The sequence below is a fragment of the Cynocephalus volans genome, chromosome 2 (genome assembly GCF_027409185.1).
Source record: "Cynocephalus volans isolate mCynVol1 chromosome 2, mCynVol1.pri, whole genome shotgun sequence".
NCBI classification, from domain to species: Eukaryota; Metazoa; Chordata; class Mammalia; order Dermoptera; family Cynocephalidae; genus Cynocephalus; species Cynocephalus volans.
Genome location: NC_084461.1, coordinates 80050644 through 80122732, shown reverse-complemented (window position 1 = coordinate 80122732; position 72089 = coordinate 80050644).

Sequence of the window (72089 nt, the reverse complement as noted above, 5' to 3'; positions counted from 1 at the left end):
AGAAGCTTGCCGATATAATCCATTATAGTAGGACATGTGTTGTTTGTTAGCTTTTATTTTTGTTTTCATAAGATAATGAATTGTACTCATCTCCCTTGTGATTTGGAGCATAAGGTTTCATATATGTGGGATGTAACAGTGGAATGGAAATATTAGCTGTTCTAAACAGAGATCATCCTAACAATGTTGGACTCATCAGCTCAAAATGGTAAATCCCAATTCTAGAAAGAGCAAAAAAGGTCAAACAAGGAAATGAAGCTAAGCAAAATTTCACTGAGGTGTGCTCTTTCTGACCATTAATATTTATTTGAAGAGCTATAATAAACACTATCTTATTTCTATCAAATGCCCAATGTGATTCCTTATCATGGTAAATATTTATAGATAGTCAGAGGTAGAAATGAGTTTTACATTTTTCTATAGTCAACTATAGATAGTTAGTCAGAGGTAGAAATAACTTTTACATTTTTGCAACTAAGAAAAGAAAATTATTGTAAAGAAATGTTTTCTAAAGTATTTAAAGCAAGGAACTTTGAATTACAATTCAACAGAAAAATGATTTCTAATCAATCCCTTACAGACATATTGGCATATTAAATTTAAGTGGTAAATGTCATTAGTTACCTTACCAAACACTGCCTAAATCCAATCCTTTGGGACTTAACAGCGTTTTCTCAAAACATTTAACAATGCACACACGTATTTGAGATTCTGAGTTTATAACAGTGCTCATGTATGGTATTGATGCTGCTCACCCATCGTCAATAACACATTCATTCATTCCTGCATTCTTCATGCATTTAGTATAATGCTATGCTTGGGGATATAGACAGTAATATGGCACAGTTCCAGATTCAAGAAATTACAACCCTTTGAAGAAGATGAGGTCATCACAATTTTCGAATGCTCATGCCTTTTCGTTATATGTATACAAAGTGTGGAGTGGTAGATAAGGTTTGGAGCATAAAAGCCTTAGCTATGAGTCCTTCGTCTATAGTTAATATCTGTTTTAAGCAGAGCAGATTCCCATCAGTGAAATGAGATAGTAACTCACTTAATCCTCATTGAGTTAAGAGGATTACATGAACTAGTACATGTGAGTCACTTAGCACAGTGCCTGGCACACTCAAATTGCTCAAAACATTTTTAGCTATTATTATCATCTTATCATTTGAATCTGGACAAGAATTCTTTTGCTTTATGCTCAGAAAAACACTAAGCAACTTATTTATGGGTATACGGATCATTGATAGAAATACTGGGATCTAAACTCAGATTTCAGTGCTGAGTGATTTACATGCTCAGTATTTTTCTTTGTATAACATTAGACCTCTTCTGAAATAGCTTCATTTTCATGAATTCCTTGTAAGGATAATTCCTATTATTAATATGGGAAAGTCACCCATGCGGTTCTTTCTAAATCTTTTCTCCCCTGGCCTGTTTTGCTAAATCTTCTATAAGGGTTATTCTTTTTATTTTTTTTACAGAAATATTTATAATATTGCAGCATGATACTTTTTACTAAATGATAACATAATGATATAAGTTATTCACTTTTCCTCAACCAATTATTACCACATTATGGACCCAGCAACTTCAGACCCTTGATTAATTCTTATTTTGTAGCTATTAAACATAGTTTCTTTTTTAAAAAAAAAATCTTTAAAAAAGATGTTAAGCATACACTAAAGCTTTGTCAGTTCTGTTTTCAGGCTAGAGTATTTTTTTTAAAACTGCTAAGTTATACACCCCCATTGGAATCCATTACCTTGGCAGGTTTTTCTAGGCAAATAGCACACCAGAGGGAAGTTTGGCTTTGAGTTTTCTTCTTTCTGATTTAGTTTATTCTTTGGTTGTTAATTTGCATTTTTCTCTGAAGAAGATTAAAATTATAATACATATGCAGTAGCATGAAGCAAAGCAAAACCACCTCCTTCCCTTTCTAACATTATGACCTTGGACAAATCACCGATTTCTGTCTCAGTTTAAACATCTGTAAAAGGGGATAATAATTCTTATTCTAAAGCTCTGTTTTGCAGACAGAATGTGATGATGTGCTGGAGCTAGGCAATTGTCAATGATTTAGAAATTTTGCAACATGGTTGTTAAAACCTTGCTAGTTTGAAATGGGCCATGGGGGTAGTATTTACACCATGGAAATTGACAAATGCTGCAAATTAAACTTTCATTTTCCTTCCCAGACAGTAGGTTTACCAGCACATCACTGGAAAACCTTTGTAAACCTTTTAGCAAAGTTGCAGGTCTATAGTAAGAATTCAGTATTTTTAGTTCTCAGGAGTATGGTTATGATGTTAATTCAGAAATCTGCATAGGAGAGTTTTTCTTAGTCACCTCTCCAAAGGCTTGTTCCAATTTATACCTTCATGCTAACAATAAAGATGTCAAGATGTTTGTGTTAAGAAACCTGCCTTTCAGTACTTGCTCAATAGAATAAATTTGAGGAATATCCAGAGTTTCATAAGAGAAAACTTCTTATTAGCTTATAGTCAAGATGCTTTAATGAAATGGAGATGCAGAAATGCTGCTGGCTGCAGTTCATTGTAAGCTTCTTGTTTTGTTCTTCCTCTTCAGTGGCAGTACACAAAATATTTCATGAATTAATCTGAGCTAACATTAAAAAATAAATATTTTCTAAGCATAATGTATCACCTCATCCTTCTTTTTGTTTATCTATTGGATTCTCTTTCTCGTGTTTCTTCTATGTAATAAAATGTGCTTACCTTAAAATAAAGTATTTGAAAAGCACATACAAACTCAAAATGTGTTTTTAATGATAAGATCCATGGCTTGGTTCTGAAGAGAGCACCTATATATCAAATACTTTATGGCTTTGTCTGCTGCTTCATCTGAACACAGGAAAAGCAGGATTCCAGGCAGAGGGCAACAGTTTCCCAAACCTAACTTGTGCAAGTGATTAGAGGTGGCTGTTTAAATTCTCATTGCATCGGCTGAACTCAGAAATCGGCCACATTTATCAGTAGAACTTCTACCAGGAAGATGAGGGAGTCTGCTACAGCCAGATGGCAGATGTTGGGGAAGGAAATTCCCACTTAGATATAAAATCAGGGAAAGGATATAGAGAACAAATAAGGAGCAGCAAAAGATGTTGAAGGAATACACTTACACATTTATAGTCAATATTGACTGACAGAAAAATGAGTTTTGACCACAGCAATTTATTTTTGATGAAATGTTCAAAAAAGTTTTTGCTCAAATCCAGCTACATTTCCTTTATTTTCCTAACATCTTATTGGTGTATATCTTTTTATCTTATAAAATATATCAAATGTACATATTAAATAAATGTATAATGTAAAAATATATGTATCTCACAGTTTTTTTTCTGAATATAAATGTTTTATAACTCAATGTAGAAATTCAAGAAAGAGGAAAATGTACAAGGTGTAAACAATTTCATCTCTCAGATACAACTACTGTTAAAATTTGAGTAATAATCTTTTAAACATTTTTTAAAACAATGTTCAAATACAGGTAAACTCATATGGGTATTGCCTGCATATGTATAATTGTTCATTTACTTGTTTATGTTTTTATTTTATATATGGGGTCATGCTGTTCCAAAAATTTGCTTTTTCATTTAATGTAGCTTTCATTTTTTTCATTTAAAATAGCTGTTGTTTCATGTCACGTTTAGACCTATTTCATTATTTTTAGTGTTTATATATAATTCTGCTGCTAGCATGTATCATAATTTGTGAAACTAATTTATTGATGAAAATTTAGGAGTTTGTAATTTTTCAACATTAAAACAATGGCCACTCATATGTATACCTCTATCTCTATATCTATAAATAATTGTATATTTATGAATATTTCTATGGAATAAATACCCAGAAGTGGATAGCTTATTATCATTTTAAATTTTCAAAATAACCTGCAAGATAAGTTCATTATTATGCCCATGTTATTGCTGAGTTAACTAAAGAGTAAAAAGGTTAAATCACCTATCCAAGGTCATATAGCTAGTAAGTAGAAGACCAAGGTTGAGTACCCATGTAATCTGACTACAGAGCACTAGACTAAGCTGTCCCATTATTTCAGCCTTGTAGTATTTCACTTATTCTCATATTTTAACACTTATGAAATTGAAATCCATCTCCCTATTAATGCCATGTTACAGTTGTTGTCAGCCAGGAAACAGCATGACATAGATGTCTTTGCTGACATATCTGCACATTCAGTTGTTATTACTGATTCTATGACTGGACACCTGAAACCCTTCAACAAGACATTTAAGGACCTTTGAAGGCAGGAATATGCATTCTGGTTGTTGTTCAAAAATCTTTTGTTGATACCTTCATTTAAATAAGAAAAGCATTAGTAAGGAAACTTGCCAAATGGGTGTGAAAAGTCTGCAAGAAACAACTACAGATGACAATAGAGAATTCTATAAAGAAGTATTGTATCACTGATAATCCTGATGGAATAGTAAATAATATTTGGCAGAAAAACACAGATATTGTTAACTCTGAATCAAAAAGAGTTTAAGGAGAATTGAATCCCAAATGCAAAGAATCTTATCTTAGTCTGTTTGAGCTGCTGTAACAAACTACCATAGATCGGGTGGTTTATAAATGACAGAAATTTATTACTCACAGTTCCAGAGTCTGGGAAGTCCAAAGTCAAGTCTCTGGCAGATTTGGTGTCTGGTGAGAGTCTGCTTCCTGGCTCATGGATAACTGTCTTTTTGCTGTGTCTTTACATGGCAGATGGGGCAAATAATTTTTCTGGGGTCTATAAGGCACTAATTCCACTCTTTAAGGCTCTGCCCTCATGACCTGAGGATTAGGTTTCAACATATGAATTTGGAGGGATATAAACAATCTATTGCAAATCTCAACCAATTGATTTAATTTATAGGATTTATATGTGATAAAGAGCAGGTTTAAAAGTAAAAGACCTCTTTGGGTAAGTAAAAATAAAAATAACAAATGACAAGAAAATGTTGTTTGTAGTATAATTCACATTTTTTTTCTTTTTCTTAGAGACACATAATATAAAAGTGCTTCTCACAATTGATGGCTTTTCAGATTCAATAAAATATATTCATACTTATCTTATAGAATTGTTATAAGACTACTGTAAATGCTTAGAACAGTGCCTAGCATGTGATGAGTATTTGATAAATTATCGTTATTAAAAATATTTAATAGAAATTGCAAATTTTCCTTCAAAAAGGGTGAACCAATTTACAATACTAATTTAACAATTTTATTACAGTAATTTATAACCTAAAACGTAATTTGGCACAATTCTTCATCAAAGGAAACAAAGTTATTATCTCAAAGCTATCATATATGGCTGTGTACCTGCTGCACAGATGAAAGAGTTCATTAAGTTTGCTAAAAGTCTAAAAAAAAAAACTTTTACTTAGTCCCATAATCACTTAATCTACCTATTATTTTCTCGAACAGATGTTTAAAATTTCTGGGCTCCACATACCCATAGGAATGAAGACTGTACTTTCACCAATGACTCTTTGTCCTCCAGTTAATAGTAATAATTATTATTCACAGATAAGTTATATTTTAAAAATTAAAATAGTGAAGAACCTTTCTTGGATGCTCATATTTTTTAAAAAAGTACTGAGAACATAGTATATAATCGAATTCAGAAAAAATTTTGATATAATGTAAATCAATCAGCTTTTCCATGTAATGCATGTAATGTGTTTTTTTTTTTTTTTTTTTTTTCCTGGAGACCTTGGCCCTTTATTGATTCAGTTTCCTCATCGATGCAAACTTGACATTACACTTTGACTTTAAGATATTGGAATTGTTACTCCAAACTCAATTTCTCATTTCAAATGTAAAGGTGTTAAGCTGCTTTAGAAAGGAATTAGAGAAATAAAAGAAGTTTCTGTAAAGAAATAAAAAACTTTCTATTTGTTATTATCTCATGAGTTATCTACTTGACATCATATTCTTATGTTTTTTTAGCACCAAATCTCAGGAGTTCCCTAATTCTTAACTTTCGTGTTTGAACCTAAAAATAGTTCTATAGTCCACAAGAAGATGTTGAAAGAAAGAGTCTGAAACTTCTTAACTTTCTATGAATATTTTTCAGTTTCCAACAATTAATTTAGGATATAATATATAGCTACCATTTCTGTCATAAAAGGTATTACTAAATACATTTTAGTTTTGTTCCCACAGAAAATTGATGGGGTTCTCTTTCCCTTCTCCATAACAAAACATTTGCTTATCTTTTGGAACCACCAGAAAGTTTGGTTTTACAGTCTCCCCTGCTAGATGTGTGCTTAGTCCTAGTTATGGGCCATGCACCAGGAATCACAACTATCCATAACCACCAGGAAGGCCAAGGCCCACTGCAGGGATGACAAATCTTCACTCCAAGATCCATGAGAGAATGAATGGAATATTTTTCACCTCTGTTTATTTGCCACACTAAAAGAACAGAGTCTATAGGCACAGGTGCTCTTATCAAGAAGGGTGAAAGCAAGACAGAAAGAAATTACCATTTAGTTAGGCACAAAGCTTAATTTCTGGATATTCTGATTTTTTTTTTGTATATCTCATAAGAGAGAGTACCTAAACATTCATATTTTCAAAATAATTTTGGAAAATTTGTGCCTATTGACACCTTTAAGAAAATCAGAATTCTGTTGATAAGGAAAATATAGAAAAGCATATTAAGTACTGTATTCATCTCTCTAGATGTTCACCATTTACTGTCAATGCACTTGTGTATGAGAAAGCATATTCCACATTATGTATGGAATTGCTTCCTTATGTCTTTTCATTCAGTTGTCTCTTTAAACTTCTGTTCTCAGAGTTGTTTATAGATATGCTAAAGAATGACCAAGTCAAAGGCTGAGTTGTTGCAAAATTATTGCAATAGAGCATTTAGTTGTTTCTGGGGGTTATCTGCGGAAGTTTAGTTTACCATCATAAGGTCAACCAATAATTGAATCACCCATGGATGCCCCCATCAGGTTCAAGAGAGCACTACATCTATCTAGAGGACAGAATAGCACTGCTTACCTAAGTAAGGGTGTTGCAGCTAAATGGTTTAAGCTTAAAATGTATCAGGCCTCATGCCAGCATATCTAGTACTGTAGTTGTTAAGATACCCAAATAATTGTAATTGAAAATGGATTCAAGCATTTACAGGCAGAAACACTAATTAGAACTAATTGACAAGTGTTAAAACACTCACCGGGGTAGCTCTTTCTGTAGAAAAATTATAGTTATGTAAAAGCAGTGATTAATTGCATTCATTTAGCCATTATTTTTCTTTTCGGCATCAAGCTGGTCCAGTACTTGGCTATTGATCACAACTTCAAATTTCTGGTAGGTTTCTAAGTGAACATTTCTGTTTCTCAAGCCAGTTTTTCTTCAGTCATTAATATATGTGTGTCTTGGTGTATGGCTGCATTGTATGTGTATTTTGTCATATCGATATGTGCATGTGTGTTTTATCATAACGCCTCTGTTGGATATATGCATGGTTGTAACTATCTTTGATTTCTGTCTTGGAAGCTACTCTCAATTCATCAATGTGTTAAAAAATTGTTCAAGAATAGTGAGCATAAGTACAATTATTTCATATACCTTTCTGTGACCTAAACATTCTGGTACAAATTTGAAAGCAAGTCTTCAAATCTGTCAATCAAGCATCTGCCACAAAGACTACAATTATCTTAAGAAAAAAGATAATTATTATGCAGAATGTATTATTTACCTATAAGTACATTTTACTATATTGAAAATGTAATTAGAAGCTTCCTAAAATAGAAGTTTCACTAAAAGCAAAACTAAAGAAAACACATTTGACTACTCTCTATAACACGAGAAATGGTGAGAAAAAGTTTTTTAGTGTCTGATCAAAGCCAGACACTCCATATGGAAGCTGGAGTGGAAGGGCAATAAGGTTCAGAGAAGTCTGGAGATCTGGGTTCAAGCTATGATTCTATCACTAATTATCTGTAGAACCAAGGAAAGCCACTTGAGCTCTTTTTTTCCCTAGCTTTCTTGTCTTTAAAATGAGAGGAATCAAGCACAAGTATCCCAAGGTCCCTTCTTTCTTTGAAAAATGAGTCCATTTTAAATGTCTTATTTTGAAATATTTCCAAGGTAAGTCCAGTAGAGTGAAGGTTAGCTCATTTTCATAAACAGTGGTCAAGAGCCTCTAGCAATGTTAATGATGGTTCAGACATGGGATTGGGTCCCATCTAGCTTATAACCCTTATAGGCTTTATCCATTTCCTTGTTGGTGAGGATAGCACTGGGTTAGAGGTAAGAGGATCTGATATCCTTGGATTGATTTACTCTATCCAGTTCTTCTGTTTCTATTATGTAAGTATTATAAACCACTTTCCGAATTTATTTATTTGTACCATTTTAGGGCAGGGAAAAGGATAAATGTGAGGGTTTTGGTGATCCACCCATACATAAAATTACACTCTAATTAAGTCTTTCTTGGGAACATCTGTTTGTCTGGCTTTTTGTAACTAAAGTCGTCACAACTTCTTCTACCTTCAGAGCAATTTAATGTAGGTAAGAATTTTGTTATTTTACTAGTTTCTTAGGTCTGCTATAACAAATTATTGCAAAGTGGGTAGCTAAAAACAGGAAATGATTCTCTCACAATTCTGGAAGTTAGAGGTCTGAAATGAAACTGTCGGAAGGGCCATGGTCCCTCTGAAGCCTCTAAAATAGAATCTGTATGTGCCTTTCTCTTAGCTCTGGCTGTGGTCAGTAATCCTCAGCATTTCTTGGCTTGTAGAAGCATCACTCCAATCTCTGCCTCTGTTGTCACATATTGTTATTTCTGTTTGTCTGTGTCCAAATCTCTCCCTCTCCTTCTAAATACATCAGTCATTAGATTTAGGGCCCAACTTATTGGATATTATTCTTAAATATGACTTATGTTGACCAGAACACATTGTGAAAATTGCATTAAGTAATAATTTTCCTGGTAAACTTTACATATATGAGTTTGTGGGATGATACACAAAATTGAGTGCATGCCAAGCATATTCAGTTAAATAATTTTGAGGAGTCAAAACTGTGATTGAATGTTTGGTTCAAAAAAGAACAGAAGATAGTCATTTTTTTCAATCCTAAATTGTTTCCTTTATGGATTTTTTCCCCTTTAAATATTTTTGATTTTCTAACTTCTCCATCTGATTAAATCTTATAAATCTACTATTCTGTTTTCTTCATTTTCATCTTTTTCTTTTTCCTTTTACATATTTATTTTTATAATGTATTTTTAGCTTTGATATGAAAGTAAAAGCTGCTTAATTTAAATGTGGTTTATTAGATTTGACCATCACCAGTGGAACTTAATTTAATTTAGTTACAATCTTTTGTTTTTATAAGGAAAGTACCATGACTCATGTATTGACAAGTTAAAAAAATTATTCTATTATCACCTTTTTTCTAAATCTCTCACTTCTCTAATACATTTATAATAACATTTTAGTTAAAATGTTAACAATAAAAGTATAAAACATGTTATTAAGATTTATACTTGTAAATAATACATCAGGTTCTAAACATTAGCATGTTTTCTTCCAACTTCATTGGGTTTTCTTCCAACTTCATTGGAAGGAAAGATGGGGCCCAATGGTAGAGGGGCAGGGTGTGTCTAATGACATTCTGGGCAGTGAAGTGATATTAGAATTGTGTGTATATATATATTTATATGTATATAAACATGAGGGTACTTAAGAAACTTTATGGAAAGATTCATACTATTTTTCAATTCTATTTTTCCATGAACTTTTATAAGTACTTTCATGTATATACATATATATAGAGAGATTATATATATATATATATATTCGAAGATTTATCTTTTTAAATAATGAAGGGAAATGAGAAGGGTAGTGCAGGAATCTATGTAGTTGGGGCTTAATGTCTCTAAGTCAGACAGTGCCAATGATAATTAAATAGAAGGGGATAGATAGATTTAAAAGAAATCTTGAGCATAGAATTGATAGTATATGTTAGGAGAGGGAAGGAAAGGACATGTTAAGTTTCTGTATTGGTCAATTTAGCAGAAAGTGGTGGCTTTAACAGTCTAGGGAATGTAAGGGATGAGTTAATAAAATTTTGGAAAAGAAGATCATTGGCTTTATGTGTGAAATTTGGCATGCTTGTGGGCCATCAAAGGATGGACGTCCAAACACAATAAATTTGATGCTCAGGAAAAATACCTTAGGGTGAGAGAATTTACTTAGTAATTAATTTTTTCCCATTTTTTTTCCAAAGGGAATTTTCAGTGGTTTATGCACAAAAAAATTAAATTAAATTAAAAAGAAAAAATAAATGAAAATGTAACAGAAAAGGAAACAAAGTTAGGAAAATTAGAGGGCGAAACAAGTGAAATTGGTTAACAAAATATATTGCCACAACGTCTTATTCAGTTGTTTGAAATGAAGAAGAAATGTTTCTGTGAGCTTTCTAACAGTGGTCATGAGGTAGGAAACGCCATCAATGTTAAGAGGGCCTGGGGTTTTATGATTTTTTAATTGTTGTATCTCCTACACCTAGAAATGTCTAGCACATTGTAGTTGTGCAGTAGTGTTTGTATTAGCTCATTTTCTTTTGCTTATAACAGAATGCCTGACACTGGCTAATTTATAAAGAAAAGAAATTTATTTTTTATAATTCTGGAGGCTGGGAAGCCCAAAGTCCAGGGTTGTACCTGGTGAACAGTAGCTCTTATATGATTATGTAATGTAATCACTTATTTGAAGGTGCAAATAATCATGCTTCATTCATTCAGACAGTCCACTTCATTCTTTCAGACTATCCAGTTTTTTCCTGAGCTTTAGATTGGTCTGTCACTAAGTTGGTTTTCACAGCCCCTTCCTGGGAGACATAGCTCAGCTTTACCAAGGACTTTCTACATGCCTGTTCTCCATTATGCAGCATGATGGATCAATACTCTTAGTTATCATGAGTCTCATGATTCTTTTCAGCCTGGAGGGTGTGGTGAAGAAGATAAAGCCATAGAGTCAAGCCTTATAACATTCTTATGTACCTAAAAATCTTAGTCCAAAATATAACATACTTAATATTAACTTTTTTTTCAGATTTATTGCCATATTTTATCATTCTAGGTTGTCAGAGACTTCTCAACCAATGACACTTTGAATTTTTGTTCTACAAAGAAATGGTGCATAATCTCTAGAACAAGGGGGTCTTTATTCAGAATTTATTGCCCACTTAGATTTTTGATAGCAGTCTTAGTCTGTTTTCTGTTGCTATAACAGAATGCCTGAGACTGTATAATTTATAAAGGAACGAAGTTTCCTGGCTTTGGATGTTGGAAGTTCAAGGGCATGGTGGCAGCAGCTTTCATACTGCATCATAAAATGTTGGAGAAGCAGAAGGGGAAGTAGGGGCACATCATGGGAAATGGAAAAAAAGAGGGATGGCCTCACTTTATAACAACCAGCTCTGTCAGTAACTAACACAATCCAGAGAGAGCAAGAGCTCACTCAGGCCTGCAAGAATTAACCCAGTCCCCAGAGAACAGCATTAATCCCTCTTAACAATCTAATTACCTCTAAGAGGCCCCACCTACCAACACCACTATACCAGGGAGAACATTTCCAAACATGATTTCTAGAGGACACATTCAAACCATAGCAAGAACATCTCAAGATACCAGTTTTTGAGGAGAGATACAATTTTCAAAATATCTTTAGTAAGCCTTTGTAACCCAGATGTATTAGTCTGTTTCTGTTGCTTGTAACTGAAATACCTGAAACTGGGTAATTTGTAAAGAAACAATATTTACTGCTTACAGTTTCAGAGGGTGGGAAGTCCAAATTCCAGGGAGCATATCTTGTGAGGGTCTTCTTTGGTGATGACTTCAGTGACACAGAGTATCACATTTCAAGAAAGCAGTAGCAAGAGAAAGTCTAGCCTCCTCACATGCTCTCCTTTTAAAGCCCTCAGAACCGTGCCCATGACCACCATTATACATATTAATCCATTCACCAGGGCATGGTTCTTACAATCTAATTACCTCTTTAAGGCCCCACCTTTCAATTACCATAATAGAATTTCCCACTCTCCTACCACTGTCACAGTGGGGGTTAAGTTTCTCATACAGGGGCTTTGGGAGACGCAGTTCAGCTCAAGGCACCAGATCATAAAATCATATTTTTGAATTTCTATTTTTTTGTGGCTAGGATTGTATACCACAAGTTCGACTGTCCTGAATAAAAAAGAAGTTATGATAGAACTGAAATACTGTTTCTTATGGTCTCTAGAAATTATGGGGAAGGGAAAGGAGAGGCACAGAGAAAAACAATGGTGAAAGATCTAAGTTCTTATTTTTAAGCATCCTCCATCCCTACCTCAACCAGAATTAGGCACCAAGGAAGGGAGTTGTAGAAACTCAATTATTGGGAGGTGAGTCCCTGCCCCTCCAAGAGAGGCCACAGCTGCTGCCAACCCCCCTGGCCCCAGGACCCGAGGCAGCAGTGGAGCCATGGAGTTCCCAGTGCCTTCCATGCGTGCAGGGCCCCAGGCCACCACCAAGCAAGTCCCCACCCCAAAGAGAGGCCATTGCTGTCACCAACCCCCTGGGATTGGAGGCAGCAACAGCAGCTGAGCATCAACAAAACTCCCTGATATCGCTCCAGACACCAGGGTGGACAAGTAGACTACTATAAATTTATCTGCAGTGACGAAACACCAATGGAGAGAGACAAGAAATATGAAAAACCAAGAAAGTATGAGACCTCCAAAGGAATACAACAATTCTCAAGTTCTAGACCCTATGGAACAGGAAATCCTTGAAATGACTGTTAAGGAATTTTGAACAACAATCCTTAGGAAACTAAATGAGAGACAACAAGACTCAGACAACACAATAAAATGAAAAAAGTGTACAGGACCTGAAAGAGGAAATGTACAAAGAAATCAATGCCCTGAAAAAGAATGTAGCAGAGCTTGTGGAACTGAAGGATTCATTCAACAAAATAAAAAACACAACAGAGAGCTTAATCAGCAGGCTAGATCAAGCAGAAGAGAGAATATCTGACCTTGAAGATGGCTTGCTTGAAATAACACAGGCAGACAAAAAATAAATAAATAAATAAATAAACTTGAAGAAAATCTAAGAGAGATAACAGACAGCCTCAAGCATTCCAATATCTGAATCATGGGTATTCCAGAGCAGGAGGAAAAAGGAAATGGCATTAAAATAATAGCAGAAAACTTACCATGTATAGGGAGGAGAGATACAGATCTTCAGATTCAGGAAGCTCAAAGATCTCCCAACATATTCAACCCAAAAAGGCCCTCTCCAAGACATGTTATAGTCAAATTGGCAAAACTCAAAGACAAAGAGAGAATCTTAAAAGCTGCAAGAGAGAAGCATCAAGTTGTCTACGAGGGAACCCATATCAGACTAACATCAGACTTTGGAAACCCTAAAAGCCAAAGACAATGAGAAGATGTATTCAAAATACTAAAAGACAAAAATTGCCAGCCAAGAATACTTTACCCAGCAAGGCTATACTTCCAAAATGAAAGACAAAGTATATTTCCAAGACAAGCAATAACTGCAGGAATTCACTACCACACAACCAGTCTTACAAGAAATTCTCAAGGGAGTACTGGGTCTGGTACCTGAAAAACAACCATCACTACCATGAACACTCAAAATGGAACAAAACCCACCATTAAATAAAATGTTCACAATAAAGAGAGAGAGAGAAAAAAAGTTTATCTGCTATTCCAAGAAACCAACAAACACAGAAGACAATCAATAAATCAGAAAGAAAAGAACAAAAGATATTTAAAACATTCAAAAAAAAAAAAAAAACAGTATAATGCCAGGAGTAAATCAATATCTTCAATAATAACTCAATGTTAAAGGTTTCAATTCCCCACTCAAAAGATAAGACTGACTGATTGGATTAAAAAAATGGACTCAACAATATGTTGCCTTCAAGAGACTCACCTCAGCGGTAAAGACACACATAAACTAAGAATGAAAGGGTGGAAAAAGATATGCCATGCAAACAGAAATTTAAAAAAGAGCTGGAGTAGCTATTCTTATATCAGATAAAATAGACTTTAAACAAACAAACAACAACAACAACAACAAAAACAAAAAAAAAGATAAAGAAAGTCACTATATAATCATAAAATGATCTATCCAAGAAGAAGACATAACAATCATAAATATTTATGCACCTAATGTCAGAGCACCCAGATTTATAAAGCAAGCACTATTAGACCTAAAGAAAGAGATGGACACTAATACCATAATAGTTGGGGATCTGAACACCCCACTGTCCACATTGGACAGAGCATCTAGGCAAAAAATCGACAGAGAAACACAAGATCTAAGTAATACTTTAGGCCAATAGGACTTGGCAGATATATACAGAACATTTCATCCAACAACATCAGAATATTCATTCTTCTCTTTAGTACATGGAACATTCTGCAGGATACAACACATGTTAGGTCACAAATCAAGTCTTAACAAATTTGAAAAAAACTGGAATTATTCCATGTATTTTTTTTTATCACAATGGATTAAAACTAGAAATCAATAACAAATGAAACTATAGAAACTATACAAATACATGGAAATTAAACAGCATTCTACTTAATGATGTATGGGTCCAAGAAGAAATTAAACAGGAAATCAGAAAATTTATTGAAACTAATGAAAATAATGATGGGTGCATCATACCAAAACCTGGGGGATACTGCAAAAGCAGTACTAAGGGGGAAATTTATTGCACTAAATGCTTACCTCAGAAGAATGGAAAGATGGCAAGTAAGCAACCTAACACTTCACCTTAAAGAATTAGAAAAACAAGAATAAGCCAAACCCAAAGTTAGTAGATGGAAAGAAATAATTAAGATCAGAGCAGAACTAAGTGAAACAGAAACCCAGAAAATGATAAAACACATCAATGAAACAAAAAATTGGGGTTTTGAAAAGATAAATAAAATTGCCAAACCATTAGCAAGGCTAACTAAAAAAAGAAGAGGTAAGACAAACTAAAAAAATTAGAAATGAAAATGTTGATATTACAACTGATACTTCAGAAAAACAAGGAATCATTAGAGACTACCATAAAAAACTATACATCACCAAATTTGAAAATCTAGAGGAAATGGATAAATTTTTGGACACACACAAACTACCAAGACCGAGCCAAGAAGACATAGAAAATCTACACAGGCCAATAATGGTCAAAGATATTGAAGCTGTTATCAGCGGTCTCCCAACAAAGAAAAGTCCAAGACCGGATGGCTTCAAGCAGAATTCTACCAGACCTTCAAAGAAGAATTAATAACAGTTCTTAACAAACAGAGGCCACTATCTCAAACTCATTCTATGAGGCAAACATCTCCCCTATTCCAAAACCAGACAAAAATACAACAAAAAAAGAAAACTACAGGCTAATAGCATTGATGAATATAGATGCAAAAATCTTCACTAAAATACTAGCTAGTAGAATACAGCAATACATACATAAAATTATACACTATCATCAAGTGGGACTCATCCCAGTGATGCAAGGTTGGTTCAACATAAGCAAATTAAAATGTGATACATCACATCAATAAAATCAAAGACAAAAACCATATGATCATCTCTATAGATGCTGAAAAAGCATGTGACAAAATTCAACATTCGTTCATGATAAAGACTATAAATTGGGTATAGAGGGAAAGTATCTCAACACAATTAAAGCCATATTTGACAAAGCCACTGCCAATATCACCCTGAACGAAGAAAAATTGATAGCCTTTACCTTAAGAACAGGAACAAAACAAGGATGTTCACTCTCACCACTCCTGTTCAACATAGTGTTGAAAGTACTAGCCAGAGCAATCAGGGAAGAGAAAAAAATAAAGGGCATCCAGATTGGAAAAGATGAGGTCAAACTGTCCCTGTTTGCAGATTACATGATCCTAAATATAGAACAGCCTAAAGACTCTACAAAAAACCTCTTAGAATTAATAAATGATTTCAGCAATGTTGCAGGATACAAAATCAACACACAAAAATCAGTAGCATTTCTATATTCTAACAATGAACTGACAGAAAAAGAAATCAAGAAAGCTAGCCCATTTATCATAGCCACCAAAAGAATAAAATATCTAGGAAAAAATTTAACCAGGGATGTGACAAATCTCTATGATGAGAACTACAATCCACTGTTGAGAGAAATTAAAGGAACAGAAGAAGATGGAAAAATATCTCATGCTCTTGGTTTGGAAGAATTAACATTGTAAAAATGCCCATACTGCCCAAAGTGATCTACAGATTTAACACAATCCCCATCAAAATTCCAATGACATTTTCCTCAGAATTGGAAAAAACATTCTTAACATTCATATGGAAGAACAAAAGACCATGAATAGCCAAAGCAATCCTGAGCAAAAAAATAAATAAATAAAATAAAGCTGGAAGCATAGTACTACTTGACTTTAAATTATACTACAAAGTGATAGTAACCAAAATGGCATGGTACTGGCATAAAAACAGACACATGGACCAATGGAACAGAATAGAGAATCAGAAATCAACTCGCGTACCTACAGCCATCTGATCTTTGACAAAGGCTCCAAGACCACACACTGGGGAAGATACTGCCTCTTCAGTAAATGTTGCTGGGAAAATTGGACATTCATATGTAGGAGAATGAAACTAGAACCATACCTCTGAACATATACCAAAATCAACTCAAAATGGATTAAAGAAATAAATATACATCCTGAAACAATAAAACTCCTTAAAGAAAACATAGGGGAAACACTCCAGGAAGTAGGATTGGGTACAGACTTAATGAATATGACCCCAAAAGCACAGGCAACCAAAGGAAAAATACACAAATGGGATTATATCGAACTAAAAAGCTTCTTCACAGCAAAAGAAACAATTAACAGAGCAAAAAGACAACCAACAGAGTGGGAGAAAATATTTGCAAAATATATATCTGACAAAGGATTAATATCCAGAATATACAAGGAACTCAAACAACTTTACAGCAAAAAAACAAATAACCCGATTAAAAAATGGGCAAAGGAGCTGAATAGGGATTTCTCAAAGGAAGATATACGAATGGCCAACAGACACATGAAAAAATGCTCAACATCACTCAGCATTCAGGAAATGAAAACCAAAACTACTTTGATACCCTCTCACTCCAGTTCGGATGGCTAATATCCAAAAGACTGAGAATGACAAATGCTGGCGAGGACGTGGAGAAAAATGAACTCTCATGCACTGTTGGTAGGACTATAGAATAGTGCAGTCTATATGAAAAATAGTATGGAGGTTCCTCAAACAACTACAGAAGGATCTACCATGTGACCCAGCTATTCCATTGCTGGATATATACCCAGAGGAATGGAAATCATCATGTCGAAGAGACAGCTGCACTCCCATGTTTATTGCAGCATTATTTACAATATAGCCAAGAGTTGGTACCAGCCTAAATGTCCATCATCAGATGAATGGATAAGGAAAATGTGGTATATCTACACAATGTACTCTGTTATAAAGAAAATAAAATACTACTGTTCACAGCAACATGAATGGACTTAGAGAAAATTATAGTAAGTAAAATAAGCCAGGCACAAAAAGAGAAATACACATGTTCTAACTTATCTGTGGTGTTGGGTGGCAGCTACCTTCCTGGCACAGATGGTTGCTACACCTAATGACGACTGCTTGTTCCCTTCTTTGTTTTCCATACATGCTCAGAATGGCGCCTGGAGGATGTAAACGGGGGGTGACTATGGTGTCGGGTATAATCTCACCCCATTTACGGGGCTTAACATCATTGGTGCAGAGAGCCTTCCGGGCTCGTGGACACTTCATGATCTTTACTATAAGCATAGGCAGGAGCTGTGCATGCACGCATGACCTATAGGGTGACTGGCTTGTTAGGTGGAGACCCCCACCAGAATCCCCCTCCCATTTAGCCCATTTATGCATTAATATGTAGGCTTTGAGTTGAATAAATGGAACTGCTTAACAGAACCCCCACTGCGTCTGAGTGGTCCTTTGCGAGCCAGGTTGGGGCTGGTGGCTGCACTTACCTATCTCCTGGGCTCTCCTGCCCGCTCCCTCTCGCACAGGGAGGAGGAGGCAGGGGGTAATCTTCGGCCTCCTTCTCTTGAGCCGAGCACAGTTTAGCTAGTTGTCGGGGCACTGGCGTGGGTGCCGACTCCCCCCCACCCCGACACTGTGGGAGTTAATAAAAATAAATAAGTAAATAAACTAATGGGGGGTGGGGTGGGAAAGAAGACACAAGAATCACAACATATCCTCAATTTTGTTAAGACATGTGTACAGATATCATGATGGGGGCTGTGTGGGGGAAGGGAGGAAGGAAAACAAGGACCTGATAAAGGGACACAAAAATCAACTATATTGTATATTGATAAATTAAAATAAAAAATTAATTAAAAATAAAATAAAATAAGAAAAGAAACAATTATTGGGAACGTTAGAACTAGGGGTGTGTTTTATTGGCATACTGGAAGAGGTGTCACCATCCTCAAGGAAAAGCCTCCAACCAGGCCACTTCAAATGTGGCACTGAGGGAACAGAAGAGAGCTAAATTTATTAGTTTGGGACAGTGCAACTTCTCCCCCACAGCATGTACATAGGAGATAGTAACCCACATGTGTCTCTGTGCCTCACTGAGGGAAATGGCTGCTGATATGGTTGGTGGCCTCAGGTCTTGGGTCAGAGTACAGAGGTCATCATGTGTGGAGTATTTTGACACCGCACTGGTGGATGCCAGCACATCTCAATGAGACAACCAGATGGCTCCAGTAACTTCTCTAGTGTCACCAGTGCAGGGAACAGTCAGTTTAGCCACTCTGCATCCAGAGATTGCAGGAATCCAGAACGAACTGTGCACATGGGAAAGCCTCTCCTTCTGTACCCAGCACAAGGCCCATGTGTCAACACTTCCTTATACGCCAAGATGTCCTCTCGGAGAGGAGTAGGGACAGGGAGTAAAACTTCGCAAGGGAGACTCATTATCTTGAGTCAGCCAGAGAGAAACACACTTACCTGTAAAGGCTATTTTAAGTATTGGGTTGGCCTAAGGTTGCCCAATTGGACTACTCTGTGGTCATCTCTAACGATATCTTCATTAACCAGAAGAATGAAAAAATTTTTAAACAGATTGAGTCAATTATTTTTTTTAAAAAAGGCATTTTCTTTGCACATTGGGATGTGAGTGTATTTGAGACCCTGTTCTTAACCATATTTTATCTCTGTCCAGATAATTAGTAAATGGGACAATCCAAGGAGACTGTGTTTTATGAACATTATACATGTCTAGTGTTGCATACTACAGAAAGGCCTTAGAATGATGGAACAATTAGTATGGTTGATGCTGTTTAAAAATTCTAGCTTATTGATAGTTTCAGGTCTACAATGAGAGGACACAGCCTCTCTCATTTCAGAATAACCCCTAGGCAGGGAAGCAGGAAACACCCAGTTTGATTATGCGTACAAATGAGCTGAAAAATTACATTTCCTCTACTTGAGGAAGGAACGTAGGCTCAGGGTGCCCAGCTCTCATCAGGCACACAGCAAGTTCCATTTTCATTTTGATGGAGGAAATGAGAGATTAGTCTGAACAGCTGATTTTTATCCCAGTCACTCCACCAACTGTCAGTGTTTGTTTGAGATTCCTCCTTAGTAGGTTGTTTATCACCCTGACTTTCTTTGTTCTTTCTGACTTTGATCTCAGTGGACCAGATTCTTGTCCTAAGTAACTCTAGGGAAATTCCAGGATAAGAAGAGCAACACACTCTGATTTGATATTTGGAAGCACTGGTTTTGTTTTCTCCGTCATTTGTTTTTGCTTCTCTGTGTGCCTCTCTCATTTTATTACTATTATTTTTTTGCTTTAGTTCATTTTCAGAGTGCAGAATATCAGAGAAAGAAGAGGAAGATGAGTTTTCCAGAGTTTCTCTTTTGGATTGATTTTTCAAAGAGCTGCAGCATAGCAATAAGTGCCTTGCTCTGGTTCTGTCACATGCAAGCCAGTCCAAAGACAAGTGTCATTTCCTTGGTGAAAAATAATATCCAAGCTGGTTTGTAAGCAGTGGTTACAAGTATAGAATCATATTAGCTGATTTTTGTGAGGCCAAAACTTTTCTATACATTTATGTTTGATTGTTGTAAAATATTTTAAACTTATAGTCAATTCTTGGATTACTTGTTATTGTTTTTAGATTACTCATAGATTTTTCGGTTGTTTTTGACATTATGTAAGTACACTTCTGTACGTATACATAAGTACTACAAGTGTCACTCTCTTTTGCATATTGTCCCCTCTTGAGAGATGTGTCCTTTATACACGTGCCAAGGGCTCCTGTGAATCTGAATATGTTTGTTGGGAAAATGGAACAATTTGGTCAGGCTCCCCTTGCCTCGGAGCTAGTTCAGGGCAGTTCAGTAAACATTGTGTGTGGGGGTGGAATACATGTGCCTGCAAGGCGGTGTCACTTTGGCTGGTTTTTACGGCCTTGGGTGCCTGCCCTGGGCGGCCATGTTTTTCCAGACCTGCATCTTCCAAAGACCGTGTGGCCAGTTGCCTAGCTTATAGACCTGCGTGGAGGGGTCTGGTGACCCAGCCTGGCATGTGAAGGGTTTGTGACCCAGTTGGTGAATGGGCTTGAGGGGTCTGGGAGCTCCAGACCCAGCCCTAGCTCAACAATCGGCTCAGTTGGTGCAGGATTACTGGCAGGTAAAAGAGCCTGACAACTAGCGTGGTTGCCTAGCTTTACAATTGGCGTCATGAACAGGATTAAGAGCTAGACAATTGGCGCTGTGAGTAGGATTCGTGACATCAGCCTTAGCCTCGCAGTAGCCCTTGTCATAGACAAATTGGCATAGGTGGGCAGGACACCACATTTGGCATAGCCTGCGAAAGGACAGGAGTCAAAAGCCCTTAGAAGAAGGAGGAAATGTGGCTATTTGTGGATATGCTGTGACCTATGGCCACCTTTCTGTGTCTGGGACCTGGTTGCTGCACACTGTACTGAAAGGCAGCATAGAACAGGTACTACACAGCAGAAAACCCCTTGGGAGGGGGAAGAAATGTGGCTGTCTTTGAGTGTGTGGTGCCTGGTGGCCACTTTTCTGCTGACTGGAGCCTGGCTGCTGCTCACTCTGCTGCAAGTTGATCAAGAGCTGAAGCGGAAAGCAGAGTTGTTGGTAGATGATGTGCAGCTACTGGCAGATTCGAGGCAAAAAGCAGAGTTGCTGGAAGCATGGATAGATGTCCTGGAGGGTGACGTGCAGCAACTGGACACTCCTGCCCCTCACACCAGGGAAGACGACCAATCCAATGGTGAGTGGGGGGAAACCATGCATCTCACGAGAAATTAAGGCACGAGCAGCCTATGGGACCAGACAGACAACCAGTGGGAGATCCACAGGTGACCCAGTTCACTACCTATGTCTCATATACCCAGGCTGAACTCGTTGACTTGGGGAGACAGTTCAGGCAGAAACATGGGGAGACTCTGGCTGCTTGCTGTTGCGGTTATGGAACCTAGGGGTGGATAGTGTGATGTGCTCTAGTGAGGAGGTGGAGAAATTGGCCTCCATTACCATGCACCCATCCCTGAGACAACTGCTGCAAAATAGCCACAGGTATGCACCTGGATGAGGTAATCACTCCTGGATGGACTGGGCGAATGCAGCTGCCCGAGCCGTGTGGGCAAATGCTGAGAACTGCCCAAGATTGTGAGTAAATGGCCAACATATGCTGAGCTGGTCCAAATCATTTGAGAGCTGGGGATGCAGCAGTCCATGTTTAATGTGAACACTCATGGCCCAGACAATGAAAACTTTACAGGCAGCTTGAGAGACATAGTGCTGCAGAATGCCTCATCAATGTCCTTTAGGTCACTCATGGCCATACTGGCCCCATACATTGGTCATCCTATACATGAGGTAATGACCATGATAGCCAGCTTGGGTAAAGTAGAGGATAGCAGACAAGCAAAAGGGGCCCAAAAGGTGGCTAAAACCAAAGCCCCAGGGAATGCATGGAATTTTATCCCAAAGGGACTGAGCAAGACTAGCCATAAGCAGATGTGGCTTGGCTTGCTTGCAGCAGAGGTTGATAAAAGGAAAATTGACCACAGCCAAATGCAGTCCTGTTAGCCTTGTGGCAGCAATTACACCCTGAACAGTGTTTCACCAAATGTCAGGAAACAGGTAGCAAGGTACACTCAGTGGATTTAAAGGACTTTTTGGTTGCTCCCGACGAGGCAGAAGAACTGTTCCATTTTGATTAGGGAGTAGGCCAAGGCACTCATCTTTTGGGGGAAGGTGAGGACTGAGACCTCATGTTGAATTGGCAATACTTTGGTTGAGGACAAATGTGCAGCATGTTTTGGCATTAGTGGATACAGGTGCAGAATGCAGTCTGATGTATGGCAATCCAGATGAGTTTCCAGGGGCCATGGTTCATATAGATGGCTATGGAGGACATACTGTTGAGGTCAAAGCTGTGTCACATGCCATTAGGGCATAGGAAGATTACCTCTTCATGTATATACTGTAAATATATCTACAATAGCTGAATACGTCTTGGTTATTGATGTACTTTATGGTTTGCACCTGCAAACAACAGTTGGAGAGTTTTGGCTGCAGATATAGACAGTAAAGCCTGTGTTACGAGGATATGCTAAACATGACCCACAGGTGTTACCCAAGCCAAGATGTGTAGTTAATGTAATGTAGTACTGCCTACCAGGAGGGCATGCAGAGATAAGTGCTACTATATTGGAATTAGAGAAATTTGGCATTACTCGTCCAGCTCATAGCCCATTGAATGCTCTGTTATGGCCAGTGAAAAAGGCTGATAGTACCTGGAGAATGACTGTAGGTTGTCAAGAACTGAACAAAGTAGACCCTCCTTTGCATGCAGCTGTGCCTTCAGTTCATGACTTGATGGATCAGCTGATGACTCAGCTGGGGACTTAGCATTATGTATTGGACCTTGCAAGTGCTTTTTTCCTGATTCCAATCTTGGCTGATAGCCAAGATCAGTTCTCCTTCACGTGGGAAGTATTGCCCCAAGGTTATCTGCATAGCCCAACCACCTGTCATGGTTTGGTGGCTGGGGACCTAGCAAAGTGGACTAGGCCCAGCATGGTTACAATGTTTCGCTACATTGATGATGTGTTATTAACCTCTGATTCTCTTGCAGATAGGCAGCTCCAATGCTGTTAAGTCATTTGTAACAATGTGGGTGGGCTGTGAACATAGCCAAAGTGCAAGGACCTGGGCTGTCAGTCAAATTCCTGGGAATGGTCTGGTCGGGTAAGACGAGGGTCATCCTAGAAGCTATTATAGATAAGATACAGGCATACCCTCAACCCACAATGGTATCTCAGCTACAGACATATTTGGGACTTTTGGGGTATTGGAGAGCTTTTGTACCCCATATGGCCCAAAAGGCACACCCACTATATGCATTGACAAAGAAAGGAGCCTTCTGGGATTGGACTAAGGAAGTAGAACAAGCTTATCGGGCTATGAAAAGAGCAATACAGCAAGTACAAGCTTTACAAGTGGCTGACCACACTAAGCTGTTTGAGTTAGATGTACATATAACCCAGAAGAGGTTAGGATGGGGTTTGTGGCAGAGAAAAGACCAATTCTGCATACCTGTAAGATTCTGGTCTCACCTCTGGAAGGGTGCTGAAGTGTGCTATACCCTAATAGAAAAGCAGTTAGCAGCTCTGTATTCTGTCTTGATAGCCACTGAAGATATCACAGGAACTGCCAAAGTCCTAGTAAGGATGACATACCCCATAATAGGTTGGCTGCACACGTGGGCAACCAATCCTAAAATGGGTGCAGCTCAGACTCCCACTCTGTCTAAATGCAGAGCATATATAGAAAGAAGGGGCACTGTGTCAACGAATCCTCTGTCCAAAGAGTTGCAAACTGTGCTAGGCCCAGTAGAGGTTGTGGAGGAAATTTTGACACAACTGTTACCCATGGAGGTGGAGGCTACACCTTTCGATGAGGGACAGGGACCTATCACTGAGCATGCTCAGTACACAGATGACTCTAGCATGGGACCTTCAGCATCATGGACAGCAGTTGCTGTCCAGCCCTTAACAGATACCATGTGGTATGAAAAATGGTACAGGGCAAATCAGTCAATGGGCTGAATTGAGAGCTGTTTGGATGGTAATAAAAATGAGCCTGGGCCATTAACAATCTGTACTCACATGTGGGCTGTGTACAATGGTTTAACCCTTTGGATTTCTACTTGGAAGTCTCAACGGTGGATGGTAGGCAACCGATCCCACGACAAGTTATGTGGCAAGAGTTATGGGAATTGGGGCTTGAGAAAGAAGTAATTCTTTTCCATGTCACAGGACATTTCCCCTTAGCCAGTCCAGGAAATGATGAAGCTGATGCTTTGGCTAAGGTAAGATGGCCAGAGAGAGCCCCAGCTACTGATGTAGCCCAGTGGTTACATCAAAGAATGCAGCATGCTGGCAGTAAAACCATGTGGATGGCAGCTCAAAGATGGGCCCTGACTATAAAATGGGAAGATGTAGTGAATGCCTGTCATGATTGTCCAGTGTGTGCTCAAGAAAGTCCACACCCCCAGTGGGTGCCCCATACAAATGGGCAAATAACTCATGGAAGGGTGCCCCTGACTCAATGGCAGGTGGACTTTATCAGACCACTGCCAGGGTCAGAAAATTTCAGATACATCTTCACAGCTGTTGATACAGCTACTGGTCTTTTGTTTGTATGGCCTTGTAAGACCCCAGACCAGGTAAACACTGTGAAGGCACTGAACAGCCTTACTGCTATGTATGGCCAGCTTGTAGTTATAGAGAGTGATAATGGAACCCATTTTACTGAACATGGGGTTCAGAGGTGGGCCTCCCAGTTGATATTCAGTGGAAGTTACATGTGTCATATCATCCCCAGGCAGTGGGAATGATTGAGCAGTACAATCGCCTTTTTAAAAAGGGATTAAGGTTATCTACCCAACCCCCCTCCCTGAAGGGGTGGGCATAGCAATTATGGCTGACAGTCAGAATTCTAAATGAGAGACCCTGCAAGGGTGGACCCTCTCCAGTAGAAGCTCTGTTGCATAGGGCTGCAGCACCTATACAGCTGCAAATCACTACTAAAGATAAGCTTTTGAAGCCAGGATATGGCAAGAATGGAAATATTCTCTTACCGGCCCCAACCTGTTTGCAGTAGGGACAGATGGTACAAGGGGAATGGCCTTGGAGAATAAAAGCTCCCCATATACGCTGGGTAGGTTTAACAGGGCCTTGGGGAAAAGGATTAGAGGAAGGCCTACAAGTTTCACCTTGGGTGACAAGTACCTGGCCTCCTCGAGTAAAGGTAACATGGCCTGGAACAGATGAGTGCTGTATTCCAAAGGGCACATTTGTATTATCATTATGGCCAATTATGATTTCCCCTATATTGTTACATGTAGAACCTACAGATCCAACAGTGTTAGCAGATAAAGTATGGTATCATAAGCCAGGTAAGTTACCTATTCCTGCAACCATCCTTTCTCAGGATGGCAAACTGGCATGTATCTTACCAGAGGGGCGAGAACTTCCCCTATTGGTACCAATAACTCTTCTGTCTTTTTGCCCATAGTGTTCTGGCTGCAGGCACTGCACCAGGGTCATGTGATCAACGTGTTGGCCTGCTGAATATGCATTGAACTTCCCATCAGTATGACTGTAGGATTTGCATGGAGGATCACACCAATGGTTACTACTAACCGGACATATGCAGCTGACAGTTAAAAGGACAGAACTGCAAGCCTTAAGGCATATTGAAAGGACAGTAAGTTATGTAAATGTAAGGGTCATTTATCCTCACTAAGGGAACATTGCAGAAGATTCTGGATGCTAGATTGTACGGCGAGGGACGCTGAAGGGGTGGATTGTTGGGAAAATGGAGCAATTTGGTCAGGCTCCCCTCTCCTCAGAGCTGGTTCAGAGCAGTTCAGTAAACATTGTGTGTGTTGGTGGAGTATGTGTGCCTGCAAGGTGGCACCACTTTGGCTGATTTTTACTGCCTCGGGCGCCCACCCTGTGTGGCCATGTTTTTCCAGACCTGCAACTTCCAAGGACCTGTTTGGCTGGTTTTCTAGCTTATAGACCTGCATGGAGGGGTCCAGTGACACAGCCTGACATGTGAAAGGTTTGTGACCCAGTCTGTGAATGGGCTTGAGGGGTCTGGGAGCTCCAGGCCCAGCCCTAGCTCAACAATCAGCCCAGTTGGTGCAGGATTACTGGCAGGTGAAAGAGCTGTGACAACTAGCGTGGTTGCCTAGCTTTACAATGTTACAAAGCACCTAGAAATCAATATCTCTTAGGGGGTCTACGAAAATAGTTCATGAGCCTATTTTTTATACATATCAAACACATATACACATATATTTAAGTTAAATAAAAATTGGGCTTATATCAGATTTAAGATGGTTTGAAATAGCTCAAATGACACTTTGGCTGAAATTTTAATAGTTCAGCCCAGTGCAATGGTCAGGATCATAGAAAGTATCTATATATGATTATTAACAAAAGAAGCACTATTTGACTATTTTAATAAATGCAGTATATTTAGCATTCAAAAATTATCCATAAGTAAAGAAAGATAGAAAAAAGAAAAAAGGGAGACCTTGTGGTTAAAAAGTTTGAAAAACTTATTTTAGCTGACAGGTAGATGCCATCTGCTCTAGGAAACCTTCTTTCACTGCCCAGTGAGTGCATTCAAGTGGTGTCACTCTGGTTGAAGGCAATGCCACTATGTTGATAATATCATCTCTTGGCTACAGTGGAATTAAACTCTTTCTAACCTAACTTTGACCATACTTAGAGCAAAAGCTATTGTCATTATCTGCAGAAGATTTATCTTTATGAATGTGGCAACTAATACATTCATGACAAACTGACTTTGTCACCTACCATACATTTAAATAATATTTACATGCAGAACTAGTTGCCTCATATAAATCTCTAAACCACATGAGTCTACTTATAATTGTATGCATAATATATCATATATTACTAGCTGTATGTATTGTTCCCTCCTCTTATGTCCTACATTAAAATAAAGATATGGGAAACCTTTTAACTAGTTCCTATTCTTAGAGAATCACCAATCACAAGCATTTCTCATAAAGAGAGGAATGAAAAGTTACACTGGGAATAAGTCTTCCCTAGAAGCTGGACTTCTCATCTGATGAGTTTATTCGCTTCTTACTTGTGATACGGAGACATTGTTCTTTAAGTATTTGTCCTTTAAGAAATTACCAGTCCTTTTCATGTAGGAGTTAGTTCTCAGCAGGTATTCTTAATGCGGTGTCATTAAATTTACCACATTTTCTTTGAATTTTCAAATCAGATTTTACTAGTCAGTCCACCAAAAAGTTGGTGAATGTGTATAATTTATTATCTTTATGTCTCAGCTTACAAGTTAACACAACACAACATAACATATTGATGGCAAAATATAAAGCTTTACATAAACAAAAACAAAAGGCAAACAGATGGAAGCTAAACACACAGGAGAATAGCTATGGGGTGCAGAAAATGTATTTATTTCTTTTTTTCAGTTAGCAATCTACATTATAACATTTTTGGCAATTATATAAATTTTGGGCCAAAGCTTTGAATGTGAAATTATTCAAACTAACTTCTATAAATAAAGAACTCATAGGCACTTCCTTAGAGTAAAATTAATTGATTAAGTGTCCTGACATTAGAGAAGGCATGCCAATCTTGCCCAAATTCTCAGAGAATTCAGCAAAGCCACACATCAGAAAAATCTTAGAGAGTAACTTAATTCTGAAAAGACTAGATCATAAAGGGCAAATCCTGGATAATATGAATTTACCCAAATATGGACCTAATCTACGTAAAGAAATGATAGAATTGACATTGAATTGAGCTGCACAAATTTACTTAGCCTAGAATTAAACCTAGAATGTGCTTCTTTTACTATAATACAAATGAAAATAAATTTGAAATAAAGCCAAGCTAAGATAGTGAATAAGCACCAAAATATTATTGCATTCTAAACCTAATAAATTTAGAACCATGACCTTCAGCCATGTAACTAAGATAGGACTTAAAGACTCCACCCAGGACTTAAAAGACTACCCATCAGCCTGTTCTTCGGCCTTGAGATTTGGCTTGTACACGTTGCCAACAACTACGCATGTGGAGGAGGATTTAAAAGGGCACATTTTGAAAAACCAATGCATTTTTTAGAAACTTGGAGGTGTCTACTTAATACAATCTGTGCTTTTAACAACCCTATTCTCCCTACTACACACACTTTCTTTTTGTTCTTTGTTTTATGTCTGTATTATTTTCTTTCTAAGCAAACCATAAGCCCCCTTACGTCAGGAAAATGGTCTACAATATCAGCTCTGTTTCTCTCTCTACTTTCCCCTTCCAGAATCTAGATCCTTAGATATTTGTACACATTAGCTGCTTAACACATGCTTGTATGAAAGGACACTAGTAAGCAAAACTCCTCAGATCTGAAAAATTTTTTGCAGTGTATAGTTTTGTCTAACTTTTTTCAGAGAATAGCTTAGCAAGTTGAGTGAAATGATTCATAGATCATAATGTTTTACACTAATTTCATAAACTTTATGGAAAATATAACTAACTCTGTTGCACCATGTAGCAAATATACGTGGAAGATGGTCAACTATGTAAAGTAAAATTTATTCAACTAACATTTATTTATTTAACTAACACTTGTTGAGTTATTAATAGGTACCTAACAGATACCAATCTTCATTGTATACTGGGGATAAAGTTTAATGCTCACAATCCTCAAGGAAATTGTTCTCTAGAACTTTGTTAAATAACTGTTATGTATTAAGTAATGTTGAAGGTGCATTCCCTGCCTTTTCTCACTTTACTTTCATAACAGTTTATGATCTCCATTTTATAGAAATGAAAACTAATGCTTAGAGAAGTTAAGTAAATTGCCTTCCTAAGGCTAAAGTCTCAAGCAAAATCTGTTTGATTTTCAAATCTGTGCTTGTAAATACGGCCAGCAAACATCAATTAAGGTAACCAGAAGCTTTCTAAAAATGCATCAATTTCCAACACCTAGATTTTAGTTTTCAAGAAAAATAAAGATATTTGGGTTCTCTTGAAAAATCAAAAAATTTGGCAACAGTAGGCCTACATTCCACATGGCAACAATTGGCTACAGCTGAGTAGCAACTACTTGCAAAAACATACTGGGACCTAATTTAGGAGTAAGGTAGGAGATTAAAATGTTGGCTTTATGACTGTTATAGCTATTGGAAGATGAGGTCTAGGTAAACAGCAACAATGGATTTTTCATTCCAGACTCTGATATTAGACAGCTTCACCAAGGATGTATTAAAAAAGACTGATCAATTTTTAAAAGAACCAAATACAATTTCTATAAATTAACAACTTAGTTATTGAACATAAAAACTATATTAATGAGTCTAGACAGAGCTGAAGAAAAAGTTAGTGACCTGGAAGGTAGATTTTAGTAAATCACTCAAAATGGAGCATATAGAAATGAACAGAGAAATAATATGAACAACCGATAAAAAGATATGTCTATGAATTGAGAATGTCCACTACATGTTCAGAGGAGTTTCATACAGAGCAAACAGAAAGAAATGGTGAAAGGAAATATTCAAAATAATAAATTATGAGTTAAAGGAAGGAATTTTCAAGATGGCGGCGGCTGCGGCGGCTGGCGCGGAGTAGCTGAGGTGGAAAAGGTGGCCACTGAGCCTCAGGCAGCCGGGAAGCTTGTGGACCTTCCTCTGGCCATCTCTTAAGGGAGGACTGCTGCTGCTGGCCGGTCATGGGGGCTCAACGCCACTTTGCCCCCGGCAGGAGAGGCTGCCTCATTTACAGGCAACAGCTTTGAAGTGTGGAGCAGGAAAAGAACTGATTCTTAGCTGCAAAACCGAGTCTTGAAACAGGGAACACGGCGCCAGGGCTGCTGTGGATGCAGCCAGGATCCCGGAGGCTGGGGCCGCACTGAAGGCGGCCAGCTGCCCTATTCAGGATTCGAGGTTTCAGGCCGGCATTAAAGAAGATTCCTGGGAGCGCCCGAGCGGCGCCGCGACTGAACAGCCCGAGGCGGCAGCGCCGAGAACACGGAAGGCAACAAACCAGAGACAGAGCGAGCGCCCGACCTGGCACAGCACTGTGAGTGATCGCTGGCACAGCTCTGTTCGGGGGGTGGATGCCCACGCGGCTCCTGCCTGCACCACCAGGCCACTCACTGCCCCGGTGCTGCCTCCATTTTCCCAGGTGCGGGCAGCTCCGCCCTGCTCGGCCATCACTGAGCCCATTTGCTTGGCCTGGCGCGGGGCTTTCCGGACCCTGCGGACCGGCCTCCTCTCCCACTCCCTCCGCGGTTCTCTGGCGGGGCTAGGGGTGTGGGGCGTCCCGACCAGTTTTGGGAGAGCTAGGAAGTACGGGCGGGCCGACTGTCACTCCACCACACCCTGGACTCCGGCCCCGGTAAACTTCCTGTTACTGGGAGGCAGATACCATCTCTGCGACCACCAGTTTGGAAAAAAGCCTAACGAATTTCTGGTTGGGAATAGTGTGGTAGGAGAGTTCCCAGGTCCGCTTGAACCTGCCGGAGAGCAGGCTGCAGGCGGGCACTAGACTCGGTTTATACCGGGGGGATACAAAGGTGAACAAGACCCGAGAAAGATCTACACAGTGATACAAAGGCACCCAGAGAGACCGGTCGTCTGTGCCTAGCAGAAACCTGGTAGACTTCCTGGGTGAGGCCGTGCTGAGCAGGGTCTTGAAGGCCCAGCTGATAGACGAGGGGTGCAGAAGACACACCCCAGCCCAGCACAGTGTGCACAGAGGGGGGAGACGTGCGGCCAGGGAGGCGGAGACTCGACAGAAACCACACACCCGGTGGGGTCGCCACTGCACGATCTAACAGCCTGGGCCAGAGCACACCAAACGGGGAGAAGTCCTGTACAGAAAGTGAAAGCTCAACAGAGATCACACACCCTGTGGTACGTGATCCACCAGCCCAGCAGAGTACAAGCTGACCAGAAAGGTGGCTCCCCGGAGAAGCCCAAGACCCGAGGCAACCACACACACAAGACACTAGTGACCAACTGAGCAGTCACGGCGGGAGCCATACCAAATTGGCAACCACAGCAACATCCTAGTTAGTCATTAGTCTCAAACCAGTGGACTGTGAAACCCCCTGCCACAATGAATAAACACCAAAAAAAAGACACCAGAAATACAAAAAATCAAGAAAGTACACCACCAAAAGTTAATAAATCTCATACCCTAGATCCTGTAGAACAAGAAGCCCTTGAAATAACTGACAAGGAATTTCGAGTGATAATTCTAAGGAAACTGAATGAGATACAAGAAAACTCAGCTAGACATCATGATGAAATGAGGAAAAGTATACAGGATCTGAAAGAGGAAATATACAAGGAAATCAATGTCCTGAAAAAAAATGTAGCAGAACTTGCTGAACTGAAGAAGTTATTCAGCGAAATAAAAAACACAACGGAGAGTTTAACCAGCAGGCTTGTCGAAGTTGAAGAGAGAACCTCTGAACTTGAAGATGGGCTGTTTGAAATAACACAAGCAGACAAAAAGAAAGAAAAAAGAATCAAGGTCATGGAAGAAAATCTGAGAGAGATATCAGACAACCTCAAGCGCTCAAATATCCGAGTCATGGGTATTCCAGAAGGGGAGGAAAATGGAGATTCCATTGAAAACATATTCAACAAAATAGTGGCAGAAAACTTCCCAGGTATAGGAAAAATCACAGATCTTCAGATCCAGGAAGCTCAATGATCTCCAAACGTATTCAACCCAAAAAGGCCTTCTCCAAGACATGTCATAGTCAAATTGGCAAAACTCAGAGACAAAGAGAGAATCTTAAAAGCTGCAAGAGAGAAGCGTCAAATCACCTATAAGGGAGCCCCAATCAGGTTAACATCAGACTTTTCATCCCAACCCCTAAAAGCTAGAAAGGAATGGGATGATATTTTCAAAATACTAAAAGACAAAGATTGCCAGCCAAGAATACTCTACCCTGCAAGGCTATCCTTCCGAAATGAGGGGCAAATAGTATATTTCTCAGACAAACAAAAACTGCGGGAGTTCACTACCACAAGACCACCCTTACAAGAAATCCTCAAGGGAGTACTGGGTTTGGTTCCTGAAAAATAACTACCACTGCCATAAAAACCTAAGAAAAATCTAAACCCGCTAGTACAATAAAAATGGCATTCATGAAGAGAAAACAAGCTAACAAAAACACTATCTACAACCTAAGGAACCAACAAACAAAGAAACCAAACAGTAAATCAGAAAGCAAGGAACAAAAGACACCTAAGACAACCAAACAACCAATAAAATGCTAGGAATAAATCAACACCTTTCAATAACAACTCTTAATGTAAAAGGCTTAAATTCCCCAATTAAAAGACACAGACTGGCTGACTGGATCAAAAAGGAGGACCCAACTATATGCTGCCTACAAGAGACCCACCTCACCCATAAAGATTCACACAGACTAAGAGTGAAAGGATGGAAAAAGATTTACCATGCAAACAGAAAAGAAAAACAAGCTGGAGTGGCTATTCTTATATCTGACAAAATAGACTTTAAACTAAAAACCATAAAAAGAGACAATGAGGGACACTACTTAATGATAAAAGGACTGATCCATCAAGAAGACATAACAATCATAAATATGTACGCACCCAATGTTGGAGCAGCCAGATTTATAAAACAAACTCTATTAGACCTAAAGAAGGAAATAGACACTAATACCATAATAGCAGGGGACCTGAACACTCCACTGTCAATATTAGACAGATCATCTAGGCAAAGAATCAGTAGAGAAACACAAGATCTAAACAAGACTCTAGACCAATTGGAATTGGCAGATATCTACAGAACATTCCACCCAACAACCTCAGAATATTCATTCTTCTCATCAGCACATGGATCATTCTCCAGGATAGATCACATATTAGGTCACAAATCAAGTCTCAATAAATTCAAAAAAATTGGAATTATCCCATGTATCTTCTCAGACCACAATGGATTAAAACTAGAAATTAATAACAAACAAAACTCTGGAAACTATACAAACACATGGAAATTAAACAGCATTCTACTTAATGACATATGGGTCCAAGAAGAAATCAAGCAGGAAATCAAAAAGTTTATTGAAACTAATGAAAACAATGATACATCATACCAAAACCTGTGGGATACTGCAAAAGCAGTATTGAGGGGAAAATTTATTGCATTAAATGCTCACTTCAGAAGAATGGAAAGATGGCAAGTGAACAACCTAACACTTCACCTTAAAGAACTAGAAAAACAAGAACAATCCAATCCTAAAGTTAGCAGACGGAAAGAAATCATTAAGATCAGAGCAGAACTGAATGAAATTGAAAACCAAAAAACAATTCAAAAGATCAACGAATCAAAAAGTTGGTTTTTTGAAAAGATAAATAAAATTGACAAACCATTAGCATGGCTAACAAAAAAAAGAAGAGAGAAGACTCAAATAACAAAAATTAGAAATGAAAAAGGCGATATTACAACTGATTCATCTGAAATACAAGGAATCATTCGAGACTACTACAAACAACTATATGCCAACAAATTTGAAAATCTGGAGGAAATGGATAAATTTCTGGACACACACAAGCTCCCAAAACTGAACCGTGAAGACGTAGAAAATTTGAACAGACCAATAACAATAAAGGAGATTGAAGCTGTTATCAGAAGGCTCCCAACAAAGAAAAGCCCAGGACCAGATGGATTCACAGCAGAATTTTACCAAACATTCAAAGAGGAATTGACACCGATTCTTTACAAACTATTCCAAAAGATTGAAACGGATGCAAATCTCCCAAACTCATTCTATGAAGCAAACATCATCCTGATACCAAAACCAGGTAAAGATATAACCAAAAAAGAAAACTACAGGCCGATATCCTTGATGAATATAGATGCAAAAATCCTCACTAAAATACTAGCAAACAGAATACAGCAACACATACGAAAAATTATTCATCACGATCAAGTGGGATTCATCCCAGGGATGCAAGGTTGGTTCAACATACGCAAATCAATAAATGTGATACACCATATTAATAAACTCAAACACAAGGACCATATGATCATCTCTATAGATGCTGAAAAAGCATTTGATAAAGTTCAGCACTCATTCATGACAAAGACCCTCTATAAGTTAGGTATAGAGGGAAAGTATCTCAACATAATTAAAGCCATATATGCCAAACCCACTGCCAATATCATCCTGAATGGGGAAAAGCTGAAAGCTTTTCCTTTAAGAACAGGCACTAGACAAGGATGCCCACTCTCACCACTCCTATTCAACATAGTGTTGGAAGTACTAGCCAGAGCAATCAGAGAAGAGAAGGAAATAAAGGGCATCCAGATTGGAAAAGATGAAGTCAAACTGTCCCTGTTTGCAGATGACATGATCCTATATATCGAACAGCCTAAAACCTCTACAAAAAAACTGTTGGAATTGATAAATGATTTCAGCACAGTAGCAGGATACAAAATCAACACACAAAAATCAGTAGCATTTCTTTTCTCCAATAGTGAACATGCAGAACGAGAAATCAAGAAAGCCTGCCCATTTACAATAGCCACCAAAAAAATAAAATACTTAGGAATTGAGTTAACCAAGGAGGTGAAAAATCTCTATAATGAGAACTACAAACCACTGCTGAGAGAAATTAGAGAGGATACAAGAAGATGGAAAGATATTCCATGCTCTTGGATTGGAAGAATCAACATAGTGAAAATGTCCATACTACCCAAAGTGATATACAAATTCAATGCAATCCCCATCAAAATTCCAAAGACATTTTTCTCAGAAATGGAAAAAACTATTCATACATTTATATGGAACAATAAAAGACCACGAATAGCCAAAGCAATGCTGGGCAAAAAAAATAAAGCTGGAGGCATAACACTACCTGACTTTAAGCTATACTACAAAGCTATAATAACGAAAACAGTATGGTACTGGCATAAAAACAGACACACTGACCAATGGAATAGAATAGAGAATCCAGAAATCAACCCACACACTTACTGCCATCTGATCTTTGACAAAGGCACCAAGCCTATTCACTGGGGAAGGGACTGCCTCTTCAGCAAGTGTTGCTGGGATAACTGGATATCGATATGCAGGAGAATGAAACTAGATCCATACCTCTCACCGTATACTAAAATCAACTCAAAATGGATTAAGGATTTAAATATACACCCTGAGACAATAAAACTTCTTAAAGAAAACATAGGAGAAACACTTCAGGAAATAGGACTGGGCACAGACTTCATGAAGACGACCCCAAAAGCACAGGCAACCAAAGGAAAAATAAACAAATGGGATTATATCAAACTGAAAATCTTCTGCACAGCAAAAGAAACAATTAAAAGAGTTAAAAGACAACCAACAGAGTGGGAGAAAATATTTGCAAAATATACATCTGACAAAGGATTAATATCCAGAATATATAAGGAACTCAAACAACTTTACAAGAAGAAAACAAGCAACCCAATTAAAAAATGGGCAAAAGAGCTAAGTAGGCATTTCTCTAAGGAAGATATCCAAATGGCCAACAGACATATGAAAAAATGCTCAACATCACTCAGCATCCGGGAAATGCAAATCAAAACCACATTGAGATACCATCTAACCCCAGTTAGGATGGCTAAAATCCAAAAGACTATGAACGATAAATGCTGGCGAGGCTGCGGAGAAAAAGGAACTCTCATACATTGTTGGTGGGACTGCAAAATGGTGCAGCCTCTATGGAAAATGGTATGGAGGTTCCTTAAACAATTGCAAATAGATCTACCATACAACCCAGCCATCCCACTGTTGGGAATATACCCAGAGGAATGGAAATCATCAAGTCGAAGGTATACCTGTTCCCCAATGTTCATCGCAGCACTCTTTACAATAGCCAAGAGTTGGAACCAGCCCAAATGCCCATCATCAGATGAGTGGATACGGAAAATGTGGTACATCTACACAATGGAATACTACTCAGCTATAAAAACGAATGAAATAATGCCATTTGCAACAACATGGATGGACCTTGAGAGAATTATATTAAGTGAAACAAGTCAGGCACAGAAAGAGAAATACCACATGTTCTCACTTATTGGAGGGAGCTAAAAATTAATATATAAATTCACACACACACATACACACACACACACACAAACCGGGGTGGGGGTGGGGAAGAAGATATAACAACCACAATTATTTGAAGTTGATACAACAAGCAAACAGAAAGGACATTGTTGGGGGGGAGGGGGGAGGGAGAAGGGAGGGAGGTGTTGGTGATGGGGAGCAATAATCAGCTACAATGTATATCGACAAAATAAAATTTTTAAAAAAACAAACAAACAAAAAAAAAAAAACAAAATAATAAATTATGAAAATTTTCCATGAATGAAAGAACAACCAAATCCATAATTGTGGACACAGTAAATTCAAAACATGATAAATAGAAACAACTCCATACTAAGACACATAGTGGTGAAACTGCATAACCTCAAAGACAGAGAAAACCTTAAATGCAAACAGAAAAGACAGATCACTTGGAAATGGATGAAAATTTTTCTCAGAAGGCAATGGATTAATGTCTTCAAAGAGCTTAGAGGATTTAATTTTTTGCCTGGATTTCTATGTCTACCCAGATTATCATTCACGAGTAAGGGCAAAATAAACTGTCTAAAATAAAAAAGACTGAGTGCATTTATTATTCACAGACACTTTCTAAAAGAATTTTAAAATAGTACATTTTAGTAAGGAGAAAAATCAAACACAGAAAGAGGGAGCGGGAATAATAAAAGTAGTGATGAGCAAAAAATTGATAAATATATATTGAAAATCATGTCAGAAGGAAAACCCATTTTTTTGGAGGATGGGAGATTAAATAAACAAGAGACCTGAATGATAAATAATAATGTGGAAGATGGAAGGAGATGATTGCATTCCAAGTTTTCCACATTCTTGGTAATGTTTGCAAAGAGGTTAGGTATAATTTAAAAGATGTATTTATGGCAAAAATGCATTATAACCATGTAAGACAGTGATATTTAAAATATTTAATAACTAATAGGTCTGGAAAACAGCTAATCATAAAGAGACACTGACCAATTGGAAGGGATGAATGCTGCAGGCAACTAGGACTGCCATTCTCATGTGTAGCAGTTAAACATCAGCCTTGATTTAGGGTAACCACAAATAATGGAAATTAATGCATAACTTCCAACAATGCTGATGAACAAAAGGCAATACAGAATTTTTTTTTTCTTTATCAATTCTATGTGAATTAAAAACTGAATATAGAGAAATTAGGTGACTTGCTCCAGGTCACACAGTGAGCCAGATGGAATTAGAATTAAACTTGGATTTTTAATTAAGACTGGTGTTGCTCTGCTATGATTCTACCCCAGAAATTCAATTCTCAAATTGATATTTTGACACAGTATTTACTATATCTACCATATTTACTATATCTCAAGTATGCACATGCTATTGTTGTCATTGCCGATTTATATTTTAGTGGTTTTTAAACATGCCCATTTATGCTTTACAGAGGATTGTTAACATGTACATCTCTAAATAATAATGTGCTTTAAAATATTACCCACAATTTAAATTAAAAAAATTCTTTATTTATTGTCATTGTGTATTAAATAGGAAAAGATTCCTGCATCTATTAAAATCATCAGTAAATGAACATTTTTCAAAAAATGTAAGAATTTATTCTCTGTATTTATAAAAGTACTTGATTTCTATCATTTCATGTTTTCCTTAGGGAAATATATGTTGTTAAATTATGTCTTTCTTTGAAACATGATTTTAAAGATTAAAATATGATTTTCTTAATTAAATGATTTGTAGTATCCAAAGCAACAAGTTGAAAGCTTAAAAAAAGATAGTCTAGAAATGATTCTATTTCAAAAGCTTTTCCTTATCTTACAGTTATTTTTTGATGCCAAATACTCCAGAAGCAGTGTAAAGTCTCCCTTTTCAAAGAAAAAGTGAAAATGAATCTTTAGGATTCCTTTAAAATCATTTGATAATACCCTGGAGAATTGCTGTTAAGGTTCAATAATGGTTTAACTTTGGTTCGTGTGGTATCCAAGGAGATTTTAGCTAAAGTAGTTTAAAAAGTCCAGTTGTCACATGAAATGATTAAAAACTTGATTCCTGTTATCTAAACAGAACAAACATTTTGAAGACCTATTGAAAGGTAACTACTGTTTAAACCACTGTTTTATAATAGATAATTAATATAATATCAAATAATGTTTCCTTGAACGTGGGGCTATATAATTTATATGGAAGTGAAAACAGAAAACTAGTGGAATTACCCCAGGGGAGAAAAAAAAAAATTCTGAGTCACAAATATAGATACTACATCAGACCCAACTTGGCTACTACCTACAGTAAGACCTGACAGATTTTTTTTTTTTTTTTTTCCTTATGAGTCAGCCTAGCTTTAGAGAACAGGAACATTGTCATGGGATGAATGTAATGAGGGACCGAAGAGAAAAGATGCTAAATATCTTCTAGCACAAAAATAAGGGATTAATTTATTCAGCCATAAGAGATTAAACCTAAAGCTACTGCTATTATGCTTGTTAAATTCCCCAAATCCTACAACTGCTTTATTTAAGTGCCTTTTCCCTTAATTTCACATCTTACTTTTCTTACATTTGTACATTGTGACAAGCATTTCTTCTGGAAAAATAAAGAGAAGTCTAATCTACTCTTAATGACTCCCAAGGATGAGGAGCCACTTCTTCTGGCCACCAGCATGCGTTCTCTCCATCACCCTGCACATGTCTGACAGGACAATAGGATCAGCTGCGACGGTCAACAATGATGTGCCCCAGGGGTGCTGGCTCTGGTCTGGTCCTGGGTCACCTTTGAGGATGATGTCATGTCATCATGCTCCATCATATCTGGTTATTAATCCTCCTCTCCAGACTTGTCAAAGAGAAGCTGCAGATCTTCTGCAAAGCAGAGCTAGCATTTCAGAAGAATGTTGTGTTAGTGACACAGATGACATTGAAACTAGGACATTATAAAAATTAGTTTACAAAGAAAATCACTCTTTGTCAGGAGTCTGGGTCAGACAGAGGATGATTCATCTGCACACAGACCTATCTTGGCCATAAAGTAGAATATATTGCTTGCTTAACACTAAGAAGAGTTTTATTCAAATGGATCACCAAGATGTTACTTTTGGATCTCGTCAGAATCCTATTGAAATTGAAGTTTAACGCATCTTTATGTTCTTTTTGATTTCCTCAATTATGGAGCTTTACCTCTGGTATCAACTATTCTCGATTACATTTTCACACTATAAGTTTACCAGAAAAATTCATGCTGGCTATTATTGTTTTTATGAGTTTATGCACACAAATATGAAACATACAAAATAAGCTAGAATTTATTAACATGAAACATTTAATACAGAAAGAGATAGGGCATTACGAAGTTATATGTCATGAGCATATTGAATATGCCCAATTGCTTTTAAATGTCTAAAGTATAACCATTATTGCTATTATAGGGATTATAAACTATATTGAAGTAATATATTCAAGCATCCAAAAAATCAGAGTAAATAAAAATAATTCTGCTCATTGGCTCACAGTTAGGAAGGAATGAGAGTAATAACAATAAAATAATAATGTGCGGGGAAAAACAAATACATCCTGCAGCAGCCTGAGCTGCAGCAGTCCCTGATTCAAGGGAGAGAGCCGGAGGCTTCCAACTCATAAAAATGAATATTTGTCTGCCAAGGAAAGGCTGCACACGTCTTTTCCCTACTCTTGCCCTCCTGGGACCTATTTTGACCTCCCTTTTTCCCTGTTGAGAGGGAGAACAGAGGGTATGACTATGGCTAAGAACATTTGGCTCTAAGAGCCTGTGACTCTGGCAGTAGATCAGCACGTGCATCTCTTGGGAGCAATTCAGCACCTGGTTCACACTGACCTCTGAGCAGGGTCTGCGATGAACATCTTACTTGGGCCTTACGTTAGGGTTTGTCCTCATTGGAAAGTGAAGTGAAGTATGATTTCAAGTCTTATCAGTCAGCAAACGGGAAAACTGAGGCATAGACACGTTAAGTGGTAACTTAGCCCACTTTGATTTTTCCTAGAGTTCCCTCGCTGAAACCTAAAGTCACAATTGTCCATGCTGGCAACTACAGACTGGTTTTCTCAGGAACACAGTATAGATGGAAGTGTTCTAGGACCATGGTGTGTGTTTGTTGTCTTATCCCAGGCTCTCCACCATGCTCATGTGAGGGCTTACATGTACCACCCCACCTTGCAGCCTCAGCAGGGTGGGCAGTTGGGGAGAGCAGTGAACTGAGAGGGGCGGCTGGTGTTGGGAAGACGGAGGCCAGGCAGAGTGTGCCTCCTTGTCAGCCCTTGTTAGGCACAGTCAGAGCCTGTATGGCAGAAGATCAAGCTCATTACATGGAAACATTTTTTCCTTATAGCAAAATGTATGAAAATCTTAAAGGTCAAGCTGTATGCTAGGAATTGTTGAGAAGCTTTGCAGCATTTGCTAACTGAATCATGAATTATAGTGTATGTTTAAAATGATTATGTTTCAAAATAGGGCCCATATATAGAGTTGAAAGTGACTTTGAAAATTCTGCTCATCCAGACACACAAAATCTTAGAAAGATGTGTATCTATTCATTTTTATACATGTTTTTAATAAAAATTTTATTTTAGGATAGTTTCAGATTTGTGGGAAAATTGCAAAGCTAGTAGAGAGAGTTTGTTTCCATATACCCCAGATCCAATTTCTGCTATTATTAATGTCCTCCATCGGTATAATATATGTCACGGGTAATGCACCAGTATTGATACATTATTAACCAAAGTACTAATTTGTTCAAATTCCCTTGGCTTTTTACCTGTCATCCTTTCCTTCTGTTCCAGGAACTCATCCAGGAGACCACATTCCATATAGTCGTGTCCTTTTTAGCTCTTCTTGGCTGTGATGGTTTCTCAGACTTTCCTTGATTTTGATGACCTTGACAGGTTTGAGGAGTACTGGTCAGATGCTATGTAAAACAGCCCTCAGCAGGGACTTGTCTGATGTTTCTTCTCCTGTTAGACTGGGGTCATGAGGTTTTGAAAGAAAGACCACAGAAGTAAAATGTCATTCTCATCACATTGTATCAAGGCTATATACTGTCACATGAGTTATCTCTGTTGCTGCTGACCTTGATCACCTGGCTGAGGGAGTGTTTGTCAGGTTGCTCCTCTGTAAAGCTACTCTTTTCCCCTGTCTCCAGTGTATGCACTCTCGGACGGAAGTGACTCTACAGCCGATGTTTCAGGAGTGGGAAGTTATGCTTCTCCTCCTTGAGGGCAGAACTCTTCTGCATGGGAGGTTTGTCTACTCTTATTTATTTATTTAACCATTTATTTATATAAGTATGAACTCGTGTATATTTATTTTATACTTCAGGTTATAATTCAATACTACTTAATTTATTTTGTTGCTCAAATTGTTACAGCTTTGGCCATTAGGAGCTTTGAGAACTTCTTTACTTTCTAGTAATATGAAATGCTGAAGCCTAGAATTAGCCATTTCTTTCAGGAGTCCTGGGTTATTTTATTGCACTATGGTATTGGAATCCAAGATCTGGGTGTTAAGTGTGCTTGCTGCTACTAGGGTGTCACTGGGCCCTCTCAGCTGACCAAGCAAGGAAATACATGGGTGTATACTAACCGCTATGCATGCATGTATCTATGAATATTTCTTCATGTAACCATCTATATTTATATAAGCTAAACATGAGCTCATACTGATGTCTCCTGCTCTCATCCATTACCACAAGGATTATTTGAGGCTTTCCCTTTGCTTAACTGTAAATTATCACTCCACTAGTGAGAAACCTGGCTTCCAACATTCACCATTTATTTATTTCCCGTATGTATATATGATGGTTTCCGAGTGGTTAACCCACACCCCCATGGGAATAACTTTATCAACTAGAGTGCATTGTTTACATATAGTTCCTTTTGTCTTTGCTTTTACAGACTTGACTCATTTCCAAAGATACTCAGGTCAGCACCTCCCCTGCCTGTTGACCTCCTTCAGTGATTTTGGTGTGTAATACAGTTAGATTCTTTTGTCATGCTCTGCTTTCCATCCTTGTATCCTCATACTTCTAAATGATTTTTAAACTGTTGCATGCATCAAGGTTCATGCTTTGAGCTTCCTAAAAAAATACCTTATTCTTCATCTTCTGAACTCTTCCCCCTTTATTTTGAACCCCAGGAACCACTGATTTGTTTATTCAGTTTCTATAGTGTCTTCTTTTCCAGATTGTCATATAAATCGAATCACACAGTATGTAGCCCTTTCAGACTAACTTCTTTCACTTAGCTATATAAAATTAAGATTTATCCATGTCTTGATGTGGCTTAATAGCTCATTGCTAGATAGTATTTCACTGTATGAACGTACCAGCATTTGCTGATCCATTCGCCTTCTGAATAACATCGTGGTTGCTTCTATTTTTTTGTTTGTTTTTTGGGGGAAGCAATTATGAGTAAAGCTTCTGTAATCATTTATTGACTCAAGCTTTCCAATTTATTGGGTAAATACCTAGGGGCACAGTGGTTTAGTAAGACTATGCTTATCTTTACAAGAAACTGCCAAGCTCTCTTCTAAAGTGGCTGTATTGTTTCTACCAGGAATGAGTGAGTGCTCCTTATGTTCTACATCTTCACCATCAATTGGTATTGCCCATTTTCTGGATTTTATAATCATTCTAATAGGTGTATAGTGGTATTGCATTGTTGCTGTGATTTGGATTTTCCAAATGACAAATGATGTGGGTCATTGTTTTATATTCTTATCTACCATCTCTATGCCCACACCTGTAAGGTGTCTGTTTAGAACTGTTGCCTGTTCTGCAATTGGGTCATTTGTTCTTCTGTTGTTGAGCCCTAAGTGTTCTTTGTATATTCTGATAGAGTTGCCCCATCAGATAAGTGTTTTATAAATATTTCTACAAGAAATGGCTTGTCCCCTAACACTCCCAGTACCTTACTTTGAAGAGTAGAAGCTTTCAATTTTAATAAAGTCAAATCCATTAATCTTTCCTTTCATGGATTATGCTTTGGATACTATATTCAACAATTCACCACCAAATCCAAGGTCACTTAATTTCTCCCATATTTCTTCCAGAAGTTTCACAGCCTTGAATTTTACATTTAGGTCCATGATGGAGTTTGGATGTGTTGTTCCCTCCAAAACTCATGTGGAAGTTTGTGATCTGCTTGTAGATGCCGGCTGCCTGCCACTTTTTCACCATGAGAAGCAGCTTGAGGCTCATGCTAGATGCAGCTGTCCCAGAATCATAAGCCAAATAAACCTCTTTTCCTTATAAATTACCCAGTCTCAGGTAGTTCTGTTATAGCAACACAAAAATGGACTAAAACAGAAAATTGGTACCAGAAGTAGGGTGTTGCTAAACATACCTGAAAATGTGGGTGCAGCTTTGGAACTGGATAATGGGCCAAGGTTGGAGGAGTTTTGAGGGCTTAGAAGAAGAGAAAAAGATGAGGGAAAGTTTGGAATGTCTTAGAGACTTATGTGGTGGTGAGCAGAATGCTGATAGAAATATGGACAGTAAAGGCCCTGTGGATGATGAGGTCTCAGATAGAAATGAGGAATTTATTGGGAATTGGACAAAAGATAACCCTTGCCACACCATAGCAAGGAATCTGGCTGCATTGTGTCCACGCCCTTGGACTTTGTGGAAGTTGGAACTTAAGAGTTGTGAACCAGAGCATTTGGCCAAAGAAATTTCTAAGCAGCAAAGCATAAAGGAAGCTTTTAAGAGCCTACTCTGACTTATGGCAGCAAAATCATGATGTAAAGCCAGAATTTAAAAGGGAAGCAGAGTGCAAAGGTTTGAAAAATCTGCAGCCTAGCCATGCAGTAAAGACGCAGAGAGTTGGAGAACAATACCAGGGTAAAGCAGATAAACTGGTTGCTAAAGACATTATCTTGGCAGTGAGGCAGCCAGATGCTAAGAACCAGGACAATGGAAAAAATGCCCAAAAGGCATTTGAGAAGTCTGGAAGGGTGTCCCACCCATCACAGGCCCTGAGGCTTAGAAGGACTGAGTTGTCCCAGAAGACAGACCTGGGGCACAGCTGCCCTCAGGAACCTGCTCCCTGCATCCCAGCTGCTCTGGCTAGAGTGGCCCCAAGTGTGGTTCCTGCGGCAGCACTGAAGAGTAGAGGCCTGAAACCTTGGTGGTGTCCACGTTGTGTTAAGTCTGCAGGCTGGCAGGACATGAGAGCAGTGGAGTCATGGCAGCCTCCACCCAGATTCCAGAGGATGTATGGAAAACCCTGGAAGCCCAGGCAGAGACCTGCCGCAGGGGCAGAGCCACTGCAGAGGACATCTACTAGAGCAATGCTGAGCAGAAAAGTGGGGTTGGAGCCTGCACAGAGAGCCCCCACCAGGGAAATGTCTAGTACAGCCAATGCAGCAGGGCTGCTGCCAGAACCCCAGAACTGCAGGGCCACAGGTAATGTGCAACGTGGGCCTGGAAAAGCCACAGGCACCAGTGTGGCCCACTGGGCTGTGCCTGGAAGAGCTGTGGGAAAAAGGCTGCCTGATGCTTTCGGGGCCCAGATGAACCATCGTGCCCAGGATATAGGACTTGGAGTCAAAGAACATTTCTTTTGGCCTATTCCTCCCTTTTGGAATGGGAACGTGAACCCAATGTCTGTTCCACCGCTGTATCTTGGCAGTAGATAAATTGGTTTTGTTTTTCAGGTTCACAGCTGGAAAGACTTTTGCTTTTGGTCTCAGATGAGACTTTAGACTTTGGACATTTAAGTTGGTGCTGGAGCAAGCTAAGACTTTTGGGACTGTTGGGATAGAATGATTGTATTTTGTATGTGAGAGTGACATGAGCTTTGTGGGGAAAGGGCTGGAATGATGAAGTTTGGATGTGCTGTCCCCTCCAAAACTCATGCGGAAATTTGATCTCCAATGTGGCAGTGTTGGAAACTGATTGAGTCATGGGGGTGGATCCCTCATGAATGGATTAATGCTTTCCCTGGGGGAGGGAGGATTAATGAGTGAGTTCTCGCTCTATTAGTTCCCGCGACAGCTCGTTGCTTAAAAAGACCCTGGCACCTTCTCTCTCTCTCTTTCTTCCTCCCCCTCTTGCTTCCTGTCACCATGTGATCTACTTGTACCCACTGGCTGCCTGTTGCTTTCCGCCATGAGTAGATGCAGCCTGAGGCCTGTGCCAGATGCAGCTGTCCCAGAATCATAAGCCAAATAAACCTCTGTTCTTTATAAATTACGCAGTCTCAGGTAATTCTGTTATAGCAACACTAAAAGGACTAAAACAACCAATTACAGTAAAAAGTATAAGGTGTAAGTTATCTAGGTTCAATTTTTTGTACGAGTCTCCCTTGTTTCAACACCATTTGTTGAAAAGACTATTTTTTTCTTCATTGAAATGCACCCTTGTCAAAGATCAGTTGACCATATTTGCATGGGTCTATTTCTGGGATCTCTATTTTATTTCATCAATCTTTGTGGTTATTTTTTCACCAGTACCATGCAGTCTTGATTAATGTACCTTTATAGTATGTCTTGAAATCAGATAAGGAGTCCTCTTACTTTGTTCTTTTTCTTCAGTATTATATTGTTTATTCTAGGTCTCTCCCCTTTCCACATAAACTTTAGAACTGGTTGCCAGTATCTACTAAATAGCTTGCTGGCATTTTGACTTGGGTTGCTTTGAATCTATAGATCAGTTTCTCAATAATTGACCTATTTACAATATTGAGTCTTCCCATCTATGAACATGGAATGTCTGTTTATTTATTTACATATACTATGATTTATTTCATCAGTGTTCTTGGTAGTTTACTGCATACAGATCCTGCACATATTTTGTTAGATTTATATACCAAAGTATTTCATTTTTTATAAATATTTATAAGGTATATTTATAAAGTATTTTCATTTTTTATAAATGTTATTTTTAAAAAGTTCTATTTCCAATTGTTCATTGCTGCTACATAGGAAAGCAAATGACTCTGGTAATTGACCTTGCATGTTGAGACCTTGCTATACTTGCTTAATATCCATGAGTTATTTTTTTTTAATTGTAGATTCTTTGAGATTTTTCACATAAACAATGAGGTCATGTGTAAACAAAAAGTTTTATTTCTTCCTTCACTACTTATATACTTCTAATTTCTTTTTCTTGTTTTATTATACTAGCTCCAATTTCTACTATGATTTTGAATAGGAATGGTGAGAAAAAATATACTTGCCTTGCCTCTGATTTTAGGGGGAAGCATCCAGTCTCTTACCATTAGGTATGATGTTAGATATAGGAGTTTTGTAGAGGTTCTTTGTCAGGTTGAGGAACTTCCTCCCTATTCTTAGTTTGCTGAGAATTTTTGTCATGAATGGGTGTTGGATTTTGTCAAATGCTTTTTCAACATCAATTGATATAATCATATGTATTTTTTCTTTAGTCTTTTGATATGATGGATTATATTAATTGATTTTTGAATATTGAATCAATCTTGTATACCTAGAATAAATTACATTTGATTGTAATTTTTTAAATTTAATTTCCTTATATTTTGTTGAGGATTTTTTTGATCTATGTATATTAGTTTTCTATTGCTGCTATAACAAAGTACCATAGACTCACTGACTTAAAACAACACAAATTTATTCTCCTACAGTTCTAGATGTCAGAAATATGAAATGAGTTTTATGAGGGTAAAATGAAAGTATTGGCAGGGCTAGTTGTGTTTGGAAGCCACAGAGGAGAATTCAGTTCTTCCCTCTTTTAGCTCTAGAGGCTGTACTCATTCCTTGATCTGTGGCCACACAACTTGAATTTCTGCTTCTCGTGTCACATAAGCTTCTGCTGTAGTCAAGTCTCCCTCTGCTTCTGTCTTAAAAGGACACCTGTGATTACACTGAGCTCACCAGGCTAATTTAAGATAAAGTCCCATTTCAAGATTAACTGAAACACATCTATAACGTCCCTTTTACCATGTAAGTTAGCAGAATCACAGCTTCCATATACTAGGACTTGGGGAGGGTGTCATTACTCAGTTTACCACAATATTTATGAAATATATTGAACAGTAGTTTTCTTCTTTGGTAATATCTTTGTCTAGTTTTGATGTTAGGGTAATGTCGATGTCATAGAATAAGTTAGAAAGTCTTCCCTCTGTTTCTATTTTCTGGAAGAGGTGACGGACAATTGGTTTCATCCTTTAAATATTTGGAAGAATTCATCCAAAAAAAAATCTTGATCTGATGCTTTCCTTTTTGAAATGTTATTACTTAAAGATTCAATTTCTTTATTAGATGCAGGGCTATTCAGGTTATGTATTTTTCCTTGTGTGAGTTCTGGTAGTTTCAGTCTTTTAAGGAATTGGTCTATTTCATCTAAATTGTCAAATTTGTAAGCATAGGGTTGATCATAGTATTCCTTTATTATCCTTTTAATGTCCATGGGATCAGTAGTAATGAGCCCTCTTTGATATAGCTAATGTATTTCTTCTCTCTCTCTCTTTTTTTTAACATCTTAATCTTATTTTTATTTTTACACTGTGAGCTTCCTAGGAACAAGAATGAGTAACACATAGTAGGTGCTTAATAAAAAATAATCTTTGGTGAACATTTACTGAATGTTTTTGATATACTTAAGAAATATAATATCTTTGCCTTTAAGGGAATGGCATGTTAGTGAGTAAGTAAATTTAGACTGTGACTTTTCTGAGGATAGAACCGTCTTTTGAAGGAGATCATTATTGGGTAAAAAATTAAACCAGATTCTCATTTTTTAAAATTAAGAAAGAAGATCATCATTTGGATTGAGTATGATCTACCAGAGAAAACAAAAATTTTTGCTTTAAAAATAAAGATTTATTTTTTGTTGACAAAATGCAAATGGAAGCATATAATAGGTCACTAAAAAGACATAGAATAAACTTAAAAAAAAAAAAACTTGAATGCATTGATATTGGAGCTCAGAAATTCCAATCAAAAAAGTCCTATGGATCTTCAGAGTCATACACTAACACATAAACACAGTTTCAGTTAGGCATATACTTACACTTAAAGTTATAAGTTTTTTACACCATAATGAGAATTTATATGTCTAATAATACTTTGTATTTGTCAATGACAGTGAGCTCCCTTTTACATTAAGTTATACTCCCCTTTAAACATTGGAGCTATTAGGTTTTACTGATATTTGTTTTCAATTATGCATCAGCAGGTTTACCTCTATTCTGTTCAATTCACAGAGTGACTGGAAACCATAAACTAGGCATATACTGTATCAGTTAAAGGTTTACCAAATGAGTTCCCGTGGTTTCCTTTTCTCACTAAATTCATGCCCACATGCTGGAAAAGATCTCTGAAGCGGAATGCATCCAGGCCTTTAGGCCTGGGGGTGCATTATTTCAAGCATATCAGGCTGCCTGGTCTAGTGCCTTTTACATGGGAAACTTCTAAAGACCTTGTTCCCTCACAAAGATTTCAATAAAAATCCAAATGAAATTTATTCCTCCTTTGGCTTTCTTTTGGTTTTGGGGATAGAAACTCTGACATGTGTATTCATTTATATTGTTTTAGCTCCCACAACTAAACATAAGGAAGAAGAGAGACCACAAATAGTTTGTTTATACAAATTAACACTGGTTTTTAAAAATCATGTGCTAAGTTTCATTTTTATTTAAAGAAATGTTACTGTAAATCTATTTGTAAGATTCATTTATTATTTAAAATGATGTAAAATAAAATAATGCTCTTTTGTAGACATTTAAAAAGTCATAATTTCACAGGGCTAATTTAAATGAGTCTAATATAATGCTCTCTAAATCAGATAAATGCCATATGCCAATTTCAATGAGCATTTTTTAAAAATCCTACATTTCTCTGTATTTCCCCTCCGTAATTTGAGAATAAAGTCATATATCACGCCTTAAACTTCAAAGATTAATTTGTTAGTTTATTAATTAAAGTATGATATCAGATTAGAGGTGATTTTCCTGGTTTGAGAATAACATTTGGTGATGTTCTGATTAATGCACTACCATGAGCAAAGGCAACAGATTAACCATAGCATGAACGGTCACACACTAATTCTTCACCGAAACTCTCAACAGTTGATTCACATGCAGTTTCAATTATTTTATGTGTTTGGCAATCTTTCTTCCCCAATGGAACAATAAACATTAACTCAATACTCTGAAAGAAGCTTATAAAAACATGGTTGACATAAGTTATTCTCTATTAAATTTTTTTTTATTAGAGTGCCAGGTTTTCCCTTTTGCAACATGATAGAATTGTATTTTGTTTTAAAAGGAACACTATCAAACTTTCCCATAAATATTTCAAATTTGTTATGGGCCACTAAAATGTAAGATCTCTGATAGTTCTGTTAATTCATTCTTTATCAAGATGATGTATAAAAATATTGGGGAGCGGGGTACATCATAATCTGGAATTTAGTATTTGAACAGAGACTAAATGGCCCTAAGATTACTGAATAAAAAGATTGCAATTCCCTTTTGTTCCAAATTTGTTTTCTAACACCAAACTTTCTTAGAAACACATATGATAAACTCAGTATAAACACATATTAAAAACTCATGTATTTACAACCATGATACTTTTAATATGGAAGTTCATGTTACATTTTTCCATTTTTCAGTTTTACTGAAAACAGAAGAGATAAGCAGACACTCCCTACAGGCTTTTTAGAGGCAAAGCTGAAGTCCGGGAAGGCTTTGCTGTCCAGGCCCCTTGTGAAGGAACCTTCTGTCCTGCAGTAGGATTGCAGCTTCTTGGAAAGGGGAACCATTTATCACAGTCCTAAATGAAAGCATTCTTTAAACACAAATGTCTTTTTCTCCCTTTGTCTAATTACTGAGAGGAAAAGTGAGAAGGAAATGTCAAAACAGAGAAACAGTGGTGTATAGAGAGAGCAGCCACTCTGGAGCTCAACCAGCTTTTGTAAGAGTCTGGGCGATTTGTCAAATGGTTGTGGCATAAGTCAAGCTCTGAGGTTGAAAGGTCTTGACCTAAGGAGTCCTGGAATCAGACAGTGTAAGCAAGGGGTCTGCTAGAATTTTCAGCTGTAGTGGAGACGAACAATGATGGGAGCTGGACATAACAAAACCTCATTTGCATAATTCAGGTAAGTAATTTTATTGAAACTGACAAGGGTGTGACAGGCTGAGAAAGGGAAGAGAACACACTCTTGCTGGGAACCACTAAAGCTCGTCAGTGAGGTATGCGAAAATAAATGACAGCTAATCTCTTCACTAAAAAATCTGTAAACAATGCCATTTCATCCAGGACTCACCCATGACCTTTTGTAGAGCTGGCTATAGATTCTTTAGTCCAGTCTTCCAGAATATAGCAAATAGAATGGACAAAATTCAAATTATGTTGTAGGTTTTAACTGATAATAATCACTTCCCTGAATAGGAGCTTCTTCCAAAGAGCTACATTGAGAATGAAATAGTAGAAACTTTTTAAAAGTGGATGGTGATCAAAGATTTGAGACTGATCCTATATAAAAACATATTTTTACTTAAGAATAAATATTTTTGGGGAAAGATTTTAACTTGAGCAGATTATACTAAGAATGCAAAAGGTAAAATGCTTTTTAGCACTTGAGTGTGCTGATCTGCATTAGAGATTATATTAATCTTTACCAGTTGATCTTTTCAGCTGTTTTTTTTTTTTTTGCTTTCTATTTCAAAAGGTATGGATTTAAACAAGATGTGTATTTAATATTGATGCATATAGTTTAAAACATAAAATATTTAATGTCTAACTAGTAAATATTGTTTTTGAATTTTGATAAAATCTTATAATATCAGCAAACTACAAATTAGTATTATGTAGCCTGGATATAACTATGAATAAAAAAGCAACAAAAATGATAAGGTTATCAGTGAAAGGACTTCCTTGTTTTAGATAAGAGAAGCTAAATTCTTAAAAGCACTTTCCATGTCCTTTTTATTTGGCTTTGCTTTTATGAGTGGATCACCAGGAGATAGCTATGTATCTTTTGTAATCCACGGTGCTCACCAGTCATTGGTGACTTTTATACGCAAGGGCAGTAATGGATGGAAATAGTAATCAGGCTAGAGAAGAACGCTACTCTAACCTAGTTTGCCAGAGGAGAGCCATGTCCGCCGCGCCCTTCAAGCATGCAAAAAATATGAAACCTATTTAGACGTTAGAAAATTTCCAAGCCTTTCTGGGTAGCAAATACAGAAGCACTCCTTCTGAAGTATGGAACACATGTATAGTTTGACCAAAATGTGGATCATTCCATTGAATGGGAAGCAGTTGAAAGTTCTGGCTAGATCAAATGTGGATCTCAGTATTATAAGCAGGGTAATGCATAATTCATGAGGCTTAATGAATATTCCAATTCATGACAGCCAACTGGCTCCATAGGTCACACCTCCCAGTCTCATATAAATAAAGAATGAGATACTGGAAAGCATACCAGCTGAACCAAACTGAGTGCCAAAAACATGCATATTAATGAGGCACTATAATAGATACTTGACTCTTTGGAAGTGCCTATATTGGTTTCCAGCTACAGAGGGAAAGAAAGTTCACAATGTACCTTTAAACACACCATACTGTGCACCATAAAATACGAATACAGCTCTATGAAATATGGAATCAAATTATACTGATGCGATTTCAGATTCAGTCGTTAACTCCATAACATCCCCTGACACTCCATCAACGTTGAAATATTCTGGAAAGATCCCCACCCCCTGCTCCCATGTTCCTTTGCAAGCCTCAACTTGGTAACTAGGGAGAGGAAGTCCTTCAACAGTACTGTTCTTTCATGTGTTCTGTTTAGACCTTGGATCAGGATGAATGGTAGCTCAGATGAATGCATTTGTGCCATTTTTCTTGGCCCCAGACTATGTTTCCTTACTACCATGACATCTGAACAGAAGGAGAAAACATCTCCCTTTTGTAGCAGGCTAATTTAATTTGTACCTTCCACCTAGGGGTAAATATGTTTGTCTGTCTGTCTGAGCTTTTTGCTCACTCTCTTTTCTCACGGGAAATCCTACTGAGTTGAAAGCAGGAAATTGCTTAGTGCTCTAACTTTATTTTAAAGTAATTTAATTTTAAGCTTTCTCACACTCACCCTAAGTGAAGCAACTGTTGGAACCCCCTTGGGATACCCTTAATGACTTCTGCATGTCTCCTGTGTCACAGATGTCAAAGGCTTGTTGTTTTCGAGGTATTTTATCTTTTGGAATACATGATTTAAAAGAGACTGCTTTGGGCTGTTTTACCCACAGAAGATGTACGTTTGTTTTAAAATAATGAAGAAAAAAATCTTGCAGCTTTTACATTGACCCACATCCTTTTGAATCCATATAATGAGTCATTGATCTTTATTTTATTTTTAGTTGATCTTGAGCTTTATTTGTGGCTGGACCTTGTTTGATGTGGAGTTTGACAAAGGTTTAGAGTAAACAACCAACAAACACATCTTTTCCTAAGTAAAAGAGCAGTAATGCATAATTCAAAAACTTAATATCTAGGTGTTTGATCTAGATATTGTTTCATGTCTCAAGTTATCTCAGATATCAGAGTGAATCTCAAATTAAAATTATGGCCAGTAGCAAAATAGCCTACTTATTAATAAAGGCTTAAATAGGGAAGAATTTCTTATTCACATTAAATGGACTTATCAAAATGCATTGTTTCTCTTAATTCTTGTGATAGTTTTTAATGCACTTTAAGAAAAATGCTTCTTTTTTTCTTATGTTTGTGGGTGCACATTCTAAATACGTAAAATTAAATTCTCTTTCATGGTAGTTACATATCTCTATACTCCTTTTAATGTTTGGAGATATAATCGCAATTATAATTCCACATGACAAAAAATTAAGACGTATTCTTGACTTTGCATTATAAGTACAATATTTTGTTTAAAAGAGAAAAACAATTTTATTAAAATTACTTTATTAACTACTACTTGATGTAAAAGACCATTCTGGAATATATTATTACCTTGTAATACAGTAATCTTTAACTACTCATGGTTAGACCAATCTTATTTTTCGGCTTCACACTTATTTCTTTGCATCTAATTTAATATGAATATTAATTATAATAATGTTAACAATAATGTTGCATTAATTGAGCTTGAATTCTGCACCATATAAACTTAGTTCACAGGATAGTAAACATATTAAAAAGGATTTTATTTTACTGAAGAAATATTTAAACTTTCATAGATTCAAAATATTTAAGTATCTTTATGTGAAGCTACATATTAAAAAAAAAACATATGGAAAGATATGACTCTTTCTGAAGAAGAATTAGTGGGAAAGAATACTACAGTTGGGTATAGGAATTTTTCATTGCTTTCAACAAGTCTCAGTTTTACTCCTGAGATCTGTGTTTCTTCTAAAAATGTCAAATAAATTGCTCAGTTCTACAATTACCACTGGATAGCTTTGTTCCTGTGGCATCAGTTTTGATAAGGGAGTAAAATCTAGTTAGTGTGATCCAAGCTAACTAGAAATTTGAGCATTTGATTTGTCGCTGGGGACATTTTTCATGTTTCAGTACAAATTGACTGCACCAGAAGAGAGTTGTCTTTAGTGTGATAATTAATGTGGTATTTCCAACTTAACCAAAAATTGCACATTAAGGCTAGCCACCAGTCCAATGTGGGGTTGGACAAATGTTTCTCCAAGTGGCCAGATAATAAATATTTTAGGCTTTAGGGGCCACATACAGTCTCTGTCACATATTCCTCTTTGTTTTGTTTTGCTTTACAATTCTTTAAAAATTTAAAAATAATATTTAGCTTGAAGGCCGTACAAAAACAGGCCACAGGCCGGATTTGGATCAGTGGCCATCATTTGTCAATCCCTAATCCAAGCTTTTAAAACCTTGTTTAATGTAGCAAAACATCTGCTTATATTCAGACACATTGTTATACAAATACTCATTTCAAGTTCAGGGTTTCTTTCTTAGTTTATTTTATATTGAGCTATAACTAGTGCAAGAATAGCTGATCAAGGCTTGATATAGGTGTTCTAATTGATGGACTTTTAAAAAAGTAATTTCCGGTACTGATTCGCAACAATCCCCAAACATCTATCACGCATCTTATCATACATAATATTCTTTTATTGGAACATGAACTTGTTTTGGGGGAGGTGGGACCTGAATAACTTTCCACAGAGTGTTAGCTTTCCTATATTGCTACAAAGCAAAAGATCCTATGTAAACATTTATCCAATCCACATTAAGATAACATACCATAAGATATAATACCACATGTATTGCGCTTCTGGAATTTTTCTTTAACACAGATTTAAGGCCAAAGACTTTAAATTCTAAATAACCACAAGATTTCAAAAAATTCAGGATATTTTTTCAACACTACTTTTAATATATCAGTAAAATATTAAAATGTTTTAAAATATTGTCTTTTTAAATCTTCAAACTAATATGATATAGATTCCTCTGACATATCCAAAATAATATGTCTGAAAAGGCAAATCCCTCCTCTTTGTAAAAATAGCTTTCTTCAAATAAAAACATTTTGGTAAAGTGAAGACTATCTTTAAAACATCAAAATGAGTCATTCAGCTAACCTTCCCCACCTTTCTCTTTAACACAGTGTATGTTTAATGACTGTTTTGGGGCCAAATTCTCTTCAGATCTGTGCTGCCTGTCTCTGGCAGGTTCTGCACTCCATTACGTTCTCACGGAACTCTTTCACAGTGTCTGGAGATGGATCGCTCAATGAACACGTGCTGAATGTGAACTAGAGATTCACAGTGTGATAAGGGGAAGAGAATTTTTGCCTTTAGGCATGTTGTTATTTTAAGTGTAGTGCCAAAGATATTATTTCATTTTACAGCAATACTTGAGCTCTAACACTTCGTCTTAAAACAAAAGAGAGCATGTTCTGATGGCTGCAGGGGTGAGCCCTACTCACAGCAGCGATAGGAAGGCTATTCAGACCCTGCCAGAGACGGGTGGAGATGCAGGGGGATGGATCTAATGGGGAGACTTTACCTTAGGAATATTATGAGAACCATCTAGCAGCAAGTAGCGAACCGTAGGCTTATCCGGGGACTTTTTTCAACAAAGATTATTTTGCACCTACCATATATATGCCAGGGATTGCTTTTGGCTACAGGGATATTAAAATGAAAAAGATGGTCCTAACTCTAAAGTATCTCAGAATCTTCTTTCTTTTTTCTTGATGGGCTTTTAAAAAAATACATTTTCAAATCATATCTCTACAGTTATCATAAAGTGGTCCGAGAGCCTAAAGTGTGTGCAATGTATTTCAAGTCTTCTAAATATCATGGTCTTGAAAGTAACAGCACTTACTGTGCTTTTCTGTAATCATTAGTGAACTTGATTAACTCCTCTACCAGCTAATATAGGAGTTAAAAAGTCCTCTGATGTATGTAAAAAATTTGTGTTTAAGTCCGTACGTGTACTATTCTATAGAAGGGACCCATAACTTTCTTCTGTCTCAAAATTCCGTGATCCAAAAGGGATGAAGAAACACTGAATTAGGCTATACATTTTTAAAGACAGAGATTTATTTACAAAAATTAGAATGCCAATTTACTTATTTACTATGAAAAATATAAGGAAAACAAGATTTTTGAGTTTATAGTTTACCACATTCTTGTACTGTCAAGAAATTCAAGTTATAATTATCCTTTCTATAAACTTTTATGTCCTCAGCAATCTCATACCAAGTCTTTTCTTAATGACTAAGATGAGACTTCTGATGCTTTGTAGGTTTGTCTCAAATTATATTTTTCTGACAGAAATGGGAACAGAGTATAAAATTCATGTTATCTTTAAAAGATGATTCTTTTTGAATGCTCAAGAAATATTTGTCAGTAAAGATGAGAATGATATTAAATAAAAACCTTCATTATCCATAATAATGTTAAAATAAGACAAAGGATATTTTCAGCTGTGGGTGCTTTTTAAAAGAGATGGTTATGAGCCAATACACACTGGAGAGCAAGACAGCAAATCCTCTCACGAGAGTGTAAATTCTGTGAGGAAAGGCACAAATTTCAGTCATTTTTGTATGTTCAGTATCTAGCTCTGTATTTGGCACACAGAGGAAACAAAGTAAAATCCTTTTGGCTTATTGAATAACAGAATGAATGAAGATGTTCTGACTGAAGAAAAAAAATTAGAGCTTTAGGGTGAATTTTAAAATCCTACGGTGAAATTTCGATATTCGTTTGAAGGGGAATACATTTTCTGTAATGTCTTTATCTTTAAAAATTCTACTCATACATTAAGACAAAATAAGAAAAATGAGGCAAATCAAAACAAAATTAAAAAAAAATCAGATCTCCCTTGTCTTTGAAATCTTCCTGGTTTCATCAACTGGCAGTGATATCTCTCTTTTAATATCATCTAATACTATAAATCTCTCTTACTGCATTTATTGTTATCTACTATGTATTATATTTAATCGTTTGTGTAGCTGGGCCAGCTGAAGCCTCCTGGTCTCTCAACTATTGTGGTAAATTCAATTAGAACTTTAGTTCCAGAGCCCATGACTGGTCAAATCCACCCAACTTTTATGGATTTCTGAGGGTTTTCTTCTTCGTAAGATAATAAATATCGCCTCCTCTACCTCTGCCTCCTCTGACATCTGCATGTGGTATTTCTCTTTCACCTTGAGCTAAAGTGGACTTGAAATTTAGTTCTTTCACTGGTTTCCACATAAATTCACAAACATATAGTTTTTGGTGAGTTGAAAAGTTTTCACAGACAAATTAAAGGTGGTGAAAAGGTAGCCTTCTGTCATCTTATAATTCCTTTATCCTGAATTTTCCCCTGAATCTCTGCTCCTCCTTCTCTCCCTAAAGGATTTCCTTCACCCACAGTTGTGGATTCCTCTTATCTATGATACAGATTAGCTCCCTCTTTCCCCAGGCCTTTTTCCTGCTGACCCTCAAACCTAGAACACCCATCAGTGCATTCTCCCTGAAAAATACAGCTCTGTCCCTCAGAAGCATCCTGGTGTTGTTAAAGTCATTATACTTTCAGCACTGTGAGTGCAAGCTTTGCCCCTTACTTGTATTTCTTATCTGCAGCCTTCCTAGGGCTTTATATGGAGCTTCTCAACAGTATCTCACATGGACATAACAGAGTTCATCAAAGGTTTTTGAATTTGCTGCCTCCTTTGAGCCTTCAAAATAGCTATGTAGTTGACAAGAGATATCCTACTTTGAAGCCCAATAACTTCCCCAAACAGATTGTGACTTTTTTTTTTTTTACAAAGTCATATGACATCATCAACAGCAGAGCAGAGATTAGAACCCAGGTCTTGTATGTCAAGTGCACTATATTCTCTTAGAGCAAGCCAGTGTAAAATTAATGTTAGCTGGATAAAAAAAACATTTAAATATGGTCACCGAAATACATCTACAGCCAAATGAATGTGGTAATCGAAAATAAAGGTTTTATTTATTCATTCTCTTCGTACCTTCTTTTAGTGTAGGGAATAAATACTCGACTGTCTTAATACCAAAATCCATACACATGGCACAAAAGAAACAAATAAGTGAGTGTAAAATCACTTTCAGATTTGTTTATTCTCAGTGCCAACTAATACCAGAATATTTTTTGGTATGGTCAGACTAATCAAGCTTCTACAAACATTGTGTAGAGATTGATAGATTTTTAGATATTGGCACAAGTACATTTATAGCTATTGACAAAGCTTAACTCTTTTCAAGAACATTCCAACTAATATTGACATTCTGTTTTATCCATTGACACTCAACAAGATGTACGGTAGAAGACTTTAGGACTTTCAGTGTTTGACTTAGCCTTACAAGTCATTAATGTTTAATCACTTACAATTCAGAAAGCATTGTGCTTTCATTTTTTATGTGGCTTGTTTATCTATGTTAAGTAAATCAGCAGTGCCTTTCTGATAGTCTCCCAGTACATTTATAATCAGTCCCATTTGGTGATCAGTGATGAATATGGATACAACTGCTATTTGAAATTACTTTATCCTTCTATACAGATTCTCAGTTCAATTTCCTCTTCGCAACAATTGTAATAAAAGTAAAGAGGCAGACTTTCCAAAGTTATGAACATCTTAGGGAGGGGCAAAGATAATATTATCCTTTTTTCCTAATATACTACTTAAAATTTCTTTTATTTGCATGCACTATTTCTATACTATAAATAAGAAAAATAGTTACATGAAAAAAAATCTTCTGGATGAAAAAGATTTTTAGCCATTTAGAGTGTCAAAATTCTGTGGTGTCCATCCTTAAGAACAAGTATAACTCACTCCCTGGAATGGTTATCCCAAGGAAACAATGGAGAGATCTTAAGCCATAGCTCTGTACATGTCACTGCAATGAATGCACACCATTGTATCACCATCATCAGGGCACTAGTGAGAGACAAAATGCACTTGGCCAATGCTGGGGAAATGGGGACACAAAGAACCTAATTCAAGTAAAGCATAGAGGGTAGTGGACACATTTGTAGAATTTTAACAGACTTCTCACATTTGTATTTACTCTTTGTTTACATTTGTGTTTTAGCAGAAATACTGAAGTGATTTTGCAAGTCCTCTTTGTATTTTAAAAATCTGAAAATATAGATAAAAGGACAATGTGTTACTTAAGAAAATTTATTAAAGTTCTCAGAAATATTTTTTTTTTTTTTCTTTTTTTTTTTTTTTTTTTTTTTTTTATTTAATATACATTTTTTTTTTAAATTTTATTTTGTCGATATACATTGTAGCAGATTAATGCTCCCCATCACCAAAACCTCCCTCCCTTCTCCCTCCCCCCCCTCCCCCCCAACAATGTCCTTTCTGTTTGCTTGTTGTATCAACTTCAAATAATTGTGGTTGTTATATCTTCTTCCCTCCCCCCCCCGATTTGTGTGTGTGTGTGTGTGTATGTGTGTGTGTGAATTTATATATTAATGTTTAGCTCCCTCCAATAAGTGAGAACATGTGGTATTTCTCTTTCTGTGCCTGACTTGTTTCACTTAATATAATTCTCTCAAGGTCCATCCATGTTGTTGCAAATGGCAGTATTTCATTCGTTTTTATAGCTGAGTAGTATTCCATTGTGTAGATGTACCACATTTTCCGTATCCACTCATCTGATGATGGGCATTTGGGCTGGTTCCAACTCTTGGCTATTGTAAAGAGTGCTGCGATGAACATTGGGGAACAGGTATACCTTCGACTTGATGATTTCCATTCCTCTGGGTATATTCCCAACAGTGGGATGGCTGGGTCGTATGGTAGATCTATTTGCAATTGTTTAAGGAACCTCCATACCATTTTCCATAGAGGCTGCACCATTTTGCAGTCCCACCAACAATGTATGAGAGTTCCTTTTTCTCCGCAGCCTCGCCAGCATTTATCGTTCATAGTCTTTTGGATTTTAGCCATCCTAACTGGGGTTAGATGGTATCTCAATGTGGTTTTGATTTGCATTTCCCGGATGCTGAGTGATGTTGAGCATTTTTTCATATGTCTGTTGGCCATTTGGATATCTTCCTTAGAGAAATGCCTACTTAGCTCTTTTGCCCATTTTTTAATTGGGTTGCTTGTTTTCTTCTTGTAAAGTTGTTTGAGTTCCTTATATATTCTGGATATTAATCCTTTGTCAGATGTATATTTTGCAAATATTTTCTCCCACTCTGTTGGTTGTCTTTTAACTCTTTTAATTGTTTCTTTTGCTGTGCAGAAGCTTTTTAGTTTGATATAATCCCATTTGTTTATTTTTCCTTTGGTTGCCCGTGCTTTTGGGGTCATATTCATGAAGTCTGTGCCCAGTCCTATTTCCTGAAGTGTTTCCCCTATGTTTTCTTTAAGAAGTTTTATTGTCTCAGGGTGTATATTTAAATCCTTAATCCATTTTGAGTTGATTTTAGTATACGGTGAGAGGTATGGATCTAGTTTCATTCTCCTGCATATCGATATCCAGTTATCCCAACACCACTTGCTGAAGAGGCAGTCCCTTCCCCAGTGAATAGGCTTGGTGCCTTTGTCAAAGATCAGATGGCAGTAAGTGTGTGGGTTGATTTCTGGATTCTCTATTCTATTCCATTGGTCAGTGTGTCTGTTTTTATGCCAGTACCATACTGTTTTGGTTATTATAGCTTTGTAGTATAGCTTAAAGTCAGGTAGTGTTATGCCTCCAGCTTTATTTTTTTTGCTGAGCATTGCTTTGACTATTCGTGGTCTTTTATTGTTCCATATAAATGTCTGAATAGTTTTTTCCATTTCTGAGAAAAATGTCTTTGGAATTTTGATGGGGATTGCATTGAATTTGTATATCACTTTGGGTAGTATGGACATTTTCACTATGTTGATTCTTCCAATCCAAGAGCATGGAATATCTTTCCATCTTCTTGTATCCTCTCTAATTTCTCTCAGCAGTGGTTTGTAGTTCTCATTATAGAGATTTTTCACCTCCTTGGTTAACTCAATTCCTAAGTATTTTATTTTTTTGGTGGCTATTGTAAATGGGCAGGCTTTCTTGATTTCTCCTTCTGCATGTTCACTATTGGAGAAAAGAAATGCTACTGATTTTTGTGTGTTGATTTTGTATCCTGCTACTGTGCTGAAATCATTTATCAATTCCAAGAGTTTTTTTGTAGAGGTTTTAGGCTGTTCGATATATAGGATCATGTCATCTGCAAACAGGGACAGTTTGACTTCATCTTTTCCAATCTGGATGCCCTTTATTTCCTTCTCTTCTCTGATTTCTCTGGCTAGTACTTCCAACACTATGTTGAATAGGAGTGGTGAGAGTGGGCATCCTTGTCTAGTGCCTGTTCTTAAAGGAAAAGCTTTCAGCTTTTCCCCATTCAGGATGATATTGGCAGTGGGTTTGTCATATATGGCTTTAATTATGTTGAGATACTTTCCCTCTATACCTAACTTATAGAGGGTCTTTGTCATGAATGAGTGCTGAACTTTATCAAATGCTTTTTCAGCATCTATAGAGATGATCATATGGTCCTGGTGTTTGAGTTTATTAATATGGTGTATCACATTTATTGATTTGCGTATGTTGAACCAACCTTGCATCCCTGGGATGAATCCCACTTGATCATGATGAATAATTTTTCGTATGTGTTGCTGTATTCTGTTTGCTAGTATTTTAGTGAGGATTTTTGCATCTATATTCATCAAGGATATCGGCCTGTAGTTTTCTTTTTTGGTTATATCTTTACCTGGTTTTGGTATCAGGATGATGTTTGCTTCATAGAATGAGTTTGGGAGATTTGCGTCCGTTTCAATCTTTTGGAATAGTTTGTAAAGAATCGGTGTCAATTCCTCTTTGAATGTTTGGTAAAATTCTGCTGTGAATCCATCTGGTCCTGGGCTTTTCTTTGTTGGGAGCCTTCTGATAACAGCTTCAATCTCCTTTATTGTTATTGGTCTGTTCAAATTTTCTACGTCTTCACGGTTCAGTTTTGGGAGCTTGTGTGTGTCCAGAAATTTATCCATTTCCTCCAGATTTTCAAATTTGTTGGCGTATAGTTGTTTATAGTAGTCTCGAATGATTCCTTGTATTTCAGATGAATCAGTTGTAATATTGCCTTTTTCATTTCTAATTTTTGTTATTTGAGTCTTCTCTCTTCTTTTTTTTGTTAGCCATGCTAATGGTTTGTCAATTTTATTTATCTTTTCAAAAAACCAACTTTTTGATTCGTTGATCTTTTGAATTGTTTTTTGGTTTTCAATTTCATTCAGTTCTGCTCTGATCTTAATGATTTCTTTCCGTCTGCTAACTTTAGGATTGGATTGTTCTTGTTTTTCTAGTTCTTTAAGGTGAAGTGTTAGGTTGTTCACTTGCCATCTTTCCATTCTTCTGAAGTGAGCATTTAATGCAATAAATTTTCCCCTCAATACTGCTTTTGCAGTATCCCACAGGTTTTGGTCTGATGTATCATTGTTTTCATTAGTTTCAATAAACTTTTTGATTTCCTGCTTAATTTCTTCTTGGACCCATATGTCATTAAGTAGAATGCTGTTTAATTTCCATGTGTTTGTATAGTTTCCAGAGTTTTGTTTGTTATTAATTTCTAGTTTTAATCCATTGTGGTCTGAGAAGATACATGGGATAATTCCAATTTTTTTGAATTTATTGAGACTTGATTTGTGACCTAATATGTGATCTATCCTGGAGAATGATCCATGTGCTGATGAGAAGAATGAATATTCTGAGGTTGTTGGGTGGAATGTTCTGTAGATATCTGCCAATTCCAATTGGTCTAGAGTCTTGTTTAGATCTTGTGTTTCTCTACTGATTCTTTGCCTAGATGATCTGTCTAATATTGACAGTGGAGTGTTCAGGTCCCCTGCTATTATGGTATTGGTGTCTATTTCCTTCTTTAGGTCTAATAGAGTTTGTTTTATAAATCTGGCTGCTCCAACATTGGGTGCGTACATATTTATGATTGTTATGTCTTCTTGATGGATCAGTCCTTTTATCATTAAGTAGTGTCCCTCATTGTCTCTTTTTATGGTTTTTAGTTTAAAGTCTATTTTGTCAGATATAAGAATAGCCACTCCTGCTTGTTTTTCTTTTCTGTTTGCATGGTAAATCTTTTTCCATCCTTTCACTCTTAGTCTGTGTGAATCTTTATGGGTGAGGTGGGTCTCTTGTAGGCAGCATATAGTTGGGTCCTGCTTTTTGATCCAGTCAGCCAGTCTGTGTCTTTTAATTGGGGAATTTAAGCCTTTAACATTAAGAGTTGTTATTGAAAGGTGTTGATTTATTCCTAGCATTTTATTGGTTGTTTGGTTGTTTTAGGTGTCTTTTGTTCCTTGCTTTCTGATTTACTGTTTGGTTTCTTTGTTTGTTGGTTCCTTAGGTTGTAGATAGTGTTTTTGTTAGCTTGTTTTCTCTTCATGAATGCCATTTTTATTGTACTAGCGGGTTTAGATTTTTCTTAGGTTTTTATGGCAGTGGTAGTTATTTTTCGGGAACCAAACCCAGTACTCCCGTGAGGATTTCTTGTAAGGGTGGTCTTGTGGTAGTGAACTCCCGCAGTTTTTGTTTGTCTGAGAAATATACTATTTGCCCCTCATTTCGGAAGGATAGCCTTGCAGGGTAGAGTATTCTTGGCTGGCAATCTTTGTCTTTTAGTATTTTGAAAATATCATCCCATTCCTTTCTAGCTTTTAGGGTTTGTGATGAGAAGTCTGATGTTAACCTGATTGGGGCTCCCTTATAGGTGATTTGACGCTTCTCTCTTGCAGCTTTTAAGATTCTCTCTTTGTCTCTGAGTTTTGCCAATTTGACTATGACATGTCTTGGAGAAGGCCTTTTTGGGTTGAATACGTTTGGAGATCGTTGAGCTTCCTGGATCTGAAGATTTGTGATTTTTCCTATACCTGGGAAGTTTTCTGCCACTATTTTGTTGAATATGTTTTCAATGGAATCTCCATTTTCCTCCCCTTCTGGAATACCCATGACTCGGATATTTGAGCGCTTGAGGTTGTCTGATATCTCTCTCAGATTTTCTTCCATGTCCTTGATTCTTTTTTCTTTCTTTTTGTCTGCTTGTGTTATTTCAAACAGCCCATCTTCAAGTTCAGAGGTTCTCTCTTCAACTTCGACAAGCCTGCTGGTTAAACTCTCCGTTGTGTTTTTTATTTCGCTGAATAATTTCTTCAGTTCAGCAAGTTCTGCTACATTTTTTTTCAGGACATTGATTTCCTTGTATATTTCCTCTTTCAGATCCTGTATACTTTTCCTCATTTCATCATGATGTCTAGCTGAGTTTTCTTGTATCTCATTCAGTTTCCTTAGAATTATCACTCGAAATTCCTTGTCAGTTATTTCAAGGGCTTCTTGTTCTATAGGATCTAGAGTATGAGATTTATTAACTTTTGGTGGTGTACTTTCTTGATTTTTTGTATTTCTGGTGTCTTTTTTTTGGTGTTTATTCATTGTTGCAGGGGGTTTCACAGTCCACCGGTTTGAGACTAATGACTAACTAGGATGTTGCTGTGGTTGCTAATTTGGTATGGCTCCCGCCGTGACTGCTCAGTTGGCCTCTAGTGTCTTGTGTGTGTGGTTGCCTCAGGTCTTGGGCTTCTCCGGGGATCCACCTTTCTGGTCAGCTTGTACTCTGCTGGGCTGGTGGATCACGTACCACAGGGTGTGTGATCTCTGTTGAGCTTTCACTTTCTGTACAGGACTTCTCCACGTTCCGTGTGCTCTGGCCCCGGCTGTTAGATCGTGCAGTGGCGACCCCACCGGGTGTGTGGTTTCTGTCGAGTCTCCGCCTCCCTGGCCGCATGTCTCCCCCCTCTGTGCACACTGTGCTGGGCTGGGGCGTGTCTTCTGCACCCCTCGTCTATCAGCTGGGCCTTCAAGACCCTGCTCAGCACCGCCTCGCCCAGGAAGTCTATCAGGTTTCTGCTAGGCACAGACAACCGGTCTCTCTGGGTGCCTTTGTAGCACTGTGTAGATCTTTCTCGGGTCTTGTTCACCTTTGTATCCCCCCGGTATAAACCGAGTCTAGTGCCTGCCTGCAGCCTGCTCTCCGGCAGGTTCAAGCGGACCTGGGAACTCTCCTACCACACTATTCCCAACCAGAAATTCGTTAGGCTTTTTTCCAAACTGGTGGTCGCAGAGATGTTATCTGTCTCCCAGTAACAGGAAGTTTACCGGGGCCGGAGTCCAGGGTGTGGTGGAGTGACAGTCGGCCCGCCCGTACTTTCTAGCCCTCCCAACACTGGTCGGGACGCCCCACACCCCCAGCCCCGCCAGAGAACCGCGGAGGGAGTGGGAGAGGAGGCCGGCCCGCAGGGTCCGGAAAGCCCCGCGCCAGGCCAAGCAAATGGGCTCAGTGATGGCCGAGCAGGGCGGAGCTGCCCGCACCTGGGAAAATGGAGGCAGCACCGGGGCAGTGAGTGGCCTGGTGGTGCAGGCGGGAGCCGCGTGGGCCAGGGATCACTCACAGTGCTGTGCCAGGTCGGGCGCTCGCTCTGTCTCTGGTTTGTTGCCTTCCGTGTTCTCGGCGCTGCCGCCTCGGGCTGTTCAGTCGCGGCGCCGCTCGGGCGCTCCCAGGAATCTTCTTTAATGCCGGCCTGAAACCTCGGATCCTGAATAGGGCAGCTGGCCGCCTTCAGTGCGGCCCCAGCCTCCGGGATCCTGGCTGCATCCACAGCAGCCCTGGCGCCGTGTTCCCTGTTTCAAGACTCGCTTTTGCAGCTAAGAATCAGTTCTTTTCCTGCTCCACACTTCAAAGCTGTTGCCTGTAAATGAGGGAGCCTCTCCTGCCGGGGGCAAAGTGGCGTTGAGCCCCCACGACCGGCCAGCAGCAGCAGTCCTCCCTTAAGAGATGGCCAGAGGAAGGTCCACAAGTTTCCCGGCTGCCTGAGGCCCAGTGGCCACCTTTTCCACCTCAGCTACTCCGCGCCAGCCGCCGCAGCCGCCGCCATCTTGAAAAACCTCTCTCAGAAATATTTTTAAAAGCAGGCTGCAAAAGAAACTAAGAAATAATTGCAAACTATTCATATAGCAAATAAAAATGTCATTTCCTTTTTACAGCTCTACAAATGGAAAAATACAGTTCTATTATTCCCTTTCATGAAACTAGCCAGAAGTGTGAACAAACAAGCCACAACCAGGATGACAGACACTCAGTTACACTTTATTGCTGTCTGTGTCCCACAGTTGCAGCAGATATTATATTCTCCATTACCTGACTATATCTGATTCTCATGTACAGCTTTTTTTTATATGTAAAAGTCTTGAATTCATTCTTTATTCTGTACTGTAGAGTTTAAATACATACTCATCTTTTATTGAAACACAATTCATGGTCACAGAGGATGGCAGGAAGATACAGCAATAAACAGAGGTTCAGAAAATGGTATGTACTATAACTTTCAAGGGAATAAAGCAAAAGGCTGAAGCCAAAGTGTCCACAGACACAGACAAAGTGTGCCCACCTTAAGAGACAGCCAGTACTGAAATGCCTACAGGGAAGTGGCACAGCTGTTCTCCTGCTGTCCTTGCCAGACTTGGCTGGTGACTAGCTCTATTCCTGGAGTTGTCTGTCTGCACCCACTTCAGCCTCAGTGCATAGGGCTTCCTGGCAAGTCAGCTGCCAAGGTTAAACATAATGTCCATTCTTGGGGGCCATCCTTTGTACTCCATGGCTAATTTTCCAGGGGTCTTTATAAGTGGCAATGCCTCACTTCATTGCTTGCTGTTTTGCAGGTGTATTTTCCTGAGGTATGGCAGTGACTACTATGTGTGCCAGTCATGTATTTCATTATTCTGTTTGCTTCCTTGGGCCTATGGGTCTCAGACTTTTTTGTATCAGCAACTCCTGGGAGTGTGTTACACATTCAGGTTCCTAGGCTCAAATAGTTCTGGGTGGGATCCAGTTAATCATTGGGTCTCATTTTGTGAAATCACCACACTGACCCTATAATCTATGCCAATTATGGTAAAGAAATAGAGAATTTTTTTGGATTTCTTTCTTCAAATAAATTCGTGTAGCACAATTATCTGAAGTATTGGAAAATGTCTGATAATAATTAAATCTTTACCTTTAATATTTCTGAAATATTAATAGAAGTCGCATTAGATTAATTTTGTTTTACACAATGATAAAATTGTGGAAGATATCTCTTTATTATGAAGGAAATCCTGATTTGGTAAGGGCCATTCATTTATGAGAGAAACTCTCTAAGGAAACAATTTCCATGTCACCAGATTATGGTTATCTTGCCAATCACTCATCAGTCCTGATGATGAAGATTATTATTATTTTTTATTCATTTTTTTATTCACTGTACTAATACAGTATTCCATGGCTGATTTAATTTTTATTTCTTTTATTACTAGAAAAATTAAATATTTCTTTTGCTAGTTGATCATTTATATTTCTGACTCTTTAGATTTTATTGTATATCATTTTCCCACTATTTCTCTTCCCCATAGAGGAGTTAGAATTTTTATTTTTGGTTTGAATGAGGCCTCAATATATTAAAGATATTAACCCTTTATTATATTTGCTGGAAATTTTGTTAGTTTTACATTTTAAAAGGGTACTGCGGACTTTGCCACCTAAATCAAGAGGAAATTTTGGAATCATACTCAATACAACAATCAACCAACAACTATCCAGAGACACAGTTTTTACACAGACTGAGAAAACCTATTTAATACTCTTGATCTATGGTTTCATTCTTTGTTCTATTTTTATTGGATTTGTAATTAAATAGCATTTAAAAACATGCTTAAGATAGTTTTACTAATATAAGAATGGCCTCTTTTTTATGTTTAAAGAACTCTTGAGAAAATTATTCCTGCTCTTGAATCTTTTGTGGAAGAGTATCCATGTAGATAGATATATATTCTGTATCAAATCATTTCAGTAGCTTAATATATTGTAGTTCTATGTCTGCAGTTTGCTGTTTCTATTTACTATTGCTTGCTTCTGCCTTTTTTTTTGTAATAGAGTATTTTTATAGCAGTTTGAGGTTTACAGAGAAATTGAGAAGAAAGTACAGATAGTTTCTGTGTATCCCCACTTCCAGCTGCCAACACACATATGCAGTTTTTCTAATTATTAATTTGTTACATTAGTGTGGTACATTTGTTACAACTGTGAACTAATATTTATATATTATTATTTTATTAACTCAATTTTACATTTGTGTCGTACAGTTTTATCGGTTTTGCCAAATGCATAATTTCATGTATTCACCATTATGGTATCATACAGAATAGTTTTGTAGCCCTAAAAATCCTCTGTGTTCCACCTATTAATCACTCCCTCTCTCCCTCCCTCCCCCCGAAAGCCTGGCAACCACTAATTTTTTTTTTTCCATTACCTCTAACGTTTGCCATTTTTTTGTGTGTTGGGAACATTCAAAATCTTCTCTTCTAGCTAATATAAAGTATATAACAAGTTGTCCTTCATTATAAATAATCACCCTACTGTTCTATTGAACACTAGATATTATTCCTCCTGTCTCACTGTAATCTTGTATCCCTTAACCAACCTCTTACTACTCCCCCTTCCCCCTATCCTGTCCAGCCTCTGGTAACTGCCAATCTACTCGTGACTTCAATATGATTAACTTTCTTAATTTCTACACATAAGTGAGAACATGCGGTATTCTTCCTTCTGTTTCTGGCTTACTTCACTTAACATAATGTTCTCCAAGCTTCTCCATGCTGTGCCAAATGACAGGATTTCATTCTTTTTTATGGCTGAATAGTATTCCATTGTGTATATGTACCACATTTTCTTTATTCATTCGTCTGTGAATGGACACAGGTTGATTCTATACCTTAGCTGTTGTAATTTGTGCTGCAATAAACATGGGAATGCAGATAACTCTTTAACATACTGTGTTCATTTCTTCTGGGTATATATCCAATAGTGGGATTGCTGGATCAAATGATATTTCTATTTTTAGTGTTTTCAGGAAACTCCATACTGTTTTCCCTAATGGCTGTGCTAATTTACATTCTTACCAACAGTGTATAAGAGTTCCTTTTTCTCCATATCCTTGCTAGAATTTTTTATTTTCTGTATTTTTGCTAATAGCCATTCTAACCGGAGTGAGATGATAATTCACTGTAGTTTTAATTGGCATTTCCTTGATGATTATTGATCTTGAGCATTTTATCACATACCCATTGGCCATGAGTATCTCTTTTTGAGAAACATCTATTTAGCTCATTTGCCCATTTTATGATCAGGTTATTTGGTTTATTTTCTCTTGAGTTGTGTGAATTCCTTATATATCCTAAATATTAGTCCCTTGTCTGATGCATAGTTTGTAAATATTTTCTCCCACTCTGTGGGTTGCATCTTCAGTCTGTTGATTGTTTTCTTTGCTGTATAGAAACTTTTTAGTTTGATGTAATCCCATTTGTCTATTTTGGCTTTTGTTGTCTGCGCCGTTGAGGTCCTCTTCATAGTCATAGCTAGTCAGAGGCTACATACAGGACTGGAACAACTTCACTGCTGGTATATCCTATTTGTTAAAATAGTCGTAGGTCCTGTTCAGATTCAAGGATCAGAGCTAGACTTGACCTCTTGATGAGGAAGTGGCAACGTCCATTTCAGAAGAATATGTGGGGTGGGAGATGGCTGTTGAAGTCATGTTTAGAAAATATTTTGCCACAGATAATATGAATTCCTGCCCCTAATTTATGTGAGGCTGAGCTTGTTTTGTTACTTCTCAAGGAAGACCAAGGCTGAGTTAAACAGTCTTTCTTAGTATCTCCCTTAAAGGGTGAGTTTTTCTTAATATTAGCCCTGAAGGTGATCACCATCATCTCATATCTTGACTGTAGTTATATTTTCTTAACTGCTCTCAGTGCTTCCACTCATGACACCCTATTGTCAATTCTCCCTATGGCAACCAGAGTGATCTTTTAGGAAACCATATCATTTTATGCAATTTTTCTATTCTAAGTCATCCAGTAAAGTCCCATTACACTCAGAATAAAATTCTTTCAACCAGGTCATATATGATGCTAACTTCTATCATTTTGCACCTCCCACACTCTTCTAGACATATTGATCTTCTTGCTGTTCCTAAAAAAACCCAAATCTATTTCAGCATCACGGTCTCTGCCATTGCTATTCCTTCCTTTTGGAATGATCTTCCCCTAGACTTTCCTTGTCACTGAAATCTTTGCTCAAATTTGAAATTCCTTAGAGGGTTTTAAGAAGAATCTCTCTACCCATGTCTTATGCTCTTTCATATTTTGCAATATCACTTCTAATTACCTAACATTTCTTACATAATATGTAACTTATAGCTTATGATATATATTATCTCACTATCTATGCTGTGTTCACTGTGATGTCTCTAGCTCCTAAAATATTTGTTGAATTAATAAATTTACAAGTAGATATAAAGTAGTAAAAATAAATTCTACATGAATTTTTTTTTTACAGTCTTCAACTTCAAATCTCACCAATTAACATAATATCAATACAATAGGGGACTGGAGAAGAAGCATAAGCATCTTAAGTTTAAAGTTACTTTGATACTCTGAAACTCAACCAATTGTATGTAATGTAATTATAAAAACATACATTATACATAATAAAATTATATATAATAATAAAAACTAATAGTAATTAATATTATCTTAATAATTCATTAGCATCTACTGGGTGTAATCACCAAGATGATTTTTAGCAAATGTTCTTTTATTCTTCATGCACTTAAACTCTTCATCAGTTTAATGCTCTGGGCACTATCCATACACTTGTTAAAAGAGGCTATTGATTATACAATTATGGCCCAATTGTTTCTTTTGTTTAAAAAGAGCTCCCTCTCTTTCGTTTCTTGTTGATATAGGCTATGTTGACCCAATTAATTTCCCAGAAGCAAAGTGTAATATAATACTTGACATTGGGCTTCTGAGGATACTCAAAGTCCTTGCTTGGAATAATTCTTTTTATATCGGCCTTTTTTCAGCTCATCAAATAGAAATTGATTTCCTGGAATTACTGAATATTTAGGTGATGGTAAAATGGCTGTATTTTCTGCCATTTTAGTGTTTATTTTTATGGATAAGTGTGAGATGTTATGGATAAAAATATTGAAGAAATCATCTTTTTATTTATATATATATAGACACACACATTCTAGTTCTGCACTTTTATCAGATAACGAATGCTATTACTGTTTCATTCTATAAACTCCGTATCATCTAAATCCCCTATTTGATTGACTTTATTATTCATTTGATACTTAATTGTCTTACATTAGATATATTTATCATGTATATTTTAACTAGATAGTTCTTTAGGGCAGAACCATGTTTTACTCTTCTTAATTGATGTCCACCAATGTCCAGTACAATGTCTAATACGGTATCTAATATGAGCTAGACAGTAAACATTTTTCTTGAGTTTGACTTGTTTGAATTTGAGCTCTAGTTTTGTGTCCCCATGATTCATCATTACCACTACTGATACATTAATAACAAATTAATATTAATAAAACTAAGTACCTATTTTTAAGTGCTTCCTATTCACCAGGATTGTACAAAATACCTCCCATAAAATTTTTTAACCTGAATCTCACACCAACTTTATGACATAAAGTCATTTTACAGTTGAAGAAACTGAGCCTCAGAGGGGCCAACACTGATCACTTAGCCTGTAAATTTTGGTCAAGCTCTGGTTGAAAAGGGCTAACTAGCTTAGCTGACTAAACTGGACCACAAACCGCTTCTCTATCTTCCTTCATGTGAAGCAGAAGAATATTGTTTTACATCTTGAGAATGACATAATACATAAATGAGAAGAAAAAATAAAAAATCAAGATACAGATAATAGTGTGATAATCAACACTAATAAAAGCTGGTTTGAAGTTTGAGTATTTTCCCCAAACTCTGAATGATAAAAGAGTAAGAGGTTAACTTATGGTAGGCAGGTTAAAATTGTTTTAAAAGGATTTTATAGTTGTACTCTTTTGGCCTTTTTTCATGGCAATATTCACAAAATAAAACAGACAATCTCACACATAAAACAAGTAGGCTTCTTTATATCAGTAAACTTATTTAAAATGTTCCTTTTATCGTTGAATGCAGTAAAATATCTTTGCATCTTTCCAACTGAGCTTTTACTATCCCAAGGGAAAATCACTTTGAAAAACGCAGCAAATTATTTTGTACACTACATCCAAGGCTACTGAACCAGAAGAATAAGGACATACTGCTTGTGAGTTCAGCTGGATCAATAGCTCAGCCCAGGGATTTGCTTGTCTGCTGGATACTGAATGA